Here is a 72,089-nt window from a genome sequence, read left to right as displayed (position 1 = left end):
TTATCTATAGATCTAAGTTTGTTCCAAGCATGTTTGAATCCACTTTTTGTTCAATAATGCTTTCATCTTGAACTTTCCTCTTGCTAGTTTCAGATCATATCTTCATGTTCTTCATCTTTGCATCATATTCAAAATGCTGCCCTCCTGAACCTTATTCACCTCCTTGATGTATTGAAAGATTTCGGTCATGTCTCCCCTTTTCACTCTTTCCTTCAGACTATACATATTCAGTTTGTGAAGTCTCCCCTCATATATTTTATCCCTCAGGCATCTCATCCTTTTTGTTGGCCATTGCTGGACTCATTGGGGAAGATTTGCTAAAACTGGTGCAGTCAAAATCTGGTGTAGCTGTGTATGGTAGCTAATCAGCTTCTAACGTCAGCTTGTTCAATTAAACTTTGACAATAAAACATGGAAGCTGATTAGTTTCTCTGCAGAGTTGCACCAGATTTTGCATGTTTCAGTTTTAGCAAATCTCCCCCCATTCTTTCTTTTACTTCTGTAACCCTATCATTTTATCCTACCCAAGTTGTCTAAACTGTTTACCCAAACAACATAGATAAGCTTGCAAACAATTCCAATCATAAAATAATGATTTGTTTAGCACTGCTCTATTCAAAGAAGCATACTGACTGCATCACAGTCATGGGCACTATATTTTTTCAGTAGTTTGATTTCGAGCTTCATTGTGTTAGCATACTTAATATATGCTATAAAATATATCATAACTTATATGTATTCAATATTCTTTCTTTTTAAAGCAAACCTTCAAAACTGCCCATTTCTTCTTGCTCTTATTTATAATTCAGAATACCATATGAAAGTAATTGTTTTATAGATTGCTATTCTATGGTTATAGCCTAAGGGTGATGCTTCCACATCCGTTAAATTAGGGCTTCTTATTAAACAGTGTTTCTATTATCTGCTATGGCATTAAAAATAAAACTTGTGATTAATGAGTGCTGGTGGGTCTCTTTTGCTCATGTATCTTTCATAAGTAATGGAGGCAGCTCTAAGAAATAACTATCTTTATCTGATGTCTTTATATATACCTATTAACGGAATGCAGAAAATATAATTTTAGGAAGCAAAAATGTCAACAAGAATACAGCAATAATGCAGCAATCACATTCTGCTGAGGTGATCATCTTTTAAGGAAACATGTGTATTTGCTTAATTACTGGAGCAAATCTATCACAGCATCCTGCATGCAGGATTAATGTTCCATAGTGATTACAATGTACATTGAAATGCACCATTATTCCATAAACATTTTAAGCAAGAGTTGATTTATAATATGTGAAGAAAAAGAAAACAGATGAGAAGAAAGTAATGAAGTGATAATACCCTGGTGTAAAATTCCTGCAGAACACCTGTAATTAGAAGTGACACAACCTGACTACAAACAACGCAGCGTGTAAGGTTGGCAAATACTACATTGCAATTTAACCTCAAAATAAATTAGAATTAATAATACTGACCCCCGTATCCTAGTAACCTTAATACTAATACACGATGGATACTGCGCAACATGGCTATGAAATTCATTATAATTAGCATAATATGTATAGTGCTCTTTGCTGCTCAGATGCAGTAAGTACTGCATTTAAACAGACCACCTGTCACATATACAATTATATAAGCTAACAGTAAAGAATAGCCCGACCTTTATTTTCCCTATACAATCTGTCTCTTTTGCTAGATTCCTATATATAAAGCTGTTTTAAGACATCATTAAACATACAGTATGGAAGTAAAACCCCTCTACTCAGCTCTCACAGCCATCTACAACAGGACTCTTATCCATCAAGTTGCACACAGAGATTCACAATATATTATAGCTACTGTACAATTGCAGATTTCACCAATAGCATAACTGCAGATAAAGACTGTAAGTGCAGCCATAGCCCTAGTAAAACCTGGGGTGCAAGACCTTTATGTATGTTTTAATAAATATTTGTGTTCTGGGAGTGGGGGAGGTGTATATAAGGTATAGATTAGATGGTTGGTACATTTTTTGTTGGCTGGCAGTCGGTTGTTTACCACAAAACAAATTCTGTACACATTGAAAGTACGGTAATATTTATTCATGTTCTGGGAGTGGGGGAGGTGTATATAAGGCATAGATTAGATGCTTAAATACGCACTCCCTTGGTCTTGAGGCAATTGTTGTATTAATTCAAAAGAATCCATAAAAACAGCATTGATGTGCAAAAGTACACTGAAGGGAGGGAGAGAAAGCTTAAAGTGATTGTAAGGGTTTTTTTTTTTTTTTTTTTTTAGATAAAACATATACCTCCACTGTGCAGCTCGTTTTGCATAGAGTGGCCCTGAACCTCATCTTCTGGGGTCCCCCGGTGGCTTTTGTGGCTCCTTCCCACATCAGATAACCCCCCGAGGGGGTTACCTTGCGGGCGCACGCCCGCAGCATTTGCGTCCATAGACACGAAGAGAATGCATTAAGGTGAAAAATGGAGAAGGTTAACAACCCCTTTAATATGTTTCACACTTGCTGTGCTTTGTCAAACCTTAGCTCACCCTCTGATCAATGCGCCTATTATCTCTACACAAGCATACCCCACGGGTGTAAGCCATCTCATCCCGTAAGGGTACCATTCATGCTGTATGGTTGTACGCTGAGCCTTTATACTTCACCTTCTTGTAAGTGCAATACTTACCTTGCTTTTAAAGTTATTTTATTTTACTACACCATGAGAGAGCTCTTTCTGTTTTATTTTTAAATATCACTGGAATCACATGGACAAAGTATGGTCGGAGGGAGACCCTAATTAAAAATGTGTGTTCTGACCACCTATAACCTAGTGGTCAACCCTGTCTGGTAAGCAATTTTAATACACTGTTTGATTTGGGGAGCACTGCACTTCCACTGCTGGTATCATGGTCCAGCATCACAGTTCCTGCACCTGTATGCCATGCATCATGGCTCACTGAGGTCAACACTTTTTTGATGCCTTTATTATTATTATTTTGGTGTACTTATTATTAATATAATAAAATATAAATAACAAAGAAATGTTGTACTGTATAGTATCAGAAACCCTGATGTATAATTATATCCACTACCTTTATATAAATTCACAGTGATATTAGATTTTTATTCTGGAAAAATACGATGGGGAAATGGGGCCCACTCATAAAAATGAGTGAAGTTCCACTCAAAATTCAAGCCCGCGGGAATCCCGTAGAAAATCCAAGATACTTCTTGTTTACACGAGTCTAAAGGGGTCCCCTCACTTTTGTGGTCCCCAGCTTTTGCAGGTGATTAAATACAGTATACTACATTTTGAGATTTGCAATTTATTTAAAAAAATCAAACTTTTTAACTCATCTATTAGCTGTAGAAAATATGAAACAAGCACAACAGGAGCAATTATCTGCCCTACATTTCTAGATACCTACTCCCCCAGAAACTGGTGCTCTTCTCTGCTCCTGCAATGTGAACAGGCAAAGAGGAACTGTTTTTTGTGGACCTGTTCATATGGCAGGGAGCAAGCCTGTAAGACAAAGCAATAAAGTATGTATTTATTTACTTTAAAGAGCCCATACACTACATGAGCATTTCAACTTCCCTATGTGGGGGTGAAGGGGTGCATAGTACTAAGTTGTTATGGCTGTTTGGAGTTTACTTCAAAAACCTCTCTGTTTATTAGCCACCGGCAATGAAAAAAGCCCATTACTTGTGGGCATTGATCACTTCAATTCCTATCATGTATTTGCACTGGTGTTTGATGAGTTGTCCAGCATTGTCACATGTGGGTAGAGAGAGAGAGTTCTCAGTCCTGGGAAGCTCTGACAAGAGTGATTCACAGCACTTTCCTAGCTTTCACGTAGTGAAGTACAAGGGAAACAAAGATGGGTATGTGCTGCTTTTGATGGTGGAATTAAAGCAAATACTTTGTCCTGCATTGAAAGTAAAACTGAATGGAAAGAAATTAATTTAAGTTGAAGTTTGAGAGACTTTGTATGCCATGCATACTTTCACATTATGGCAAGTGCTCTGGGGAACTCCCTTCACCATTCTAGCTTAGTTCAGCTTTAAAGTAGTTGTAAACCCTTACATATACCCAGTGCAGTAAGGTGATACACAGAGATGAAACAAATCCTCCTACATAAGTTGTACCTGTTTAATTGCATCCCTCTATCCTCTACAGTCTTACAAAACATACATTTTACCCAGCATCTCTCCACAGCAACAATCAGGGGTGGAGATCTGACATCATAAACACTGCAGCGCTAGAGCACAGAGCTCTGTGAGATCTAACTGGCTCATAGCAAAATAAAAACAAAAAAACACAGAGCTGAGTCTATGATTTACCTGCTGGGGGGTGGGAGGGGCTGTCTCCTGGAAGACTGACGAGTTGGTTAGAGTTCTATTAGTGAGCACTTTAACCTATTTTTATGCAGGATACGTTGGTCTATGTGGACAAGATAAGCATGAAAGTTAGTGGAGAACAAATGGCACAGTGTGAGAACATTTTTAGTTATCACAGGATGTGTAAAAGACACTAGTTTTAGAAATGGAAACAGACCAAGATTTTTTTAAATGAAGAGAGGTTATTTGTCAGCTATATATCAAACTATTTAAAAAAATTGGAATAGAATACATAAAAAATAGGGAGTTGTTGGCCACGGTGACCGGGCAACATAATATGGCAAAATGAAACAAAGAACTGACTCCACAGCAACAAAACATTTTTACATGTTGTTCTTTGTTTATTTTTATTAAAACAGCAAAAATTGTGCCTCTTTTAAAAGAGAAGTATAGCCAAAGCTTTTTTGGCTATACCTCTCCTATGGATCACATTAGTGCAGGTCGTTCTGTACTCCCGTGACCCATTTTCAGGGCTGTAGCCCATTGTCGGCTGACATCACAGAGCCGGTCCAGGCTCTGAAATCCACACAGAACCACCTAGCTCAGCTTCTCAGTGATCCGCTGAGAGCCTGAGCCATCCCCTCCTGCCCACTCCACATCTCAGTGTCCAGTGAGCACTGGAGGGGAGAGCAGACACTGACAGTCATGGCTCTCTGCTCAGAGTGGAGGGGGAGAACTAGGTGATTATCAGTGTTTTATCACTCAGTTCTCACTAAAGGGCTGGCAGGGGACAGATGCGGCATTGGGTTGATGCTGCATCCACCCAGGTAAGTATAATGTTTTTGTTTTGTTTTAAAAAAGCCATACTTCTCTTTTAAGTATAGGAAAGTTTGTAGAGTAGAACTAACTGTCAAAATGCAGTGCGGTATGGGGGTAGTAGGTGTTAGCAGAAGTGACAGGGGCATGGGGGAAGGCAACCATGTAGGGAAGCACTGTGTTGGCAGGGGAAAGGTAAATTAGGGATATGCTTTGACTGAGATGGTGCCTGGAGGGATAGAGGCAGCTGGGGAGGGAGGCTATAGGGGAGGAAATAGACAACAATGAAGGGATTCACTGTGACTGGGGGAGATGCACTGTAATAGGGGAGGTGGCCTTGTAGGTATCCAATGTGGCTACACAGGTGCAGACAAAGTGCCCATGGAGTAATGGGGATAAATTGCTCATGGAATACCTCAGGGGAAAAGCTAGTGTACAGATGCTTCAGCTTGATAGTGCAGTGGACTGAGAACTCAATGAGCTGTCAGAGCTGTGGGATGTATGTGCAGAGAGGAACCACTATGACAGAGCGATAGCTACTCCAATCGCAGCCAGACATGCATTGAGAAGCCTGAGCACCAACTTCCTCCTGTGGTTTTCCCAGTCCAGAGGTGATAGATAGATAGATAGATAGATAGATAGATAGATAGATAGATAGATAGATAGATAGATAGACAGATAGATAGCAGTGGCGGCCTGTAATTCAGGGTGCAAGGGCGCTGCCCCCCATCCATGTGTCTAGCCTCTTAATCTACATGTGGGGCATCGGACATATGGATTCCAATAGGGTTTTTTTTTTTAAGCACATTATTAATGCTATAGAGCTCTAATAAGCTTCAATAAAGGGTGGGCTTGTGGCGCAGAGCACTGCATCCCGAGCCCACCCAGTTGTGTGACAATAGTGAATGAATATTCGCTATTGTCTTCCAGATTCTCCTCCCAGCCCCCTCTGACGTCACGGGGAATGCCACAGGGAAGTCCTCGTCAAGTCCCCATGCATCAGAGGGGGCGGGGTCACCGGGTGGCCCCACCCCCCGTTATTTAAGAACCCTCAGAAGAGGAGAAGTGTCACACAGTGGGAGCCTCCCTCCATGCCATCATGGATGTGGAGCAGCCTGAGGAGAAGAAGGGAAGAAGACGCCACGGAGGAAGATGCCGGAAGAGAACACCGGAGGAAGAACCAGAAGAACTAGAAGAAGAAGAAGAAGATGGCAGAAGAAACCGAAGGAAGATAGAAGATAGAAGAAAGAAGAAGCAATTAAATAAAGGAATTGTCAAAAACTATCTCTTGTAATTTTTAACATTTTTGACAGTTTTTTTTGTGAAATGGTAGGGGTACTTTTGTACCCCCTTACCATTTCACACAGGGGGGAGGGCTGGAATCTGGGGGTCCCCTTGTTAAAGGGGGCTTCCAGATTCCGATAAGCCCCCCACCCGCAGACCCCCACAACCACCGGGCAAGGGTTGTGGGGATGGGGCCCTTGTCCCCATCAACATGGGGACAAGGTGTTTTGGGGGTCTACCCCAAAGCACCCTCCCAATGTTGAGGGCATGTGGCCTGGTACGGTTCAGGAGACACTCTCTTGTCCCCCCCTCTTTTCCTGCGGCCTGCCAGGTTGCGTGCTTGGATAAGGGTCTGGTATGGATTTTTGCGGGGACCCCACGCCATTTCTTTTTAAATTTTGGCTCGGGGTTCCCCTTAAAATCCATACCAGATCTGAAGGGTCTGGTATAGATTTTGAGGGGGACCCCACGGCATTTTTTCTTTTTAATTTTGGCCAGGGTTCCCCTTAATATCCATACCAGACCTGAAGGGCCTGGTATGGAATTTAGGGGGACCCCCATGTCATTTTTTTTTTTAATTTTGGTTCGGGGTTCTCCTGTGGGGAATTCCCATGCCATTTTTATCAATGAACTTTATGTGTATTGTCGGACCGGCAATTCATTAATAGCCGCGAGTAGTTTTAAATGACTTTTTTTCCTTTGAAATGTCATTTTGCTGTCAGACTGTTCTAAACACGGGAAACATGCGCCCCTTTACAGGCATACTATAGACACCCCCCAGGTATGAAATTTAAAGGAATATTACACTTTTATTGTTTCACTTTAAGCATTATTAAAATCACTGCTCCCGAAAAAACGGCCGTTTTTAAAACTTTTTTTGCATTGATCCATGTCCCCTGGGGCAGGACCCAGGTCCCCAAACACTTTTTATGACAATAACTTGCATATAAGCTACCCCAAAGCACCCTCCCCATGTTGAGGGCATGTAGCCTGGTGTGGTTCAGGAGGGGGGCGCTCTCTCGTTCCCCCTCTTTTCCTGTGGCCTGCCAGGTTGCGTGCTCAGATAAGGGTCTGGTATGGATTTTTGGGGGGGACCCCCACACCATTTTTTTTTATTTTTGTGCGGGGTTCCCCTTAATATCCATACCAGACCTGAAGGGCCTTGTATGGAATTTGGGGGGACCCCAATGCAATTTTTTTTTTTAATTTTGGTTCGGGGTTCCCCTTATTATTCATACCAGACCCAAAGGGCCTGGTAATGGACTGTCGGGGAATCCCATGCCGATTTTTCAATGACTTTTATGTTTATTGCCGGGACCGGTAATACATACTTTTAAATTACTTTTTTTCCTTTAGAAATGTCATTTTGTGCAGGGACTGTTGTAAACACAGGAAATATGCGCCACTGTACAGGCATACTATAGACACCCCCCCCAGGAATATTTCACTTTTATTGTTTCACTTTAAGCATTATTAAAATCACTGCTCCCAAAAAATTGGCCGTTTTTAAAACTTTTTTTTGCATTGGTACATGTCCCCTGGGGCAGGACCCAGGTCCCCGAACACTTTTTATGACAATACCATGCATATAAGCCTTTAAAATGAGCACTTTTGATTTCTCCCATAGACTTTTAAAGGGTGTTCTTCGGCTTTCGAATTTGCCGCGAACACCCCAAATTGTTCGCTATTAAGCGAACAGGCGAACACCCGATGTTCGAGTCGAACTTACGTATAGATAGATAGATAGATAGATAGATAGATAGATAGATAGATAGATAGATAGATAGATAGATAGATAGATAGATAGATACTTTTTTTTAAATATTTTTATTTTAAACTAAGGTTTGATTAAATGATATGGTTTTAGCTGAATCTAATCTCCAACTAATTTCACTACTTGTCTGATGCAAAACTAAAAGAAAAACTGTCCTATAAAAATGCATGTGAATTGTTTTTCCTTTTTGCTTGAAGTCCTTGAATGCATTCAGAAAATATACAGTGCAGGAAAAGCACTAGCTTTTTATGATCAAGTATAACAAACTGATGTTAAAGCACAAAAAGTTGAAACATTCAAGGTTGAAATCTAGTGATGTTTACCTTTTTTCCTTGGTTGTTGGTTGGTTCCTGGGATGATGAAACATTGCTATCCTTACTCAAAGCACTATCTTTATGTGTTTTAAACTGTATGAAACGGAAACATCTGTGGCAATCGAAGGCAAAGGTTTTATCATGCCAAGATTCTTTCCAGAGGAATTTTTGTATGAAATTCAACCAGGATGAAAAAGGGTGTACATTTTCTAAGAGAATAAGCACTATACATTCTATAAAAAAAAACAAAAAAACAAGTAGGTAGCAGAACCATTATGTTTTACATGTACACAGAGGGTTCATTAAAGGGACATTACAATGGACTCGATTTTCATTTATAATTCTTAAGTTTATAAGTTTTACAACTTATGTTTTACAACCTAATATGCTATGTGTCAATTAGATATTTCTATCCATTCTTAAATAACTTTCCTAACATGTTTAAAATTGTATGAAACAGAAACATCTAGGGTACTAAAAAAAGGCAAGTCAGCATGTACATTGATGTACATGGAAAGGTGTGATTCAATCTGTAGTAAATATATCCCCTAGTGCGTTCTCTTCTGGTAATGGTAAAAAAAAAAGGATTATTAAAAAATTATATACATGTATTTAGCAAACCAACAATTTTTATTGAGAAAAAGCAAATGGACAGTAATATATAAACTTCCACTAAGCTGTCAAAGAACATAATGTTCGCTATGACTAGACTACAACAGACTTACACTATCCATAGTCTTGATAACAGAGTCCATCCAACCAAAACAAACAGTAGAGACTATCATATTGCTTCAACATTCCACGGCAGTAAGAGACTTGCTTTCCCCTAGTGCATTCTCTTCTAGTAATGGTAAAAAAAAAAAAAGAATTATGAGAAATGCTCTACATGTACACTATATTGTCAAAAGTATTGGGACACCTGCCTTTACACACACGTGAACTTTAATAGCATCCCCGTTTTAGTCCACAGGGTTCAATATTGAGTTGGCCCACTCTTTGCAGCTATAATAGCTTCAACTCTTCTGGGAAAGCTGTCCACAAGGTTTAGGAACGTGTCTATGGGAATGTTTGACCATTCTTCCAGAAGCGCATTTGTGAGGTCCTGCACTGATGTGGACGAGAAGGCGCGGCTGGCAGTAAGGTCCATAAAGACATGGATGAGCGAGTTTAGGGTGGAGGAACTTGAATGGCTTGCACAGAGTCCTGACCTCAACCTGATAGAACACCTAGAACACCTTTGGGGTGAATTAGAGCTGAGACTGCAAGCCAGGCCTTCTCGTCTAACATCAGTGCCTGACCTCAGAAATGTGCTTCTGGAAGAATGGTCAAACATTCCCATAGACATACTCCTAAACATTGTGGACAGCCTTCCTAGAAGAGTGGAAGCTGTTATAGCTGCAAAGGGTGGGCCAACTCAATATTAAACCGTAGAGATTAAGACTGGGATGCCATTAAAGTTCATGTGTGTGTAAAGGCAGGCATCCCAATACTTTTGACAATATAGTGTATTTAGCAAACTAATCATTTTACTTTCAATCCATTTTTATTGAAAAAAAAAGCAAATGGACAGAAATATACAGACTTCCAGTAAGCCAGCAAATAATATAATGTTCATTACAAAGAGCCTACAACAGGCTTACATTATCCATAGTCTTGATAACAGTTTCCATCTAACCAAAACAAGCAGTAGAGACTATCATATCTCCTCAACATTCTGCGGCAGCAAGTGCCATTCTTTCCCAAGTGTGACATAAGGAAGTTCTCTGATCACAATTAACAATCTCAGTAAAAAAAACATGGAGTCCACAAAAAAGGAGTTGCAAGAGAAAAAAAGGGAATTGAAAGAGATAGGAAAGAACAAAGAAGAAAAGAAGAGAAGAGTGGACCAAAGCAGGAGGTGCTCACCCCTATACATAGTCTACAGATCTGAAGAACAGGTGCATATATTGTGCCTGCAAACCAACCACTTTGAGTGATTATATGCTTTACAATGCACTCAGACTACAGTATCCACATGCATTTACCATCTTGTGGAATATAGATAATATTTAATATTCCATATATATCATCTAAACCATGCCATACACCAGCCCTTGCAAACGCAAATGACACACAGGGGCAGACTGAGAATGATAACTCTTCTGAAGGCTGCATTTAGCATACCAAAGGCACCCAAATAATTCCAAGAGTTTCTATTTGGAGGACTATTTTCTATAAGTTTTCAGTAGTGATGAGCGAACCGAGCAAAGTTTGTTTCTCTAGACATGTACCAATGCAATAAAATTGTGTTTGCTTTTTTCTGACGGATCATTAGTGCATCAATTGTTGTGCTTGATGATGAATCTACACCACTGGATAATGTGATTGATGCTGGGTTCACAAAGTGAGACATGTTTTCCTGTTTTTCTTTTTTAAAAGGCTTTTTCTATTATTTTATTATTATATATATTATATAATATATTATATTATTATATTTTATTATTTTATTATTCTACACATAAGAACAATGTGCTTTGTCAGGTGGCTTCACCAGACCCATATAAAGGAACGCAGCCTCAATGGACAGGAAAAGTAGAGTAAGTGAGCATGTGCACTCCTCCCTGAAACATACCACATGCCAACCAAAGGAAAAGAAAACAAAAAACATAAGACCTGTGTATAGATTTTTAGGGGGTACCTATGCAAACAAAATAATAATTGCACACTCTTATCTGGTCATGCAGCCCTACTGGCAAGGAAAAGGGGGAGCAGTGAGCATGTGCCCATACCTCCTGAACCATACGGGGCCACATGCAGTGGTAAACAATGGAAAGATGATTTGCCAGGGGGACCCTGGTAAAGCACCCTGTCCCCATGTTGATCCCCACATCTATGGTTCAATGGATTTGGGTTCTGTGGGGAGGACTCATTAGAATCTGGAAGCCCCCATTAAAATATAAGGGCCCCAGATATCTGCCGCCCCAGGTGAATAAATAATGAGGTATATAATACTCTTTGTTATTTATTAAACAAATTGACTAAATAAATAAACTCACAGACAATGTAGAAAAAGCCTTTTATTAAAAAAAATAATGTAAATGTATTGTTAAAGTGATAATAAAGGTAATATATATATATTTTTTACATAACAAACATGTTATGCTTAGCTGCTCTGTGCACTGGTTTTGCGCAGAGCAGCTCCAATTCTCCTCTTCTGGGGTCCCCCACCGCCGCTCGTGGCCCCTCCCTCCTGTCAAGTGCCCCCAGAACAAGCAACTTACTATGGGTCACCCAAGCAGGCTCACCCCTGAGCCGCTGCTCTGCATGTCCATTTACACATAGAGTCGCAGCTCAGCTCCACCCCTGCTCTCTCCTCATTTGCTCACTGGCTGTGATTGACAGCAGCAGGAGCCAATAGCCCCTGCTGCTGTCTCAGCCAATGAGGAGACAGAGTCTGCAGGGAGCAGAGGCTCTCATGCAGATTGCGATGGGGCTCAGGTAAGTTTTAGGGGGCTTGGGGGGCTTCTGCACACAGAAGGTTTTTTACCATAATGCATAGAATAGATTAAGGTAAAAAAAAAAAACTTCTGCCTTTAGAACCCCTTTAATCATGTCTCCCTGTGATTTAAATCCATTGTCAAATGAGTAACACCCTGACAACCTGTTTGGACTTTTGAGCTATAGGAAAATCTGGTGTATAATTCAATAAAATGAGCAAGTATAAAGAGAATACCACCAGTTTTATGTGCCTGCCCTATATGTTCTCCTCCAAACTTTTCCAACTTTTTTATCTGAGCTAGCTTTTATAAAGTTATAAAATAGAAATTGAAAACTGTACCCAAGTGGTTTTAGTGGAGGTGGATTAAACATGGTTTAGCTGCAAACATCTATTTAATGTTATGCCTCCATTGTCTTGACAATGCAATGCAACGCGGGGGAACGCAGTTCCGGCACCTCCAGCACTGAATATATGTAATGGCAAGTGCTGGGTTGTGCTACAGTGTCTATTGATGCTGGCTGCTGGTGGATCTATTGTTGCTGGAGGGGATATATTTCTGCAGAAGTGTTGCTGGTGAGGGGTTCTATTGTTGCTGGGGTGGGTCTTATGTTGCTGGGGGGTCAGTTGTCGCTGGGAGAGATCTACTGTTGAGGAAGCAGTCTATTATAGCTGGCTGCTAGAGGGTCTATTGTTGCTGGGGGTATTTTGTTGTAGGTGGTCCATTTTTGCAGGGGGGATCTATTGTTGCTGGTGGGTCTATTGTTGATGGATGTGGGGGGTCTATTTTACTACTTTTCTTGTTATCAATAACAAATTCCTTGCAAATTACTTAGTACCACAAATGTTACTTGGTTCTGTATTCTCTAAAAGGGGTAGTGCTGGGAGGTGGGTAGGGGGTGGAACCAAGGACAGATGCTCAGAGGTAAGTAGGGGCAAAGACAATGGGTAACTCCCAAAAGGGGGAGTTCCTGCACCTATTCTCTGAGAAAAAAAGCCCTCTGTATTGGTAATGTAACAAGTCTCATAGGTCAATTACAAAGACATTAAAACCACATGGGATCATAAGGTAACCTTTCTGGTGTTCCTTCAATTTGTTCACATTAATCACCCATCATTTAGGGTACCTAGCAAATGTGGACATAAAGAAATGTAACTATCAAATGCCAAAAGTACTAACAGAATTTGGATAACTAAGTGAAGAAACAGGCACCTGATTCTGGATCTGAAACAGGGCTAAAGTAGTTCTATGTGCATATGAAAGTTTCACTCTTTACACTCTATGGATAGTCCTTTTATTTACCGACAAGTAAATGCAGAGTTATCTTAAGGGGGTTTTAAACCCAAAAGCAAAAAATATAACATATAGCAGCCTACTAAGCCTTAAATCCTAAATCTTTAATCCTTAACCACTTCAGCCCCGGAAGGATTTACCCCCTTCCTGACCAGAGCACTTTTTACAGTTCGGCACTGCGTCGCTTTAACTGCTAATTGCGCGGTCATGCAATGCTGTACCCAAACGAAATTTGCGTCCTTTTCTTCCCACAAATAGAGCTTTCTTTTGATGGTATTTGATCACCTCTGCCGTTTTTATTTTTTGCGCTATAAACGGAAAAAGACTGAAAATTTTGAAAAAAAATGATATTTTCTACTTTTTGTTATAAAAAAAATCCAATAAACTAAATTTTAGTCAAACATTTAGGCCAAAATGTATTCGGCCACATGTCTTTGGTAAAAAAAATGTCAATAAGCGTATATTTATTGGTTTGCGCAAAAGTTATAGCGTCTACAAACTAGGGTACATTTTCTGGAATTTACACAGCTTTTAGTTTATGACTGCCTATGTCATTTCTTGAGGTGCTAAAATGGCAGGGCAGTACAAACCCCCCCCAAATGACCCCATTTTGGAAAGTAGACACCCCAAGGAAATTGCTGAGAGGCATGTTGAGCCCATTGAATATTTATTTTTTTTGTCCCAAGTGATTGAATAATGACAAAAAAAAAAAAAAAAAAAAAATTTACAAAAAGTTGTCACTAAATGATATATTGCTCACATAGGCCATGGGCATATGTGGAATTGCACCCCAAAATACATTCAGCTGCTTCTCCTGAGTACGGGGATACCACATGTGTGGCACTTTTTGGGAGCCTAGCCGCGTACGGGGCCCCGAAAACCCAGCACCACCTTCAGGATTTCTAAGGGCATACATTTTTGATTTCACTCCTCACTACCTATCACAGTTTTGAAGGCCATAAAATGCCAAGATGGCACAACCCCCCCCCAAATGACCCCATTTTGGAAAGTAGACACCCCAAGCTATTTGCTGAAAGGCATGGTGAGTATTTTGCAGCTCTCATTTGTTTTTGAAAATGAAGAAAGACCAGAAAAAATTTTTTTTTTTTTTCTTTTTTCAATTTTCAAAACCTTGTGACAAAAAGTGAGGTCTGCAAAATACTCACTATACCTCTCAGCAAATAGCTTGGGGTGTCTACTTTCCAAAATTGGGTCATTTGGGGGGGTTTTGTGCCACCTGGGCTTTCCATGGCCTCCGAAACTGTGATAGGCAGTGAAGAGTGAAATCAAAAATTTACGGCCTTAGAAAGCCTGAAGGCGGTTCTTGGTTTTCGGGGTCCCGTACGCGGCTAGGCTATCAAAAAGTCCCACACATGTGGTATCCCCGTACTCAGGAGAAGCAACAGAATTTATTTTGGGGTGTAATTTCACAAATCCCCATGGCATGTTTGAGCAATATAACATTTAGTGACAACTTTGTGCAAAAAAAAAAAAAAAAAAAAAAAATTTGTCTCTTTCCCGCAACTTGTGTCACAATATAAAATATTCCATGGACTCGACATGCCTCTCAGCAAATAGCTTGGGGTGTCTACTTTCCAAAATGGGGTCATTTGGGGGGGTTTGAACTGTCCTGGACAACATTTAGAAGCTTACGTCACACATCACCCACTCTTCTAACCACTTGAAGACAAAGCCCTTTCTGACACTTTTTGATTACATGAAAAAATTATTTTTTTTTGCAAGAAAATTACTTTGAACCCCCAAACATTATATATTATTTTAAAGCAAATGCCCTACAGATTAAAATGGTGGGTGTTTCATTTTTTTTTTTCACACAGTAATTGCGCAGCGATTTTTCAAACGCATTTTTTGTGGAAAAAACACACTTTTTTAAATTTTAATGCACTAAAACACACTATATTGCCCAAATGTTTGATGAAATAAAAAAGATGATCTTAGGCCGAGTACATGGATACCAAACATGACATGCTTTACAATTGCGCACAAACGTGCAGTGGCAACAAAATTAATACATTTTTAAAAGCCTTTAAAAGCCTTTACAGGTTACCACTTTAGATTTACAGAGGAGGTCTACTGCTAAAATTACTGCCCTCGATCTGACCTTCGCGGTGATACCTTACATGCATGGTGCAATTGCTGTTTACATTTGACGCCAGACCGACGCTTGCGTTCGCCTTAGCGCGAGAGCAGGGGGGACAGGGGTGCTTTTTTTTTTTTTTTTTTTTTTTTTTTCTTTATTATTTTTTTGCTTTTTTATCTTATTTTTAAACTGTTCCTTTCATATTTTTTTTTAAATCATTTTTATTGTTATCTCAGGGAATGTAAATATCCCCTATGATAGCAATAGGTAGTGACAGGTACTCTTTTTTGAAAAAATTGGGGTCTATTAGACCCTAGATTTCTCCTCTGCCCTCAAAGCATCTGACCACACCAAGATCGGTGTGATAAAATGCTTTCCCAATTTCCCAATGGCGCTGTTTACATCCGGCGAAATCTAAGTCCTAAAATGCTCGTAGCTTCCGGTTTCTTAGGCCATAGAGATGTTTGGAGCCACTCTGGTCTCTGATCAGCTCTATGGTCAGCTGGCTGAATCACCGGCTGCATTCTCAGGTTCCCTGTTAAGACAGGAGAGCCAGAGGAAAACACGGAAGACGGTGGGGGGGGGGGCATTCCCTCCCACTGCTTGTAAAAGCAGTCTAGAGGCTAATTAGCCGCTAGGATTGCTTTTACATGAAAGCCGACCGCTGGCTGAAAAGAATGATACCAAGATGATACCTAAACCTGCAGGCATCATTCTGGTATAACCACTCAAAGTCGTGAATGGCGTACCTGAAGACAAAAAAATGGTTAACAATAAAGCACAGTAAACGGTAAAGTATAAAAAATTGCATACCTGAAAAGCAAACATGATAAAACATAATAACAATAAAACATTGCAGAATAGAATACAGTAAAAAAGAGCAGAACACCAGAGAGAGAATAGAGAGAGAGAGAACAATAAAACGACAACTATTTTTTTTTATTTTTGTTTGTGTTTTTTTTTTTTTTTTTTTTACACTTTTTTTTTGTAACTGTAACTTTTATAACTGTAACCGGTTCCAGGTTCGGGTCTCTCAAAATGCGATGGCATCTTGGGAGACCCTGTGAAAGTGTGCCTAGTCTGTGCAATGCTGTACCCTACGCTAATACTCAACTAGTGAATGGTAGTGTTCAAAACATTCACCAATGCAAAGACCAGGATTATCAGGACAGGAGGGACAATAATAGCGGGTGTCACGCCTATATCCGCGTTTGCTGCAGACACATCTTTTTTGGGGGGGTTCGTTGGGTAGGGGTACTCGGGAGGACATATAAATGCCTCTCATGCAGCCGACTGCATTTGGTTGGGGATGTGAATGGGGGAAGTACGGGCGCTGCAGAAGTGGTGGGTTCCCAATTAGGATTGGCGAATGCAGCAGGAAGGGCATTATGGGCACGACGGGCCTGTGTTTGTCTTTTTGGTGGCAGCGCGACACTACTTGTGCTTGCCACCTCACCAGCTTGAACTGCACTTATGGGACTCGCCACGTCACCAAGTGTTACTGCAGTGCTGGATGTATGACTACGACCGGGGTGTACTAGGCCGCTGGCGCTTGCCAGTTCACCAAAACGCTACAAAAAAAAGTGTCAGTGATCGATCGATACTGCACTTGGGTGGGCTGGGCTGGGCCGGGCGGAGGGGCAAAACGCAGGTGCTAGCAGGTATCTGGGCTGATCCCACTAACACTGTGTTTTTGGGAACCCTAAACTGCTGGGGACGCTAGTATAGATCTGATCGGATCAGATATTGATCCGATCAGATACTATACCACTAAGGGAGGTGTACGGTGCGTGCGTGGGTGTTAGTGGTACTGGCGCTAATCTGACGCTGCTTGGGGCTGGTGCTTGCCAGTTCACCAAAATGCTACCAAAAAAACTGTTAGCGATCGCAGGGATCAGGCCTGACTCTGCGAACGCTGCAGTTATGCGTTTAGTGTTTTGTAAGTGACAGTGATCGATCGATACTGCACTTGGGTGGGCTGGGCGGAGGGGCAAAACGCAGGTGCTAGCAGGTATCTGGGCTGATCCCGCTGCGTTTTTGGGAACCCTAAACTGCTGGGGACGCTAGTATAGATCTGATCGGATCAGATATTGATGCGTTCAGATACTATACCACTAAGGGAGGTGTACGGTGCGTGTACGGTGCGTGCGTGGGTGTTCGCGGTACTGGCGCTAATCTGACGCTGCCTGGGGCGACGCATATCACCGCCGGGCGATCAGGGGGCTAAACCTTTATTCGGTAATAAACGGCGGGTGCCCTGACACTAAAAAAAATAAACGAACTAACCAGCGTCACCCGTAACAGTTATACGGTGATCAGTGGTGAAAGGGTTAACTAGGGGGCAATCAAGGGGTTAAAACATTTATTAGGTAGTATATGCGGGTCCCTGTCGCTATAAAACGCTGACAGCGAACCTAAATATTTACGTTCCTAACTAGCGTCACCAGCGACACTAATACAGCGATCAGAAAAATGATCGCTTAGCGACACTGGTGACAGGGGGTGATCAAGGGGTTAAAACTTTATTAGGGGGGGTTAAGGGGGTACCCTAGACCTACAGGGGGCTAATACTAACTGTCCTACCACTGCTGACTGTCACAAACTGACACTATGCAGTAATCAGGAAAAAAACAAAACAAAACAAAAAAACCTGCTTGGTGTCAGTTTGTGACAGGGGGGGGGTGATTGGGGGGGATCGGGGGGTGATCGGGGGGGGGATCGGGGGTGTTTAGTGTGCCTGGCATGTTCTACTGTGTTGTGTGTGTGTGTTGGTGCACTTACATGTCATCTCTCCTCAGTGCTGGAACGGAAACTGGCCAGCCGAGGAGAGATGACATCACATCCTCTGCCTCTGTGTACTATACAGAGGCAGGGGATGTTTCTCATTGGCTGGGAGCGATCGCGAGGGGGGGGCCACGATCGGATGGCCTCCCCCTCGTCTCTCAACTCTCCCAGCCAAACGCCGACCGCCGATGGCACCGGGGGGGGGTCTGATCGGACCCCCCGCCCGCGGGAAGGCAATCACGTACCAGGTACGTGATTTTGCCTGCCCGTGCCGCTCTGCTCACGTATATATGCGTGAGGCGGTCGGCAAGTGGTTAAAGATGTAATGACTGCATTAATTTTATTTTCTAGACTTTTTCCTTTATTTCATCTGGTGATCTTTCCAGTAACACACTTCCTGTCTTAGGGTGTCTGCATCCTGGATGACATAGTATAGCAGATGCCTTTGGACAGCAGCATTGCCAGTTTTGGTAGCGTTAGACTGGCAGATTTAGATGGACTTGACTTGGACTTATCTTGACTTGGACTTATAAAATTGAAGCTTAATTCTATCTAACACTTTAAAAGGAGTTACAGCAAACATTTTTTTTCCTTTTGGGATTTTACATAAACAAAAAAAAGCTGACCATTGTAAGCACAGCTTTCATTGTTAAATGGTTTGTCTTAATCCTCTAACTACTATTTTGTCTGGACAACTCGGTCTGTTATAGGAAGTTGAATAATAACAGATTTACTTGCAGAATTACCTGGTGAAAATAAAGGAAAACATCATAAAAAAGATCAAAAAAATCTAAGAATTGGTGAGCTAAAATGTGATACATATTTATTTTTGGCCCTAATACCATTTTAGGCAGACTTTCCTAAGACAAACTTCCCTTGTGAAACTGTGGCACTATAACTATAACAAGTCTCATCAAATGTATACGACAATGAGCCAATGAAACTCTTAAATGTTTAGCAAAAATCAATGCGAAAAAAAAAGAGAACCAGGCTGAGTGCCTACAAGGAACATGAGGTGCATCTGTCTGCACTCAGTAAGGAATCCCATGAATGCTTTTAATTAATATTTCAACAAGTACACTCAAAGCTTACAACATATAACAAAACCACAAAGACAAGGTTACAAAACATCAGACTATGAGACTTGCCCTTTTGCACATTTGCAAAGGAGTTTCATTGTTTTTGTTCTTTTCAATATAAAAGAAACAATTCTTCAGCTAATGTAACTACTTATGAAATGTTCAAGTGTATAATTCAGTTTTGTTTGTGGCTCCTTGTATAATTTGTATAACATATTTGGACAAAAAGCCTAATTATATCTTTCATGTGGTTTTGGAGCAGAGTTATACTGTAAGGACACTAACGCATTCCAAGTATTGTTAAAAAAAAAGTTAAGTATAGCGAATGCTGTGTGTTGAATGCAAAAGAGCAAGGGGCCAGTACACCTTTATAGCTACATTAAGTGCCAAATGGAGCTGCACAAAATTGTTCAGCTTAAATACAAGCTGAGCTGAACAAAACTGGAATACCTCATCTCACCTTACATCAATCTTTTTGAGCTGTGTGCACAGTAGGAACATTTTAGCACACTGACGTCTTACAAGATATAACCAGAAAGTACTGTATCTTCCTACACAATATTGTTAAACCTTTTAAATCTCTATGCTTTAAAAGAAAAATCACTTCTATAGCTAAAATACATTAAAAATGTGACATTACACGGAACGCTGCTATAGCTACAACATAAAAATATAACAGTACAAAATAACTTTTCTGTTTTCATTAAGAATATTATTATTCTTATGAATATGAGTAGAAATGAAAAAATTAAGTTCATGATTCAATCACACAGGGTTCATGCCATTTCTGTGTTAGCCACCCATTGCTATCACACACCACCTTCTGTGGTATTAATGGTTAGGAATGGCCCTGCTCTGCAAGCAATGTCCTGACACTGACGGGCATGTGGGCTTATGTCATTATGATGGAGGGCTTGCACACTTGTCATATACCAGTCCATATGACTAGTTTGCAGGTCAATATCTTTGGGGTGTGAGACAAGCAAATTGTTTTATAATTTTACAAGATCTGTTAAAAATAAAAATAGATATTTACTAATGGATGTATTTTGAAATACTTACAAAGCCATACACCATTCTGCCCCCAGCTAAATCACAAACCTAATCTCAAAATACCAACCAAACCCTTCCCTTCATTCCTCCCAAGACCTCCTGCTCTCTAGCTTCATTGTCACCTTCTCCCATGCTCGCTCCAGGACTTCTCCTGAGCATCTCCCATCCTCTGGAACTCCCTGCCACAATCTGTCTGACTATGTCCTTGTCTATACACTTTTAGACAATCCCTGAAAACCCTTCTCTTCAGAGAGGCCTACCTTGACCCCACCAAACAACTGTACTTTTATTTTCCCCATCAGCTCACCCCCCATAATTATTACCTTTTGTTTCTCTTGACCATCCCTCTTAAATTGTAAGCTCTAATGGGCAGGGCCCTCTGATTCCTACTGTATTAAACGGTATTGTAACTGTACTGTCTGCCTTTATGTCGTAAAGCACTGCGTAAGCTGTTGGCACTATATAAATCCTGTATTATAATAATAATAATATCAATTTTGACAGCTAATAGGACAAATCAGATTTGTAGTTGTTTAGTTGCCTCAGAATTAATTATTTAAAATAAAATCCTAGCTCAGAATAGTGATGGAATTGTACACTCCATTAACACCCATCATAACATAACAACATACCTAAATAATAAAGTAAATATACAAGGATTGTGAAAAAAAGTTTAGGTTGTGACCCTTTTATTGGGTTTAAATCAATTTTATTTATGAAATGATGTTGAATCTTTAATACCAACTAGGTATTTGGTTTAAGACCAACATGCTTAGTCACCTAGGTAGGCCATACACGGTGCAAATTTCTTTCCTGCAACCACGAATTGCAATTCCCCCATCAGCACAGACAGTGCTGACAGAGAGGTCCCTCCTGCCGAGCAGTTGTCTGCTCCCAGCAGTGGGATGAAGGCGGGCAAGGGAAGCCCTCCCATACAGGAGAAGACAAGTGATTATTATAGCAGCCTCTAGAGATAATTGCAAAAGAATCTGGCAGGCTGGTTGAACCTAAGTTGATCAGTCAATCAATTTGATACATTCAGCCTGCCCATTAATGGTTCCTGCTGAACTGGCTGAGATTTGAACCGTGTATGGCCGGCCTAAGACTAAAGCAGCAATATCTTACACCAACCTAGGGCTGGCCCAAGACATTGTGCTGCCTGGGTCCAAGAATAAAATGTTGCCCCCCCAAAAAAAAATCACGCTCCCCAAAAGGCCCCCACCTCCATTATTTTGTATCATGATAATTAAAACTAAAGTTAAATTTATCAGGAAATCAGATTTACATGCAGCGGTACCTTGTCTATATGCAAAATACTTTGACAATATGTTCAATTCCAAGGGGTGGGCTAGGGCAGTAAAGGGGTGGGCTAGGGTAGTATAGGGCCAGGCTAGGGTAGTATATGGACATTCTAGGGTAGTATATGGACAGGCTAGGGTAGTATATGAACAGGCTAGGGTAGTATCTGGACAGGCTAGGGTAGTATCTGGACAGGCTAGGATAGTATATAGACAGGCTAGGTCAGTATAGGGGCAGGGTAGGGCAGTATAGGGGCAGGCTAGGACAGTATAGGGGTGGAATAGGGTAGTATAGGGGTAGACGGAGAGGCCCAGGGGCAGTTGTCATCATGACACACAAAACTGCTGAAAAAAAATCTTGGTTGTCAATTTGCTGGGTAAATAGAAGAGAAGGAGAGGTGGCCATGGTTCAATTTGCTGCACCCTCAAAGTGCTGCCTGGGTCCAATGGACCCACTGGGACCCATGGTGGGCCGACCCTGCACCAACCTAATAACAGTTTACCAACCACTGTCCACCAACAAAGTCAGTGACATTACCCCATAAAGATGGACCTTTAACACCAAACAGAACACCTGTCTACCATTAACAGACCAACATGTTATGTCAAGACTTAAGCAGCAAAACCTTACACAAACCAAATAACAGCTTACCAGCCACTGTATACCCACAAAGTGAGTGACATTACCCCACATAAAGTGTGATGAGGGAGAATAACAAAGGGGTGGGTGGGGGAGCAGATCTAAAAGTAAGGTTGAAGATAATCCAGAGGTGGGTCCAGCTGACAGACCTGGGGTAAATGATGGGGCCACTTCTCTAGTTACAGGCATACCCCACTTTTAAGTACACAATGGAGTTTATTTACTAAAGCTGGAAAGTGCAAAATCAGGCTCACTTCTTCATAGAAACCAATGAGCTTCCAGGTTTTATTACCAAAGCTTAATTGAACAAGCTGGGGTTAGAAGCTCATTGGTTTCTATGCAGAAGTGAGCCTGATTTTGCACTTTCCAGCTTTAGTAAATAAACCCCATTGTGTACTTAAAAGTGGGGTATGCCTGTATTTCTTTTGTGTCCGTAACATTCTATGGCTAAGTATACATTCCACTGGTTGAATCCCTACTCACATTGTCTCTAAATAGGAATTTTTTGTGAAGTTACATAACACAATGGGGTTGATTTACTAAAAGTGCAGATCTGGTGCAGCTGTGCATGGTAGCCAATCAACTTCTAACTTCAGCTTGTTCAATTAAAGCTGGCTACACATTATACTGTACATTTTTCTTGTACAATTTTCCTTTAGATTACAAAATAATATGAGGACAAACCTAAACACTTTCAATCTGTATGCAGCCAGACAGACCCTTGCACCACATAGTTGAAGGTAATTCTAAAGGAAATTGAACAAGAAAAATGTACAATGTGTAGCCAGCTTAAGCTTTGAGGAAAAAAACTGGAAGCTATTTGGTATCTATGCAAAGCTGCACCAGGTTTTGCACTCTCCGATCTTAGTAAATTAACCTTAATATACAGCAAGCTGTACCTTTATTATTTAAAATCAATCTTTGGGTTTCAATCAGGGGACTTTGCCCCCAGTCATCATCCTGACTATAACTTTGTAACCTTGTTGCAACTCACAGGATAAGAGGCTTCAGCATGGGCTAATCGGTGTTAGATATGTGTGAACACAGCCACGAACTTACATTTTCAACTCTAGACAGCTTCTTCAAGAATTAAATTCTTAGCACTGCTCTGTATCAGGGTACTGTAGTAAAAGCTAAGCTCTAAACACAAAAAACTTTCATCTAAATATATCTGTCAATAGCCACAAAGAATATAATTCTACAATATGTGCACTCAGTTATAATCTGATAAACCTAGTTATTTTCAAGTTGCAAATCCAGTTATTACATTGTAAAAGTAACAGTGACATTATCACTGTGCTGCATATAACCTGTGCAGAAAGCAGAGCTGTGAGTGGAGCCTAGTAGGCTCATACACTACAGGTTGCCTGCAGAAAACTACAGGAGGGTGGATACAAGACCCATCGCCCTGCACATTGTCAAAGAGCAGTAGTGAATGGTCTTTATTAGGACTGAAAAAAAAGACCGCTCTTACCACACCTTCAAAATTAAGAGGGTCTAAAGCAGCCAGCCTAATGTTTGGCTGTTACAAACATATATAGATTTTATACAAAAAGGCAACACTATACCCCAAATAAAAAACCAACAATGACATCCTCATGCACACACCAATTGTTCCTTGCTATTCTGGATGCTAACTGGAGTTTTTCTTTCAATGCGCTGAGACTCTGATAATTACGTGAATGCAATTTTCAACAAAAAAAAAGTATATTTCAAGATTTTACACTATTGCAGCCTTATTAGTTTCTGTACATACCTTTGCTGCAGTTACCTGGGAGAGGATCCTGGATGATATCTTTTGCATTGATGTGCTTGCGTGGGATGATTGTTGTGGAGCAGAGCAGTTGGGAGTTGTACACATGCTTTTCATGACCGGTCATATACAGAGGGTCATAGTATTCTGGTAAGCTCTTATAAAGCTCTATATGAACATTGTGGAGCAGAGCACTACATAATTTGACGAGTGGTTTGCACTACTATTTTGGACTTTATTAGTTCATTTTATTTTCACATTGAACTTTAAATCTTACCATTTGTATTGTTTTGGGTGTTTTTGATACACATTATTATACACATTATTATTGTTTGAATTTAGTTATTTGTATTTTTCACATTGTTAGTTACTCATTTGGGGTATAACGCTGCCCTTTTGTATAAAATCCCTATTAGGGATTGTATTTAGAGGGGAAGTTTGGCAAATATCTGAACTAAATGGAGTGTTCAGCTGAACCTTTGGCTGCATGCAGTGGGAAATGAAACATTTAGCTGCTGAATTTGAGAGCTTAGCTCGCTCAGGCTAGTTGTTAGGGATCCGGTAAGCAAGGAATTCTGGCTGACAAATTAATGCACACAAAGTGGAAGGTTGACTGACATAGAAAAAAAAAGGTGTGAGCTCCTCCAACATCTAATAGATTTAAGGGGCACAATGCAAGTCTCCCCCAAAAAAATGTCATGACATCACCCAAAATCCATACATCCATCCATCCAGACTCTTATTCAAGCATGCAGCCTGCCTGGCCAGGAAAGAGAAGGGGGCATGTGCCCCCTTCTCCTTAACCATACCAGAGCATAAGTCTTCAGCATGGGGGAAGGGACTGTCTCAGGGGGGACCTTGCCCATTTCCATCTGTGCACATTTACATGTACACTGGTACATCAACTGTTGGCTGGCATGATTTTCCTGACAATTGTCTTAACTTTGATCTGTTATATGTTAATTTTTTTAATTGGCACACAGAGATATTATAATCTAGTTCATAAGCTATAGGAATATGAGGATACCATTGGGAATATACAGTGGATATATAAAGTCTATACACCCCTGTTAAAATGTCAGGTTTCTGTGATGTAAAAAAATGAGACAAAGATAAATCATTTCAGAACTTTTTCTGCCATTAATGTGACCTATAAACCGTACAACTCAATTGAAAAACAATCTGAAATCTTTTAGGGGGAAGTAAAATAAATAAATAAATAATGTGGTTGCATAAGTGTGCACACCCTCTTATAAGTGGGGATGTAGCTTTGTTCAGAATTAAGCAATCACATTCAAACTCATGTTAAATAGGAGTCAGTACACACCTGCTATCATTTAAAGGGCCTCTGATTAACCCCAAATAAAGTTCAGCTGTTCCAATAGGTCTTACTTGACATTTTCTTAGGCGCATCCTACAGCAAAAGCCATGGTCCACAGAGAGTTTCCAAAGAAACAGAGGGATCTCACTGTTAAAAGGTACCAGTCAGGGAGGAAAATATGGAAGGAAGAGAGGTTTTGATACACTGTGAATATAATATATATATAGAAGACCCCCCAGTTCCGGAGACACTTTTTTTGGTCTTGGATGGAGGGTGGGTGTTTGCATATCTGTGTGTTTAAGAAGAAATGGTGATTTTGTTTTGATGTATTAAATGAGCAAGGTTTCAGGGGAAAGATGCTATTAATTGTGTATAGTATAAGCATATTATGGTATATTAGGCAGCAGATAGAGATGGATATTATGTTGTGTACGATGTTTATGAAATGTATTCTTTGCTTGCTTCTAAATAAAGTTACATTGGAAAAAAAAAAAAGGTATCAGTCAGGAGAAAGGTACAAAAGAATTTCCAAGGCTTTAGATATACCATGGAACACAGTGAAGACAGTCATCATCAAGTGGAGAAAATATGGCACAACAGTGTCATTACCAAGAACTGGATGTCCCTCCAAAATTAATGAAAAGGCAAGAGAAAAACTGTTCAGGGAGGCTGCCAAGAGGCCTATATAAACATTAAAGGAGCTGCAGAAATATCTGGCAAGTACTGGCTGTGTAGTACATGTGACAACAATCTCCCGGATTCTTCCTATGTCTGGGCTATGGGGTAGAGTGGCAAGCCAGAAGTCTTTTCTTATGAAGAAAAACATCCAAGCCTGGCTAAATTTAGCAAAAAGTCATCTGAAGACTCCCAAAAGCAAGTGGGAAAATGTGTTATGGTCTGATGAAACCAAGCTTGAACTTTTTCAAAAGATATGTTTGGTGCAAAAACAACACTGCACATCACCAAAGGAACACCATACCCACAGTGAAGCATGGTGGTGGCAGCATCATCCTTTGGGGCTCTTTTTCTTCAGCTGGAACAGGGGCCTTGATCAAGGTAGAGGGAATTATGAACAGTTCCAAATACCAGTTAATACTGACACAAAACCTTCATGCTTCTGCTAGAAAGCTGAACATAAGGTGGAACTTAATCTTTCAGCATGACAATGACTCAAAGCATACATCCAAATCAACAAAGGAATTGATTCATCAAAAGAAGATTAACATTTTGGAATGGCCCAGCCAGAGCCCAGACCTGAATCCGATTGAAAATCTGCAGGGTGATCTGAAAAGGGCTGTGCACAGGAGATGCCCTCGCAATCTGACAGATTTGAAGTGTTTTTGCAAAGAAGAGTGGGCAAATATTGCCAAGTCAAGATGCGCCATGCTAACTCATACCCAAAAAGACTGAGTGCTGTAATAGAATCAAAAAGTGCTTCAACAAAGTATTACTTTAAGGGTGTGCACACTTATGCAACCATATTATTTTATTTTTTTATTTTTACTTCCCTCCACCTAAAAGATTTCAGTTTGTTTTTCAATTGAGCTGTACAGTTTATAGGTCACATTAAAAGTGGAAGAAGATCTGAAATTATATATCTTTGTCTCATTTCTTTACATCACAGAAACCTGACATTTTAACAGGGATGCGTAGACATTTTATATCCACTGTATGTTCCTAAAGAGGCTATCTTTAGAGAAGAAAAGAAAACTAAAAAACTTCTGCACGTGAAAAAGTAGATACCCGCAACTGCTTCAAAAAAACTACAGATATGGCCAAATGGTAAACTGTTCTGACAGGTAGATATAGGCCCATAATGTGTAGTGTCAGTGCTTGTATCTTGTTTCCAAAGAAATAGTGTTGCATCTGTCGCACTCCTTACAGACTCGCCCATGGTTTATGTAGGGCGCTTTAGTTAATTAATAGATGGTGCTGCCATACAATCTAGAGAAAACAAGCTTTACTAGCACTAGCCCTCCCTCACACACACACACACAAAAAAAAGTTAACTCTTTGCTGTTGAAGATCTTGATCGTAGGTTGTCATTAGCAACTACATGTGTGGGTTTCCACTAGCATCCATATATGTTGGTTGCAAATAGTGTTTGCACTATTTTGGTGCAGAGGGAAGAGGGAAATTATTGTTCTGGATTCCCTTCCCTTATAATAATTTGCATGCCATCTGATGCTATGCGAATGTCTGACATTGTTATGGCAATGTACATGGCACATGTCCACCTAATGCCCATCACTGTTGGTACAGTAAGATGCAACCCCTTGATTGTCATGTGCTTATACTAAAAAAAAAAGTGTTAGTGTGCATATGGGCAGAGGGACAAAAAAAGGCATAGCACTGAGAAATGTGACCGGTATTGCAGCAGCATAGTACATTAATGCATGTGGGCAAAACCAGGGATTTTTTTATTGAAATAGGAGAGGGAAAATAGGGGAAGAAATGTGTTATGCCCTGTATACACGGTCAGATTTTCCGACGGAAAAAGTGCGATCGGATTGTGTTGTCGGAAAATCCGATCGTGTGTGTGCTCCATCAGACTTTTTCCGTCGGAATTTCCGACACACAAAGTTTGAGAGCAGGCTATAAAATTATCCGACAACAAAATCCGATCGGTTAAATTCCGATTGTGTGTACGCAAATCCGACACACAAAGTGCCACTCATGCTCAGAATAAATTAAGAGACGAAAGCTATTGGCTACTGCCCCGTTTATAGTCCCGACATACGTGTTTTACGTCACCGCGTTATGAACGATCGGATTTTCCGACAACTTTGTGCGACCGTGTGTATGCAAGACAAGTTTGAGCCAACATCCGTCGGAAAAAATCCATGGATTTTGTTGTCGGAATGTCTGTTCAATGTCCGATCGTGTGTACAGGGCATTAGTGGGATATGTGTGAGTCAAAAGAATGGGGGAAGGAGGATGTCAGAAATGTATAACATTACTTGCAGTGGGGTGGATATGAAAATATTAGCTTCATGTAAAACCCATCCTGCATCTCACCCCATACCATTGTCACACAATTAAGGTAAACATGCAATCACAAATTTTGTTTCTAACCTCCATATAACTATTACTACATACAGTACATAAGAGTCAAAAAGTATGATTGTCCATATGGTATGAACGAAAGGATGTGTTTTTTTTTTTTCTCTCTCTCTTCCCTCCTTTAAAGAAGGGGCGAGAGACAATAGTGATAAATAGGAGAGTAAATATAATAAACAGGATATACATATGGGAATAGTGATATGAAAGTATTTAAATAAAGGTTAATAGTAATAATTAGGGAAGTAGTTTTTTTTTTTTTTTTTTCTTCCCTCCCCCCCCCCCTTCTTCTCCCCCCGGTCCCACGATGTAGTTGTATGCATAATTAAAAAGCTGCATGAAAAGCACGAGTGGGCGACAATTCTTGGTTAGTAGGCTCAAAACCCCCAGATTAGGGAACTTACTATAGATAGTAAGATAGACTTTACTTAAGTCAAGTAGAAATAGGGTAGATATAGTGTGTGAGTGAGAGTATAATGTATGTATGTGTTTTTTTTTTTTTTCTTTTCCTTCTCTATTGAATAGGCGAGATTAAATTCTGTTCGTTCAATGCAAGAGGCCTTAACTCTCCTAATAAAAGAAATCAAATTTTAAATACGTTTAATAAACAAAAAGTGGATGTTATACTGTTCCAAGAGACTCATTTCGTTCGAATCACATTCCAAAAATTAATAATCGAAATTATAATTTCTGGATACATGATACATTTCCCTACTCCAAATCAAGAGGGGTATCTATTGCCTTTCATAGGAACATACCTCACCAAGTAATACAAAAATATATGGGCAATGATGGAAGATCTTTGGTTATAAGGGTAATGATATATGGAAAAATTTTCACAATTATTAACCTTTATTTACCAAATCACGATCAGATAAGGACGGGAATAAAGGCCCTAAATAATAGCATGGAAAAAGCAGAAGGTATAGTGATTATGGGTGGGGACTTTAACTTTGTTATAGATACAAAAATTGATACAACTAATATACACGCTTATAGAAACAAGAGCCAGATAGAGGAATTTAAGGGGATAATGGGGAAACATCAGCTGGTGGATATTTGGAGGGCCCAACACCAAACAGAAAAAAAATTATTCATACTATTCTAATATACATGATTCCTATCATAGGATAGATTATTTTTTCATTAATCATTTAGGAATGTTAATGACTCCATCATCAGATATAGGAGGATTCTTATGGTCAGATCATGCCCTGTTGTATTTGGAAATTAAGGTAATAGAACGAGAAAAAATAAAAAGGAACTGGAGACTAAATGATAACCTGTTAAAGGATAAAGAATGTATAGAGGACAGTTTGGATGAGCCTATAACTATAGATGAAGTTGCTAACACCATAAAAGACCTAAAACTTAACAAAAGACCAGGCCCAGACGGCTACTCGACTTTATACTATAAAACATTCTCAGAAATACTTTCTCCCATTCCTACTGAAACTTTTAACAAACTTCTAGACGGACATTCTTTTCGGCAAGAAACACTAATGGCAATTGTTTGTATGATCCCAAAACCCCTTTCTGATGATACTTCCTGTGTGAATTATCGGCCTATCTCTCTGTTAAACCTTGATATTAAATTATTAGCAAAAATAATAGCAAAACGCCTCAATAGCATTATAGGAAAATTAATACATAGAGATCAAGTAGGCTTCATGCCAAATAGACAGGCAGGCGATAATATACGCAGGGCAGTGTTATTGGCACATATCGCTAAAAAACGGAAAATCCCTTTATGTTTTCTATCTCTCGATATTAAGAGGGCATTTGACACAGTATCCTGGCAATATATGCAATATTCATTACAAAAATGGGGTTTTGGACCCCACTTTTTAACATGGATCAAAGCATTATATAATAAACCCAAAGCCTATATAAAATATGCTGGATACAAATCTGATGCCTTTAATATCGAAAGAGGTACCCGACAGGGTTGCCCATTATCTCCCTTATTATTTGCCCTTATACTCGAACCCATGGCCCAATACATCAGAACAAACCAAACTATAACTAGCATTGAAGTAGGAGGTATTACACACAAATTATGTATATTTGCCGACGATATATTACTTTTTCTATCATCACCACAGGTCTCTGGTCCTAACTTAATACCAGCTCTTGATGGATTTGCAGCCCTATCCGGCCTTATGATTAATCCTAAGAAATGCCTAGTGCTTAATATTTCACTCACAAACATGGAATTGATCCCGGCTAGGGCTGCACTCCCATTCACATGGGCAGAAAAATCAATCCCATATCTTGGAATTCATTTAACAGCATCTCATTCTGACTTATTCTCAACCAATTATCCTCCTGTATTAAAACAGATCACAAATCTAATAAAACAATGGTCGCAACTTCCTTTATCCTGGATAGGGAAGATTAATGCAATCAAAATGACTATTCTACCCAAATTGCTTTATCTATTCAGAGTCCTCCCTATTCCAATTCCTTCCTATTTTTTGAGAATAGTACAAAAAAGAGCAACTTCGTTTATATGGGGCTCTTCTAAACCACGTATACCTATACACACACTACATCTTCCCAAAAATAAAGGAGGCCTGGGATACCCTAATTTTACTAACTACTACAGAGCAGCACATTTGGCCAGTCTGTCCAAATACCATGCAAAACAGGAAATCCCATTATGGGTATTTATAGAGGCTTCAGAAAATGACCCTCTATTAATATCAAACTTATTATGGCTTGATCCTAAAGACCGCTTTAAAATTCATAATCCCATAACTAAACACTTCTTATCTCTCTGGGATAAACTAAAAACCAAATATCAGTTACAATCTCCACACAATCCTCTCCTTTCTTTTATCAGAAATCCGGCCTTTTATCCGGCATGGATCTACCCAAATTCTTTTAAAGCTTGGACAACATCAGGTATTCAGACACTAAATGACTTCATAGCATCTAAATCATTCCTTTCATTCCCATCGCTTAGAGAAAAATATGATCTACCAAACTCTGAGATATTTAGATATCTCCAAATCAAAAATTTCTATACACCATTCCTAAAGGGGATACACCATTATCCCAATTATCCATTTTTGAATCAATCTGTACAAAAAATCCATTTGCTAAAGGTACAATTTCATCACTTTATAATCATTTATATGGAGTAGCAAATCTTAATAGACCCTCTTACGTTCAAAGGTGGGAGGAGGACCTGGGACGAACTTTAGAAGACACGGACTGGTCTAACATATGGCTCACATCTAAGTCATCTTCACCCAACATCTTAGCACTGGAGACAAATTATAAAGTCCTAACTCGCTGGTACCTTGTACCCGCTAGAGTGGCAAAATATTCACCTAATACCTCAGCTCTTTGTTTTCGAGGATGCCCAGAAATAGGCACACATTTACACATATGGTGGACGTGCCCAGTAATCCAAACCTTCTGGAAGGAAGTCTTCGTGATTGCATCTAAAATATTTAAAAAAATAATACAACCAGATCCATATTTAACTTTACTTAATCTAAAACCGGAATGGTTAACACTCTCTCAATTCAAACTTATGATCCAACTAATAACGGCTGCAAAACAAACAGTGGCCAAGGCATGGAAATCTCCTACATTGGTACTAGCAGAAACAATTCACAGAATGAATAATACAATGTCCCATGCTAAGATGGTAGCCATCGATTAAAATCAAATTACAAAATTTGAAAAACTTTGGCATCCTTGGATAAAACAACAGTTCCTGTCAAACTTCAATGACTCTGTCCTGTTGCCATGGTAACAGATTAAATGACTTACAGAGACACCCATTCTAAGGCTTCAAAGAGAACTAAAAAGAATAATAAACTGACAAGCGGGACAACCTTGTGGACCATACCTCTACCTTTCTACCCTTTTTCTTCTTTCTCTTTCCTTTTCTCCACCTTACGATTAAAGCTCATTATCAAAATTTATTTGACCTATATACACTCTACCTGTAAACAATATGTATAGTAGGTATAAATCATTTAAATACCTACAAAAGTAACTAAGGAAATGATATATATCTTTAATTTAGGTTTACGTGAACCCAATGTTTAATATTTGAAATTTCATGATATTTACCTATATAAACCCTACTGTAAAACAATGAGCTTACTTTATAGATCCGTGTAAACTTACTTTATGTATCTTTATAATATTGTATACTCAATAAACTTCTTTTGACAAGGAAAGAATGTATAGAGGACATACGTAAAACAATAAAGGAATTTATAGAGATCCACAAGAAGGATGAAACATCAATTCCCATACAATGGGAAACATTAAAATGCATATTAAGGGGGACATTTATAAAACATGGCTCAAGATTAAAAAGAAGAAAGGAGCAAAAAAAATCCCAGCTGATAAAAGAAATAGAGGAATTGGATAAAAATCATAAACAGAATTTAAAATCAATAGAAAAAATAAAATTAAAAGAGAAAAGGCTGGAATTACAAACACTGCTCGATGAGGAAACCCTTAGGATTAGAGACCGTAGAAGGGCACAATGGTATCAATATGGGAACAAAACAGGGAAGACACTTGCTAAGATACTAAAAGAACAACAGATCTCAACAACTATAATTAAAATATTAAACACAGATGGGGAATATACATATGACCCTAAAGATATAATGGAAGAATTCTACACATATTACTCTAATTTATATAACATTAAAATATCAGGGAGGGAATAAGATGGAAAGTGGGAACAGAGAGAAAATTAAAGAATATATCTATGAAACTGCTCTCCCTAGATTCTCTAAAGAAATATCTGAAAAATTGGAAACCGATATCTCTCTAGAAGAGATTCAGCAAGCGATCAAAGAATTAGTTCCAGGAAAAAGTCCAGGACCTGACGGATTCACTACCAGATTTTTTAAGAATTTTCAAGACATAATTGCCCCTATATTAGAAAAAACATACAATTCGATATCGGACATACAAGGCTTTGTGCCACAAAGCACAGAAGCTCATATTACCTTGATTCCAAAACCGGAGAAGGACCATACGCTGTGCAAAAATTATCGGCCAATCTCATTAACCAACATAGATATCCTCTTATATTATAAAATTATTGCAAATAGAATAACACCAATCCTACCTAATTATATACAATTAGACCAAGCCGGATTTACAAAAGGGAGGGAAACTAAAGATAACATCATAAAGACCTGTACATTACTGGAGTATGCCCAAAGAACAACTATTGAAACGTGCGTGCTGGCCATAGATGCTGAAAAAGCATTCGATAGGATAGGGTGGTGCTTCTTGGAAGAAACATTGAAACAACTCAGTATGGGCCCGAAAATGTTTAACAGGATTGTTGCTTTGTATTCCAATCCAAAAGCAAAAGTGAGAGTGAACGGCATGTTATCGAAAGACATAAAGATATCAAACGGCACCCGTCAAGGATGTCCCCTTTCTCCCTTGTTGTTTGTACTTATAATGGAACATTTAATCACTGCAATTAGGAATAACAAAGATATTAAAGGGTTAAGGGTGGGGGAGAAAGAATACAAGGTAGCTGCATATGCAGATGATCTACTAATATATATAACTAACCCCATTATAACTATCCCAAATTTAATGAAAGAAATTAGAAGATTTGGGGAACTGAGTTATTTCTAAGTAAATTACGACAAATCAGAGATGCTGAGTATATCAATTAACGAAAGAGATAGTTTATTGATGCAAAAGGATTTTCCATTTAAATGGAAGCAAAATGCAATAAAATATCTAGGAATCTTTCTAACAAAAGATCTGAAACAATTACAAGGGATGAATTACGAGAAAGCAATTGGAAATGCTATTAAATCATTACAGAAATATGATAAATTGGTATACACTTGGACAGGAAGAGTTAATACCGTAAAAATGGATATACTACCAAAGCTCTTGTATATTTTTCAAACGATACCATTGGAACCCCCAAAAAAACTAATGAAGGAACTAAGAAAAGCTATAGTTGGATTTATATGGGCGCATAAAATTCCCCGGATAAAAAGGGAAAACCTAATAAGAAAGAAAAGCAAAGGTGGGCTGGCGTTACCAGACTGCACAAAATATTTGTAAGCAGCATCACTGACCAGTATAATAGATTGGTATCATAACAAAGAAAATAAGCAATGGGTCAGTATGGAGTAGGAAATAATAGGACCCCAGCTAAAAACCCTTCCATGGGTAGAACCCCACTTGAGAACTAAGAGAGAGGAGTTGACACTCTTTGTAAATGCAACGCTAAAGGTATGGGATGACATAGTGAAAAGTGGGAAGCTCTCCAAGACGCTGGGACCAATGACTCCACTGTTTTTCAATCCTGAATTCCCTCCAGCAATGGGATGTAAAAAATTCTTAAAATGGAATATGGCAGAGGATACAAGACTGGTACAAATCCTGGAGAATGGGAAAATACCCACATTGAAGGAAATGGGAACGGAAAATGAAAAAAAATGGTTGCAGTACCAACAACTTCAGACGTTTATAGGACATAAAATAACCAGGATAAGCAGACCACTAACCAAGTTTGAAAAATAATTATTGGGAGAGCAGATTCCAATTAAGAAACTTTCAAAAATATATGATGAATTAATCCCGGACAGTCCCCTTAAGGAGATAATAAGCATAAAGAAATGGGAAGAAGTATTGGAGAGACCATTATCGGAAGAAGAATGGGAAAAGGTTTTTGAAACTATACATAGAACAACCATTGCAAATAAACATCAGGAAAGGAACTATAAAATTGTAATGAGACGGTATAGGAGCCCAGTTACTCTAAATGTAATCAATAAAGGAAATACAGATTTATGCTGGAGATGCAAAACAGAAAAAGGTACAATGGAACATATATGGTACGGATGTCATCTGGTGAAAGGATTCTGGAATAAAATATTTGACATTTATTATAAAGTATCAGGAGTAGAGCTGACCCTGAGCATAGAAATTTCATTATTGTCCCTGATACCAAAATCAACAAAGATTAAAAAAGATATCATTCACCATATGACATCAGCGGCCAGAACAATAATAACAAGAGACTGGAAAAAAACAAAGAGTCCAGCAATAGCAGATTGGATATGTGAGATGAACGAGATTCAATGAATGGAGGAACAGATAAGAGAGGAAGGTTATACTACAAACCAACTTCCTGAGATTTGGCAAAGTTGGGATGAGTTCAGAGCATCGCATGAAATAATGGAATATGTATAAGGAATGAGGATAGAAGGAACTTTTTTTTTTTTTTTCTCGCCTTAGTATGAGTGTGATATGTATGGAAGAGATAGGTATAGGGTGGGGTGGGTAAGGGGTGGTAGATTTTTAGGGGTTTAGGATGAGGAAATCTGGTGATGAAGGATACAGACGTTTATAATTAAAATGAATAATCTTTTATGTAATAGAAATATGAAGAACTTGTTGTGAAACGTCTTGTTTAACTGGAAGTTATTTTTTATGAAGTTGTGATATTTATGATTGTTTATATGAAATGAAAATTTAATAAAGATAGATTGAAAAAAAAAAAAAAAAAATATGCTTCGGAACTCATTGGACGGCGCTTCACAGTGCAGATGGACAATGACCCGAAGCATACTGCGAAAGCAACCAAAGAGTTTTTTAAGGGAAAGAAATGGAATGTTATGCAATGGTCAATCACCAAACAGTCAATCACCTGACCTGAATCCGATTGAGCATGTATTTCACTTGCTGAAGACAAAACTGAAGGGAAAATGCCCCAAGAACAAGCAGGAACTGAAGACAGTTGCAGTAGAGGCCTGGCAGAGCATCACCAGGGATGAAACCCAACGTCTGGTGATGTCTATGCATTCCAGACTTCAGGCTGTAATTGACTGCAAAGGATTTGCAACCAAGTATTAAAAAGTGAAAGTTTGATGGATGATTGTTAATCTGTCCCATTACTTTTGGTCCCTTAAAAAGTGGGAGGCACATATACAAACTGTTGTAATTCCTACACCGTTCACCTGATTTGTATGTAAATACTCTCAAATTAAAGCTGAAAGTCTGCAGTTAAAGCTCATCTTGTTCATTTAATTTCAAATCCATTGTGGTGGTGTATAGAGCCAAAAAGATTAGAATTGTATCGATGTCCCAATATTTATGGACCTGACTGTATGTGTTCCGGGTATACAGTAGCAGGGCCGCCATCAGGGTGGATGTCCCATACACAAGGGCAAAAGGGGCAGCTGCTCTAAGCTTCCCATTCAAGGCTGTGGGGCCCAAAGCAGCTGCCCCTTGAGCTTCTTATTCTGGTCCGGTGGTGGCAGGAGTGGGGAAGGGAACAATGGCATACTCTGGCTGCAGGAAGGAAGATAGCACCTTGCTCATCTCCACGTGGCATGGAAAGGTGAGAAGCGAGGGCAGCTGGGGCTGGAAGCCTGGGAGGGAGAAGACCTCCACCACCTCCGTGACCCCTGAAGAGGTGAGCAGCAATGGGCGCAGCATCCCCGGGGGCCTCCCAGGGCCTGAACTCCTCCAACCTCCTCTCTGCTTCTGGCTCCAACATCAACAGTCCTGGAGGGTGAGGATTGCCGGGAGGCGCTGGCAGCCAGGATTCTTCAGGAAGGAGCAGAGCACCCCCATCATCACCTAGAAGGAGAACAGGCCCTGCCAACTGCTGGCTATCATGAACATCCTACTGCTGGCATTGAAGATACCAGACATCACTTACACCTACTTGCATAAAGGGATTGGGATGGGAAAAGGGGGGAATTCAGACAAGGACAAGGCTAGTCCTTGTCTGCAGTGCCCACCCCTTTTTCTCACTCCCCCCTCATCCCACTCTCTCTCTCTCTCCCCCCTCTCTCTCCCTCTTTTACACCCCTCTCTCTCATCCCCCACTCTCTCTCACCCCCTCTCTTTCTGTCTCTCACCACCCCTCATGGAGGATATGGGATGGGATTGGAGGAGAAGGAAGACATGGGATGGATGAGATGGGACAGGAGGAGGAGGAGGACATGGGATGGGGGGTAGGACAGGAGGAGGACATGGGATGGAGGAGGAGGACATGGAATGGAGCAGAAGGAGGACATGGGATGGAGGACATGGTATGGAGGAGATGTGAGTGGATAAGGAGGACATATGATGGAGGAGAAGGGACTGGAGGAGGAGGATATAGGATGGAGGAGATGGGACTGAAAGAGGAGGAGGACGTGGGTTGGAGGAGATGGGATTGGAGGAGGAGGAAGACATGGGATGGAGGAGGACATGGGATGAGGGAGATGAGACTGGAAAAGGAGAACATGGAATAAGGGAGATGGGACTGAAGGAGGACATGAGGTGGAGAAGGAGAAGGACATGGGATGGATGAAATAGGACTGGGGGAGGAGGAGGATGTGGGATGGAGGACATGGCACTGGACAAGGAGGAGATGGGACTAGAGGAGAAGGAGGACATGGGGTGGAGGATATATTAAGTTGTAAGAGTGCACTGAAAGACTTGGTGGGGTGGCCAGTGGGTGGATTCAGTGGGACTAAAGCTGTGTAAGTGGCTCCAAAATGTCTGATGGCTGCCCTTGTGAGTAGGCTCCAGTTGTATTTAACCATGCCCCTATAAGCACCTTCAACTGTTAGCACAATTTAGCCACACTCACATTTCACCACAGCTTTATTACTACAAATATATTTTGTAGGCGTGTGTTAAAAAAATTATCTGCTCTGAATGCCAGATATACTAGGTGCTCTGCTGCTATAATCCCCTATATAAAGTAGTAATTACTCAAAACATTTAAGTTTTTACTATAGTCACGTTGAGTTAGGTGCACAGCTTTTAGAGCCCCCTAGCATTAACTACAGATCATTACACAGTTCAGGTTGACTGGTATATAAAGAGAATGGCTGTTTCTTTACAGATCTGATCTGATCAGTGTTTCAGATGGAAATAAAGTGATAGACTGTAAACAATGGGAAGGTAAAAAGCAAGAAGGGTGTGAAGGAAGAAAGAGAGATAGATAAGAGACAAAGGTGTTGGATAGATGAGATAATGAGAACAGGGAAGTAGGAATAAATAGAAAAGATCAAAGATGATTAAAAGAGGACTCTATTTCAACTTCATAAAGCTGAACTCTGGGCACAAAAACTTTAAGCTTAATATTTTCTTCATTCACCACAAAGCATCTAAATTCACTTTGTGTGCACCAAATGCCCAAATGCCTTTGCAGACCCACAGAGAAAGAGAAAGGGAGAGAACAGATCTGTATTACAGGAAGCTCTTGCTCAGAGGCAATGTGCAGGATTTGCTTCATGTTAGATTACTGCACATATCATTATATCAAAAGAAACACAAAAAGTGTCAGGGATAGGAGTCCGTATCCACTAGGAACATGCTGACAAGGAATTAGCAATTTGGAGTTGCATGGAGAAGCAGGCCTCAAAAGAGACATAGAATACTTGTGGAGATGCAGAGCGACAGTAGAGGCTATGTAATGCAGTGTGACATTGGACACTGGGGAGGACTTGGAAAGAAGGCGAGAGCCTCAATATGAGCAGAGGAGTAGAATCTAAGGAGCCTACTTTTCAACAGAGTACCCCCCAATTAATAATGAACTTTGCTACTGGATGACTCAAAAATTACAGTCCTCTGACCCAAACAGGCAGCTACAGAACAGGGTCATGGGTATGGCTATGCCATAAAAGTCTCTAGGAGCAGTGGAATTCTGGGATCACAGCACTGAAATGTTAGGATCACAGGGGCACTGAAGTGCTAGGTCACAGGAACCCAGGTAGAGAGCAGAGCCATGGAACAAATGCACACTTATGCTGAAACACTGGAACATGAAGTGTACAGAAGTCCTAGGGAGATGTCAAGTGCTGGAGATCTCAGGGAACACAGAATCGAGCTATGTGGGAATAAATGTACAAGGGATACACAAGCATACTCCAGCAGTAGAGGGGATATCTAAAGGCATGGAGGGCTTTTAAGCTAGCATATTGATCCATTGCTCAAATTCTGAGGAGCGCACTGTCTGGCACTTGAAGAGAGTGCCTGGAATCTGATTAGCTGCACTACTGGCAGTCAAACATTGGCTTAACACTGATGGCCTCACACAGCAGAAGAGACCCAGTGCAGGTGAGTATGATACACAGGTTCCCAAAATTCAAACAAGAACACGCATGCTAGTTTACAGTATTTAGCGAATACTTGTTTAGCCTGGTGTTCAGCTTTAAAATACCATATTAGGAGGGCGCATGCGCGGCAGCTCCCAAGATGGACGCCTAAGCCCGGAGCTCCGCACTGTCCCAGTACAGAAGCCTTCCCAGCATCGGAATTCGACCTGCAGGATGTCCACCGAGATCCCTGGGCACATGTACATGCCAGGAGGAATGGTCTTCCGGGACCTCAGACCCCAGTTTTTGTCCGCAGATGAACGAGCAGGCTCCAAGATGGCAGCCGCGGCCCAGCCACGCGACCAGATTTCAGAGGGACTATCCAAACAGAGGCAAGTGATAGCCCCAGCTAATCTCTCCTTTACCCTTCCGATGGCTAGGGGCAAACCGACACCATAACCCCGTCCCCAGCCTCAACAATATCGCTCAGTGAACGGATGAGGGAGACCTATGGAATGTCCCCATTGGAAGCAACCCCTGGATCCTCTATCCACCTCAGGGGGGTTTAACCTGGCTATTCCCCTTAATGCAAATTACTTATTCACTAAACTCAGAGCTACTAGACAGGGGACTGGCACAAACAGCTCATAAAATCACAAATGACATTCACTCAAACTTCCAGAACTTGGGCTCAAGAATGGAAGCAATTGAACATAAATTGGATATCTAGAGCCGACCAAAACACAAACCACATCCATGTTATCCAAGACCAGCTTGACATACCCCTCTCCAGGATCGACGATCTTGAAAATAGATCGAGGAGAGATAATTTCAGGATCAGAGGCCTCCCAGAGTCCATTACAGATATCCCTACAATGGTACAGGACCTTATTAAAAATCTTATACCATCCATCCCCTATCATAAATTGGAGCTGGACAGGGCCCACAGATCCCTGGGTCCAACCAGGAAAGATGGATCCCCACGAAATGGAGTGGTGAAACCTCACTTCTACACCGTGAAAGAAGAAATAATGAAAAGGTCCCATCAACAGTCACAATTGAAGTTTCAAGGTCACGCAATTCACTTATTCCCCTCCACAATTCAAAGGCTAAGATCTCTGAAACCACTCCTGGTGATCCTTACCCAAAGGGACATCAAGTATAGATGGGCCTTCCCTTTTCCTCTCAAGTTTTCCTTTAAGGGTAAATCTTACACCTTCTCAAGCCTCCCGAAAGGAGAGTGAATCCTCCTCAACTGCAAGTTTATCTCACAAGATCCAGCAACGGACACTTCAAACCCTCTATCAGGATCTATCAGGATCTATCAGGATCCTTCAAGCGTCCCATACCGACGAGCCCAGTATCCCCAATATGGAACACTACCAAGACCAAGCGATCGAAGGACAACAAGCCCCCCTGATTTTCGTGAACTGGTGGAGTAAAACCTACTTCTGGTTTCTCCAGGCTTGGATCTGATGGATAAGTTTGCTTTTCCTTTCCCGGGTAACTCAGGTCCCTATGAATTCTTCACGGAACTCCATATGATCTTTCATGATGAGATCTACAAAACAGCCACCACTTTGCTGGCTGTATAATGTTTTTTTGCTGTAATGATTTATGTTATAGGATTTACATTTGAGAGGGTATGCTCAAACGATTTGACCCTCAAGGGAAATACAGGACGGGTCCCCTTTGAGCTAGGAACCTGACTGGAACTTTCCGGTCAGAACTCAAATTATGCTATCTAGCCAAACTTAGGGGATTAGCCCTCTGTTAGGTCAATGAATACATTAGTTCGGCCAAAGCCTAGGTCATTCCCCTACCCCCTACCTACTCTTCTATATACCCCTACCCTACCTACTCCACCTTCCTTTAACTCCCCCCTCCCCTGCCCCTTTCCACATACTTCAGCGTATAAAGTCTACAAGTTGATAATCTGTTGTTCCTACAAATGAATAGTTGCAAATCATTTATAATTGTAAGGTTGACTGTTTCCGGGGCAGTTGTTGTGCGCCTCCCCCTGCCCCATGGACATAGTTATCACATGTCCATGCAACAAGCATCTAGCCCTCACAAAGGGCTATGACAAAATGTATTTTTTGAATGACTGAGGGTACCTTTCCTCCCCCTCTCATTCAAGGCCTACATTAGGCCTTCATGTTCTGATTTCTCTTTTTCTCCTTCACTACTTCTCTAACCCTCTTTCTTTTCTAGCTGGTCTCCATGTATCACCCTTTTCAGAGGCTTCATCTGTAACCCTGGTATCCAATTGATTCTCCCTAAGCTCCTGGATTCAACTCATTATCAAGGTGAGTGATGATGACATGGATAATTGCCTAACCTGCTTGCTCCATGGCCGGTGACATGACACCCACCCCTCCGTATAGTTTCTCATAACAGGGTCTTAACTCCCCAGTAAAGAGAAGGAAAGTCTTCCAAGCATATCAGTCACAAAAAATTGACGTGTTACTACAGGAAAGCCACTTCCTGAAATGGTACACACCCTCCTTTCTCCATGCACATTACCCCCAGTTTTGCTAGCAAGTGCAGAGGATAACGAGGAGAGAGAGAGACCCGGAGGGAAGATTTCTCCTAGTCAAGGGTATTATAAATGATCAACTGTACTCCATTATCTCATACTATGCCCCCAAGCGTGGACAGACTGACTTCTTCCACACAATGTTCCAAACTTTAGGACTAATGGTGTGGGTGTTACAATTTATGGAGGCGATACCAATATGCAGGGCTTTTTTTCTCAGGAACTCTCCCTCCCCGGCCAACTTCCTGCCCCCAACCACACCCAAACCTGCCACCAACCATGCCCCAAACCCCACTCCCAACCACGCCTTCCTTAGGGTAGAGAAGTACAGTGGCACCAAATAATGGTAATAAGTAGAAATCCCCCTTTCCCAGTTCTCCTCTCTGCACAAATTTCCCCCTTTCCCAGTTCTCCTCTCTGCACAAATCTCCCCCTTTCCCACCTCTCCTCTGCACAAATCTCCCCCATTCCCAGTTCTCCTCTCTGCACAAATCTCCCCCTTTCCCAGTTCTCCCCTCTGCAAAAATCTCCCACTTTCCCAGTTTTCCTCTCTGCACAAATCTCCCCCTTTCCCAGTTCTCCTCTCTGCACAAATCTCCCCCTTTCCCAGTTCTTCTCTCTGCACAATTCTCCCCCTTTCCCAGTTCTTCTCTCTGCACAAATCTCCCCCTTTCACACCTCTCCTCTCTGCACAAATCTCCCCCATTCCCAGTTCTCTCTGCACAAATCTCCCCCTTTCCCAACTCTCCTCTCTGCACAAATCTCCCCCTTTCCCAGCTCTCCTCTCTGCACAAATCTCCCCCTTTCCCATCTCTCTGCTCTGCACAAATCTCCCCCTTTCCCAACTTTCCTCTCTGCCCAAATTTCCTCCTTTCCCAGCTCTCCTTTCTGCACAAATCTCCCCCTTTCCCAGCTTTCCTCTCTGCACAAATCTCCCCCTTTCCCACCTCTCCTCTTTGCACAAATCTTCCCTTTCCCACCTCTCCTCTCTGCACAAATCTCTCCCTTCCCCACCTCTCCTCTTTGCACAAATCTCCCCCTTTACCAGTTCTCCTCTCTGCACAAATCTCCCCCATCCTACTCTCCTCTCTGCTAAATTTGCCCCCAGCTCCCCTATCTGCATAAATCCCCCTCACCACACACTTTCCCAGTTCTCCCCTCTGCAAAATCCCCCCCCCCCAGTTCTCCTCCCTACTAACCCCCCAGCTCTCCCCTCTGCTAAAATTTCCCTCCAGCTCTCTTCATCTTCATTGCACAGATCAACCCCCCTTCCCAGTTCTCCTCTGTACAAATTCCCCAAAACCTCACTTTCACCGTTCTCTCTGTCCATGTTCACTCTCCCAAAAGCTCTCCCCCTCCCCCCCTTCACAGCCCCCTTACCTCCTCTTTTGCAAAGCAGCCACTGCTGTATGGTATGTGCGGGCTCTTTTCTTTCAAACTCGTCACAGTAAAGTGACGATCAGAGAGCTCCGCCCATCAGAGCTGTCAGAGTAGCTGTGGAGGCGGCAGGCAGAGATGTAAGCCACCTCTTGGATGGCCACAAGGAACTGCAGTACTGTGACTCAACCCGATCAAGGACAGGACTCACATGGGCTAGCACAGAGAGGAAGTAAGTTGTGCAGAAAACTTCCTCTACCGGCTATTGTGTTATATGACATATCAGAGCAGAGAGGGCTGCCATAGGTGCCAGAACTGTGTTCCACCGCGTTCCGGCAGAAAAAAAAGCCCTGCTAATATGGCCTTTGACCAGGGCTTAGATAAAACCAAACTCACAGCTCACTCGTCCCTCTAAAGGTAGCTACAAAATAGCTAAACTAATACACCAACAAAACCTGGCTGAAACAAGATTATTCCCATTTCTCAAATCCACACCAATCATACACTAGGCTAGACCATATACTCATATCCACATCACGCATCCCTTTAGCTCCTAAATCTACCATTAAAGATACAGTATGTGATGAAAAACAAGCACCGGTGCAATAAAGGGCAGCCAATGTGTAAACAGGGAAGGTGGGACTTTAAATGAAGCTCATGATGACAAAATGAAAAAAAAAGGTGGGAGGTAAAAATTGTTTAATATTGCATGGAAACATGTTTGACATACATAAAATTGCACATACATAGAGATGCACCAGTTGTCCAGACGCCAATTTCTACACAGGCAAAAACTGATAATAACATGTTTTACAATCATGTATATTAATGGTAAAATTAAGGGGTACACCAACGTTCATAAGGGGTATAAATGTTTGAAAAAATAGCAACTGCACGAGTTCTATAGTTCTTAGAATCCTTATCAAGATAAAAGTAATATCAACACATATCATGATGGGTGTGTAAGTTATTCACAATATCTAATAGCTTGACGCATTTCACGGTTTCAAACCGCTCTTCAGGAGCAGAGGTGTGAATTATCTACAATATAAAATGATTTGCGTAGGTATTCTATATCAAGGTTGGGGGAATATAGGTAAAAATCCCCCCAGAAAACCCAAATAGGGCAATCAAACTTACAGATGTGTATGCACCGGACAGCATGATGTCCAGGCCAGCCAAAAGCATCGGTAACGGGAGCCGAGAGGGCGTGTCCAAGGGCGGCACCCACCACAGGCAGCGGTCCCAGCAGACCAGGGCTCCCCGGGCTCACCTGGTGTGAATGTAGTAAATGTGATAAGTAAGTGAACTCAAACAATGTGGGGCAATGTGAAAAAAGACCAAATGTAAAAATAAAGTGATATTCACCCTCATGGACAATGGGTGTATCTCTATGTATGTGCAATTTTATGTATGTCAAACATGTTTCCATGCAATATTAAACAATTTTTACCTCCCACCTTTTTGTTCATTTTGTCATCATGAGCTTCATTTAAAGTCCCACCCTCCTTGTTTACACCTGGCTGCCCTTTGTTGCATTGGTGTTTGTTTTTCATCACAATTGACAGGGATGGAGGCACATGGCTCTACCCAGCCATGGCCTCATTTAAAGTCCCAAATTCCCAAATCCCCTTCTTCTTTTCATAAAGATACAGTATGGTCGGATCATTCTATGATCCTGTTATCTCTACGTATTACTTTGACTAAAACACAGCTCTCCCACTGGAGACTCAACAAATCACTTCTTAGCGACCCAATCAGAGTGACAGAACTTGAAAAAGCCCTTAACCACTTCAGCCCCGGACCAGTTGGCTGGCCAAAGACCAGAGCGTTTTTTGCAATTCAGCACAAACAAATTGACATCCTTTTCCCCCACATATAGAGCTTTCTTTTGGTGGTATTTGATCACCTCTGTGGTTTTTATTTTTTGCGCTATAAACAAAAAAAGAGTGACCATTTTGAAAAAAAACACAATATTTTTTTACTTTTTGCTATGATAAATATCCCCCAAAAATATATAAAAAAACATTTTTTTTCCCTAAGTTTAAGCCGATACATATTCTCCTACATATTTTTGGTTAAAAAAAATTGCAATAAGCGTTTATTGATTGGTTTGCACAAAAGTTATAGCGTCTACAAAATAGGGGACAGTTTTATGGCATTTTTATTAATAATTTTTCTTTTTACAAGTAATGGCAGCGATCTGCAATTTTTATCATGACTGCGACATTATGGCGGACAGATCGGACACTTTTGATGCTATTTTGGGACCATTCACATTTATACAGCGATCAGTGTGATTAAAATTGCACTGATTACTGTGTAAATGTGACTGTCAGTGAAGTGGTTAACCACTAGGGGGTGCTGCAGGGGTTAAGTGTGTCCTAGGGAGTGATTTTAATTGTGGGGGGTGGGTTACGTGTGACATGACGCATATCACCGCTCCTGATCACAGGGAGCTGTGATCAGTGGCTGTGATCAGTGTCCTGTCACTAGGAAGAATTGGGAAATGCTTGTTGACATCAGCATTTCCCCATTTTTCCTCTCCGTGAGACGATCGCGGGTATCCCCGCGGACATCGAGTCAGCAGGACCCGCGATCACACTCACGGAGCTCACGACATGCGCGCACCCACAATGCCAATGCTACGTTAAAATGCCTGTACATGCCCTTCTGCCAACGTATATCGGCGCAAGCTGGTCGGCAAGGGGTTGAAGAATACTTCCTCCTCAATGACTCAGAGGACATCTCAGCTGAGACATTCTTGGCAGCACACAAAGCAACGATCCAAGGGAAGTTAATTCAAATAGCAACCCAGTTAAAAAGGGAAAGGAGAGTAGACATCCAAAATCTTGAAAAGGAGATCTCCCATCTCCACGCCCAACACAAGAAAGACCCATCGAAGGTCTCTATCTCCCAATTAGACACATCTCGATTAGCCTTAAACCTAGCACTCACAGTAAAAGCCGAAAGGAGCATTAGATGGGGAGGGGCTAAATTTTACCAGCATAGAGACAACATTGGGCCCATGCTTGCATCTAGACTATCTCCAAAACCTCGCTCATACACTCTACCAAAAATTCAGATGCAAGATAGATCGGTAACCTTAAACCCCTAATGTATATTGAATTCCTTCCATGCTTTCTACACTAAATTGTGCACGGCTGACACAAAAGGATGACACATCCAAATTATCTTCATTCTTGAATGAACTCCCACTTCCCACACTGGGGGAGGAACACAGGGACAAACTCGAAGCACCCATCAAGGCAGAAGAAGTACTAGAAGTTATCAAAAACCTGAGAGGGGGCTCTGCCCCAGGCCCAGAGGACTTCTCCATCCCATATTACAAAACATTTGCAGAAACACTTGCCCCGTTTTTGGCTAGGTTCTATAACTCGAAAAGAAAAGACGACCCCTTGGAAAAGCAACTGAATTTGGCTTTTATTTCGGTAATTCCTAAACCAGACAGAGGCACAGGGTATGTGGAGAACTACAGACCCATATCTTTGATTAACAATGATATGAAGATCCTGACCAAAATCTTAGCTAATAGAGTAGATCCCCAAAAGGCCTTTCACTCGGTATCCTGGCCATATCTTTTTGAGGTATTGCGACGCTGGGCCTTTGGTCTGAACTTCATGGGGCTCATGACAGCCTTATGCTCTGGTCTGGAAGCTAGGATTAGATTGCAGGGCTACTACTCTGAACCAATCAAAATCACCAGGGCTGCCCACTTTCACCCCTAATCTTTGTTATAGTGATCAAATCACTAGCAATAGTGATCAGAACCCACCCAGACATTAAGGGAACTCTGTGCAGACAGATGTCTCACAACACTCACATTGTTTGCAGACGATTTACTCTTATTCGTCACAGCATTACATAGTTATATAGTAGGTGAGGTTGAAAAAAGACGAACAAAGTCCATCAAGTCCAACCTATGTGTGTGATTATATGTCAGTAGTACTTTAAGGTACTGAAGTTGAGGTTGAGGCCTAAAGGTGTATATTACTTCTTATAAAGTATTTCTATTAAACAATATTTATAGAAAATGTAGCACTGTCTAGTTTTATTAGAAAATAGATACATTCATGTAAGTATGCTAAGATATAATAAATTAGAAGAAATATTTCCAAATATCCATTTCAGATGTACTGTTTAATTGCTAATTTTATATCAGTGAAGCTAAGTACTTTTCTATTGCTGAATTACAATTTAGAAACAGTATTCCCAGTAGTGCGCACAAACAGTGCAGCTTCTCTCATACTGCTGCTTTATGTTTACAGACATTGGAAATTGTACAGTTGGGGGCATTACTTGAAGCTATGCTCAGTAGACATGTAGTGCTTTATCTTCATCCTAAACAACCTGTAATTATGGAAAGTATACCAGATAGAAAGATAAAATGAGCAATCAACAGAAATTTGCATCTGAGGAAAAGAAAAAAATGAAAAGGAGAATATTCCAGCAGACTTCTTGCTAGTAACTGTTATAGTCTATTTCAGCAAAGATATTTACTATATACTCTTCCATATTTCAATATTGTAATAATTTTATAAACACCAGGGAGCCTAATTTTGCTAGTTTGATCTGCAATAAAGTGTATTAAAAGTAATTCTTTCTTTCAGGCTTTAAAATTTGTCAAACTATACAGTACATGCAAATGCCACCATTTACATTCTGCTCTTTTTTAATATTTTTTTCCATACAGCTTTCTTGCATTCCTATCAAATTACCTGGATAGAAATTTTGATTTAAACTGATGCAGTTTGAAGAAGGCTGTAGCACAATGCAGGTGTGTAATTTTCACAAATATCTGCAAGAATACAAAATGTTTGCATACGTAGTCTGCAGTGTCTGTTCTAAAAGGTGAAAATTAAAGTACTGTATATATAAACCCAATCACCAAAATCTTATATAAGCTTTAACATGTTAAATCCTATCTCCAGATCAAAGTGCATTTACATTTTTGAGGAAAAGACTGCCCCTATCGATGAAACATATGTATGGTAAGCTGTTGGAGGCATCATTACCATGTTACATTGGTTGTCTACTCGTGGGATCGTGAGATCCGAATAGACACATATTACCCATGCCTGTTTTACCAGTGTCGGGAGACACTTTTAAATATGAGTGCTATGTGGTTTAAGTAAATAGCAACCTTTTTTAAAGGATTTTATGCAATAGTGTGCTTTTTTCTCATTTTCCAATTACACCTCTCTGAAGAGACCGAGCACATAATTGTGGAGGCAAGTCGGGAGTGGATATCTTTTGAGCTCTTGCAGAGCATTTCATTTTGTGAAGGGAAAGATATTACCCGTAGGACGTCTAGATTAAGTACCATTGAGGAGATCTGAGATCATCTTCTACTACAGATCTGCAGAGCATTGCACCCTGTTAAGGGAAAATACGTGTTTGCTGGTTCTCTATCACCAGCCTCTTTAGATCATAAGCGGTGGAGGATACAGTATACGAAGAATCTGCTACTTACACTTGTGAGAGTGAAGAAAGTTTCATTTGAACTCTTTTTTGACACATGTTTACCAAATATAACTCATTTTTGGCTACTTTTTTGGCATTGTAATTTTGGGACACTTCCTGGACTCTTGTATTTTGTGTTTGGTTTTTGGCTAGATAAAAATACACATAGAGTGAAGTGGATGTTTATGTTATTTGGTCACTCACTTCTTTATCACATATTGGTGTGATCACACATCACATTATATTATTCAGATAAATTATTTAGATATATTATGAAGAAGAAGAAGAAGAAGAAGAAGAGCACAGAGTGGTTAGTAATGGTAACCATAACTCTCCAGCCTCCTCCTTAACATTAGGTAGAAGAGAACCCGTCACAAATATACAGTAGGTGTTATCCCAGTTTGGCTGCAAAAGGGAATACAATTTAAGGAAAAGATAACCGGAGTTGGGCCTTTTAATTTCGAAAGTAGTTTTTGATGGATTTAAATTTGCAGCTTTCATTAAAGTAATACCTAGTGATCTTGTCATGAATTTCCCTCCTTCCTAACATAGAAAGACAAAGCTCTGTCCTTGTCTCCCATTTGCTCTCCTCTGTTGTCACCCTGTCATACAGTCTCCCAATGGAAACTACAAGTGGCAATACTGACACACATTGCATAGTAATAGTCTGCCATTGTCACCATAAGGAAATCAGCCTTAAAAAATATTAGTATTATTATATTCATAGCAGTTGCAAGGATGTGTGCATTTAGACAAGAAGCCGCTGCAAGGAACCTTCAGGAGATCAACAGTGCTAATACAAAACAAAGGATGAAAAAAATGTAAATAATGTATTTAATTCAAAATAAAAATCAAAGCAATTGGTAATGATGTGCAGTACTGTAGAATGCCATTCAGTTGGGGTTGTTTACATGTACTTAGGCATTGTTGGAAAAGGGCAAGTCTTGGGCATTTTTTAAACCCTATTGTCCAAGGACGCACAGGCTAGGGGCAAGTTGGTGGAATTGGGACTAGTGGTAGAATGAGATGGGCTGTTGATTTCAGCAAATACAAATGAACAATTCCCCATCAAATCCACACAATTGTGGGTTAAATTAAAAAAATGTTTATAGGCAACATGCCAGGAATTAAATGCGTTTCTGACCAAAAACAAATAAAAACATTTAAAATTCTAACTTTTCTTTGACTTTCCTCTGTTGCACGATCAGGATTAATGACTTTAAGATGTAAATCCAAATGCATCCAGGCAACTGGCATTTTCAAAAGAAGGGCAGTAATGACTGTCTTTATATATCTCTCATGACAGGTGCACTTTAACAGCAAATTACAGGTGCCATGTTTCGTTACTTAGGGTATCATCAAAAAATCTAGTTATCCTGTCACATCTTTCCTATTAGAAAGCAATAATCAAGAGTGGCGCAGAATTAATGTGCAAGAAGTATATGGTCTATTTTTATGGGATGTTCATCTTTAATTTTTATCATTAATGTCATAGTCTAGTCATAATTCCTGGCCTAATGGTAGCTTTATCCTTCAGTGATCAGATAAATGAACATTGCAGAATTATCCAGACACTTCATCATTTAGTTCCATGATAAATAATTAAGATTTTTGGATCTTTCATCTACTGCAATAGCAATGTGAATGCACCAGTCATGGTTATTTCTAAAAGCTGCAAAAGTAAAAATGTTAGTCTCATGTCTTGGAAAATTCAATAACGCTGCAAATAGGGAAAGAATAGAAAGTTATATCAATATACCACAATTTCAAAATAAAATGAAATTGAGTAAAAGGGAATTATTAAAAAAAAAAATAAAGTCAATGCAACCTATGGCTTTAGAGATTTGGTTCCAATAAAATTCAATTCACATTTATTTCCGTATACTTATGTATTCATTAGATGGTGTCAGGTTATTACTTTTTTTTTTGTTTTATTTTATTTTCTACATGCAGTTCAGTACCAGCTTGACTCACTGGGGGTCATTTACTATAGCGCCAATAAATGATCCTGCAGTCCCAGAAAATAGCACCAAATTAAGGCCAATTAAGACTTCAACTCTCAGAAACTGGGCGCTAATGCAAATGGAAAGCAGCGCTATTGCCGGCAAACATGCCTGTCAGATCACATAAATGTGGGAATAGTGGAAGTCAATGGGGCTTGAACCTACAGAATCCAAAGTTCTCACTGAAGGTTTATATGCAAGTTCTTTGCCATAAAAAGTGTATGGGGACCTGGGTCCTGCCCCAGGGGACATGTATCAAGTGGAAAAAATGTTTTTAAAACGGCTACTTTTTCAGGAGCATTGATTTTATTAATGCTTAAAGTGAAACAATGCAAATTAAAAATTCCTTTAAATGTCATGCCTGAGGGGTGTCTATAGTATGCCTGTAAAGTATCACACCTTCCCCATGTTTATTACTGTACCACAGCAAAATGACAGTTCTAAAGAAAAAAATTTCATTCAAAATTTGCTTGCGGCTGTAATGTATTGCTGGTTCCCGGTGATAGAGAGTAAAAATCAAAGAAAAAAATGGTGCAGGTTCCCCCCACCAGTCCATACCAGGTAGTTCAAGTCTCGTATGGATATTAAGGGGAACTCCATGCCAAAATTTTAAATAAATGGCGTAGGAGTCCCCTCCAAAATCCATACTAGATTCAAGCAGCCTGGCAGGTCAGGAATGGGAGGGGACAAGTGAGTGCCCCACCTCCTGAACCATACCAGGCCACATGCCCTCAACATGGGGAGGGTGCTTTGGGATCCCCCCAAAGAACCTTGTCCCCATGTTGATGGGGACAAGGGCCTCATCCCCAAAACCCTTGCCCTGTGGTTGTGGGGGTTTGCGGGCAGGGGGCTTATCAGAATCTGGAAGCTCCCTTTAACAAGGGGGCCCACAGATCCCGGCCCCCCCTACACATTCCCCAAAAAAGCAGTGAAATGTGACAAAAGACAATAGCTGGTTTTTGACAATTCCTTTATTAAAAATTTCTTCTTCTTTCCCCCGCTTCTTCCTCCATCTTCCTCCAGTCTTCTCCTTCTTCCTCCAGCTTCTTCTTCCCCCGCTTCTTCCTCCATCTTCCTCCGGTCTTCTCCATCTTTCTCAGGCTTCTTCTTCCCCCGGTCAACCCTCCGGTTTTTCTCCTCTGCCGATCCTGCCTCTGCTCCTGCCGCCGCTCCCGCTGAACATTCAAAAAACAAAACTTCCTCCGATGCTGAGATGAGGCGGATTATGTCAGTCTGAGACCCCACCCCTTGTGACTTCACCGCCCGGGGCATGATGGGTCAGTGATGTCATAAGGGGGCGGGGTCTACTGCTGACATCATCTGGCAGCCACGCCCCATAGTTATATATGAAGTGTACACTATGGAAGTGGACAGATCGGCTGGCAGCAGCGTTGGGGGAGGTTCATTGTTGTCATGTTCAGCAGGTCGGTGGTGGGAGCGGCGGAGGAGAAAGACCAGAAGAAGATGCGGGAAAAGAAGACATTTTTAATAAGGGAATTTTCAAAAACTAGCTATTGTCTTTTGTCACATTTCACTGCTTTTTTTGGTGAATGTGTAGTGGTACAAGGTACTCGATACCCATTCACATAGAGGGGCCAGGATCTGAGGAATAAGGGTCTAGTATGGATTTTAGGGGGACCTCTACATCATAATTTTTTTCAAATTTTGGCACAGGGTTACCCCTAAAATCAATACTAGATCTGAAGGGCCTGGTATAAATTTTGGGGGGGACATGTCAATTTTTTTTTACATTTTGGCGCAGGGTTCCCCCTTAAAATCCACACCAGATCTGAAGGGCCTGATATTCACTGGGGGGGACCCTACACTGTTTTTTTCCTTGATTTTTGAATAGCTGGATTTTTGGAATTCCACACCATAATATTATTGAATAATTACATACCATTGCATGCATTTGAAGAGTTAAAATGATGGAATAAACAAAACTGATGTGCATTCGCTAATTATGCTGCTGAGTACAATGTACATTTTCATGAGGTGATACCATTGGTGGGATTCAAACCCATGGCTTGAACCTTTGAAGGTAGCAGGGCATACCACTACACTATGGAGCTGAGCACAATCATACACAGAAAATGCTATTACTAATGTTTGATTCTTTTCATTCTATACAATAATGTTTTGCATTTGAGGCATTAATATTATGGTACCAACCATGCTCATGTGCCATTGGCTATTGGGTAGGGATGAGCCGAACACCCCTGGTTCGGTTCGCACCAGAACTTGCGAACACCGTTAAAGTCTATGGGACACAAACATGAAAAATCAAAGGCTTATATGCAAGTTATTTCCATGAAAAAGCTATGGGGACCCTGGTCCTGCCCCAGGGGACATGTCTCAATGCAAAAAAAGTTTTAAAAACGGCCATTTTTTCAGGAGCAGTGATGTTAATAATGCTTAAAGTGAGACAATAAAAATGAAATATTCCTTTAAATATCATGCCCGGGGGTGTCCTTAGTATGCCTGTAAAGTAGTGCATCTTTCCCATGTTTAGAACAGTACTGCAGCAAATTGACATTTCTCAAGGGAAAAAATGTCTTTTAAAACTGCTTGCAGCTGTAATGTATTGTCGGATCCTGGCAATATAGATAAAAATCATTGAAAAAAAACAGAGTGAGTCCCCACCAGTCCATTACCAGGACTTTGGGTCTGGTATGAATATAAGAAAACAATAGAAAATTGTGTGGGGGTCCCCCCAAAATCCATACCAGGCCCTTATCCGAGCAAGCAACCTGGCAGGCCACAAGAAAAGAGGGGGATGAGAGGGCTCCCCCCCTCCTGAACCTTACCAGGCCACATACCCTCAACATGGGAAGGGTGCTTTTGGGCGGGGACTTATCGGAATCTGGAAGCCCCCTTTAACAAGAGGGCCTCCCAGATCCCTCCCTCCTATGTGAATGGGTATCGGGTACATTGTACCCCTACCAATCACCAAAAAAAGCTGTTAAATGTGATAAAAAAACAATAGCCTTTTTTTGACAATTCCTTTATTGTAAAATAGCTCTGAGTGGTATTCTCCCCCAAGCCATGTCCCCCGCCGTCATCTTCTCCTGGTGCTGTCTCTCTTGTCACCATCTTCTGTCACCGTCTTTCCTGCCACCGCCTACTTCTCCCGCTGCTGTGTTCTTCCTTGCAGCCGTCTTCCTCCGTTGTGTTGGCCCCCGCTGTCTGGCATCTCTTACACAGCCATGGGGTGTGACCATCCGTTGACGTCACATGGAAAGCCGCCCCCTTTTTTCAAGAAAATAAAAGGTGCGGGATCTGTGTGTGTCGTCAACAGATGGTCACACCCCATTGCTGTGTAAGAGATGCCAGACAGCGGGGGACAACACAACGGAGGAAGACGGCGGCGAGGAAGAACGCGGCGGTGAGGAAGAACACAGCAGCGGCAGAAGTAGGCGGTGGCAAGAGAGACAGCAACAGAAGACGGTGACAGAAGACGTCAGCAAGAGAGACAGCACCAGGAGAAGATTATGGCGGCAGACATAGCTCGGGGGAGAAGACCACTCAGAGCTATTTTACAATAAAGGAATTGTCAAAAACTGGCTATTTTTTTTGTCACATTTCACTGCTTTTTTTGGTGAATGTGTTTTGGTACAATGTACCCGATACCCATTCACATAGGGGGGCTGGGATCTGGGGGCCCCTTTGTTAAAGGGGGCTTTCAGATTCTGATAAGCCCACCGCCCGCAGACCCCCACAACCACCGGGGGATGAGGCCCTTTTCCCCATCAACATGGGGACAAGGTGTTTGGGGGGCCCCAAAGCACCCTCCCAATGTTGAGGGCATGTGGCCTTGTACGGTTCAGGAGGGGGGCGCTCTCTCGCCCACCCTTTTCCTGCGGCCTGCCAGGTTGCATGCTCAGATAAGGGTCTGGTGTGGATATTGGGGGGACCCCCACTCCATTTTTTTTACTTTTGGCGTGGGGGGTCCCCTCCAGGTCCATACTAGACCTGAAGGGCCTGATATAGACCTGGGGGGAACCCCATGCCATTGTTTTTTAAATTTTGGCATGTGGGTCCCCTCCCAGTCCAAACTAGACCCGAAGGGCCTGGTATAGCCCTGGGGGGACCCCAAGCAGTTTTTTTGAGATTTTTTTTTGGCTGTTTTTTTTTTACTTTCAGTGGGGAAGCCGCTGACAGCTGATGACTCATTGGTTGTTAAGGACGCGGCAGCTGGCTACCCAGTTAGCAACCAGTTATATACAGTGTTAAAATAATAACCGCAAAACACATCAAAATTCGCATCACAAACTGGTGCGGTTCTATTGAAATCTGAATCACAAGAGAAAAGTTCCCGACCATTTTCAAAAATGCACTGGCCGCAAAATGCATAGATATGAACTAGTACCATATAAAACCATCTTAAATGGACTGTAGAGTGTTTCTGCAAGCTGCAAAACGCACTAAAAAATGCATAAGTGTAAACCTATGGTTAGGGCCAGTTCACACTGGAGCGATGCGGGAACCCCGAGAATCCAGTGCGGGTTCCCGCATCACATACAACTCGAAGGCAGTTCACACTGCCATATGCGAACTGCTGGGAGTGTCAGTAGAAAGCTAATAACACCCCCAAATCAGTTCACATAGCAGAGCAAACTGCAAATTCAGACAACACCCATGTGATACGATTATACTGCGGATCAAAAAAGGGTTCTGTGCGAGTTTGGTCCGAATGCGATGCAAATTCAACCATACAATCTGTATGGCTGAGTTTGCATCAGACAGACATCACATGTGATTTGCAGTGCGGGGCAAATCACATCCAATGTCAGACAGCACAGCAGTGTGCCCTAAGGCCCCTTTCACACTTGTGCAACTTGTCCTGCATCTCCTGCATCCATAGACCTCAAGATTACACTGGCATTGCTTAAAATCACATCAAATTTACGGCAAAAAGAGCTGCAAAATCGCAGGACTTTCAGATCGCACAAGTGTGAAAGGGGCCTTATGGACCTCAAGTTGTATGAAAAGTCAGCCAAGTGTGAAAGGAACCTAATGAGATTCATTGATAACACCTTTGTGCAGCACCCAGCTGTCTCCCAGGGGCACGTTCCTAGACCTCATGCTCCATGTACAGCATGTTAACTTAGGCTTTACTAGCCATGAACATTGTTGAATTCTATTAAGGGGCTATCTCCTTTGTATATATTGGATGTTAACGTTATTTTGCTGGCTTCATGCATGTGTGGAATGTAAGGTTTTGCCTGCCCCTGTTCAGAAAATCTGAAGCTCGCTTACCATTCAGAATTTTGAAAATTCGTTACTCACCTAGGTCATGGGTATGTACAAGAGTGTACTCCACATTAAGATAGAGAGATTTGTTTTCTCATTTGTTACGTTTTTTTAACTTTGGTCTAGTCCTGAAGAAGCCTAACGGCGAAACGCGTAGACGCACAAGAGCTCACTGCACTAATAACACAGATGCATATATATGATGGTTTTTACTCCTTTTTGAAGATTTTGTCTGTATTTTGTATTTTTTCAATAAATGTGTTTGTTTATTTTGTTTCTTCTCCATTGTTTCCTGGCTCATAAAGTCATTGGCAGTACTCCCAATAGTACTTTCCTTTTTTCCTCAATATTTACGGACGTGGCAATTAAGTGCCCTTTCTTTCCACCTTTGAATTAGGACCCATTTGCACTTGTGCGACCAATGCCTGTGTAATCTTGCGGTATATGGACCTCAAGTCGCATCAAAGTCAAACCAAAGTACTGCAGGGATGAATTTGACCCACTTGCAAGATGCACAAGTGAGAATAGTGCCTAGTTCAAAGGTATTATCCATGAATCTCATTTACACTGCTGCGACCTGAAAGCCACACTATTTTGCTGCCACTTTGCTGCTGCAACTTGGCCCCAACTTCTGGGAATACCTGTGTAATATTGCACCCTATGTACCTCAAGTCACATGAAAGCCACACCAAAGTAGTACAGGGACTACTTTGAAGTTGTTGCAACTTGAATTAGCAAAGATATGAATGGTTATCATTGAGAATCATGGAGTACAACTTGACATGCAACTCAGAGTTCCAAATTTGCTGGAAAAATCGCCCAGCTGTGAAACAAGTCATATGTATATTTTAATAGGAAGGAGCTCTCATTTATATTTGCATAGTCCAGGAAGTGATGTATGCACATGGGCCAGAAGCAAATGTGTGGCGATGCCAAACAAATCAATGAACCCCACCCACACCAAATCTAACTACCACATCCACCTCCACATTGAGTAAGCAAAGGTACATATCCTACACTTACCCGGCAAATGAGCAGTACCTCCTCTTTGCTAAAAAGGGATCTTGCCATGTTCACCTAGATGGAGATCCTGACCAGCACAGAAACTTCCGGGTGATTACAATGACTCATTTCTGGGTCAGAAGGTGAAACCACGCTCTTTTGATCACAGCTGCGAATATTTGATTGCAACCATGATTAGAATTTTTTTATTTTTGTTTATTTGCAGACATGCAAATCTGTGTTTCTACATATGATATTTGAAGGTAAACTTAAGGGAATTCGATAGGAAATGGTGTCCCTGGGATAGCATCAGGTGAATAACAAAGGCCCAGTTTGAGCCCTGGTTCACACCGACAGCGGGAGGAAATCATGCGAGTTCAGCTGAACTTACACGATTTCATTACCGCATGTCAGTCCCAACTGCGGGGGGGATTTGAGAGACATCTGTGCGGGTTTCTGCACTGATGTCAATAAAAAAAAAAAAGTCGCACCCCAAAGTCACTAAAAAGTAGTACAGAAACTACTTTTGGAAATTTAGAACGGTGCAATTGCCACCGATTTGACGTGTCAAATCGCACCAATGTGAACCAGGGCTGACACATACAACACTGCCTATCCACCAGCTGAATTGATTACCTGCAATTCTCCACAGCCGTTATATATAAAGAGTCCACCTTTATGATTTACTTGCAGGTGTGCTGAAGAGATTAGTTTTTTGGTGCACAAATACATATAGAAATTATAAGATATAAAAGAAATATATTGCACTTCCCCAAAACCACCACCCCAAAACTAATTAAAAAAGAAAAAAGAAAAGGAAAAAAACACACAACAAACAAGCTCAATAATGTACTTTTATTTTGCCAGTAGAAACGCAATTATGTACATTTACTAGCTTCCAAAAAATGTCTACAGGATACATGATGCTACATTTAGCAAAACAGTTAGTAATTGGGTTTTAAGGGCCCTGCTCATAGGAGCTTACAATCTAAAATTTGTCGAAACCTTAGAGTGGAAACAGCTTTACTTTCTGTGTATAATGGGCAACACATCACATTTTTATTTGCAAGATTATAGAAGCACACTTAAGACATTATTCTTACAAAGCATTCCAACATAATATTAAAAAAGGCACATATTTAAAATATAGCACCCACCACCAGCCCACAATCCACACACATACATTGGTGACCATTTTCTGCTGGAAGCTGCATTTTTGTGTACATGATTAAGCAATGAGATCAAAGAGTAGAAGGTCAGCAGATTCTCCCAAACCATGTTTGCATGGTCAGACAGGAACAATACACACACAACATTGACAGCAACCCACTTTTGATGGAAAAAATGCACAAGAATTTCAGCAAACAAACAGCCCTAGTTGGGCATTTGACAATATGCACAATATAATTCCTTCTCCCCACAAATGACAGCAAAATACCTGGCCTTCTTAGGCCAAACAAACCCCCCTACTGCAGCCCTTTATATAAGATAGATTGTATTGTTAGCACACTGACACACGCCTAATAGAAGTACACGCCCATCAGTATTTTTCAATCTGTCTCTTCATGTATGTCTAAAGTGATTGCACCTGATGTGCAGGAACACATAATACTATTTGCAACTGTGTTAGCCCTTGGCTATGTGCATCAAATCTCCAACTACAGGCCAAAGATGTAAGTCCATTTGCATGCACATAAACTAAGCAACAGTTTTCTAAGCATATGTACCTGTGCAGTGTAAACCCTACAATTTTAAATGTCCAAGTCCCTGGGCATGATTAGTGCTAACAAACATTAACATCAGTCCCTGGCTGCAATGAGCTTCCAATCTAAAGTCCAAAACTAACTTTCTTACATTAGAGACTATTTCGACAGGAGACAAATAAAATATAAGCAGGTCTTTGGAATGTGGTGAGAAACCCACAGAGGGAGAACATAAACTTCAACACAAGCATTAGCATGTTGGGGAATTGAACCAACAACCCCAGTCCTGCTAGACAGAACTGCTACCCACTTAGCCAGCGGGCAGCCTCACACATGGTGTCTGCATCTCTGTGGTATGAACCAGCCCTAAGTCCATAGCCATGCTCAGTGTCACAAGCAATATACAATATATTGGCCTAAGTATTGGGACGCATGCCTTTAAACGCACATGAACTGTAATGGCATCCCAGTCTTAGTCCGTAGGATTCAAAATTCACTTGGCCCACCCTCTGCAGCTATAACAACTTCAACTCTTCTGGGAAGGCTGTCCACAAGGTTTAGGAGTGTGTCTAAGGGAATGTTTGACCATTCTTTCAAGTGCATTTGTGAGGTCAGGCACTGATGTTGGATGAGAAGGCCTGGCTTACAGTCTCTGCTCTAATTCATCCCAAGGCATTCTGTTGTGTTGAGGTCAGGACTCTGTGCAGGCCAGTCAAGTTCCTCCATCCCAAACTCACTCATCCATGTCTTTATGGACCTTGCTTTGTGCACTGGTCCAAATCATTTGGTGAAGGTGGGATTATGATGTGGGGTTGTTTTTCAGGGGTTGTGCTTGGCCTCTTAAACCCCATACACACGATCGGACTTTCTGATGGGAAATGTTGGATGTCAGGCTGTTGGCGGAAAAACCGACAGTGTGTATGCTCCAACAGACAATTGTTGTCGGATTTTCAGCCAACAAATGTTGGCTAGCATATTTTCAAATTTTCCGCCAACAAATGTGTGTTGTCGGATTTTCCGATCGTGTGTACACAAGTCCGTAGGACAAAAGTCCAAAGTACACACAAGCATGCTCGGAAGCAGAAGTGGTCGATCTTGTAAACTAGCATTTGTAATGGAGAATTAACATTCGTGATGTGGCAATTTATGAAATCTTCAAATGCAGCGCACAATTCTCTTCTTCTTTAATGGGATAATAATGAAGCAGCTTTGCTGGTGATACGGATGGAGTTACTGCAAACAAATTTTCAAAGGCTTTTTATTTTTAGTGATATCAAGAATAATATTATTATGTTTTTTTTTTTTTTATTTGTGTAAGTTACCACAACACCATTATCCCCTAGTTTACAAGATCAAAGATACAACTATGTTGGTGTCCCTTGTCAATTTTACATTGTATTTTTTAAAATGTAACTGTCTACTCCCAAACTGTCATTTGAAGTAAAACAAGTATTATTCTACACAATTTTTTTATTGTGCATTAAAAAAAAATTAGACATGCTATCTGCCAATAGAACTTAACCAAAAAGTGCATTCTATGCATCCAAAAATATAGAAAAAATATAGAAAATATACCAAATCAAATCATTATTCAAACAAAAAAAAAATATGTCTAAGCAATAACTCCAAGGCCAATAATAAATAACATATTATCTCCTCAACATGTCTAGTTGATGAACGGCCGTTCAGAAACGAACTGAAAAGCACGAAATGAAAAGTACAAACTGAAAAGCGCTAAATGAGAAACGCGAAAAGAAAAGCACAAATCAAAACTCAGCAAACTTCTACTAACACGAAATTAGCAGAAGGAGCCCAAAGGGTGGTGCTAAAGAGCTGAAAAAACATGTAGTAAGTCTAGTATGTCACTACGTTCATAATTGCTGGCCAACATTTGTGTGACCATGTGTATGCAAGACAAATTTGAGCCAACAACCTTCGGAAAAAATTCCACAGTTTTGTTGGCGGAAAGTCCAATCATGTGTACGAGGCATTAATTCCAGTCTTATGCCTCATACACACGATCGAATTGTTGGCCAACAAAACTGTGGAATTTTGTCTGAAGGGTGATGCGAACCAGGCCTTCTCATCCAACATCAGTGCCTGGCCTCACAAATGCACTTCTGGAAGAATGGTTAAACATTCCCATAGACACACTAAACCTTATGGACAGGCTTCCTAGCCTTTCCAGAAGCTTTTCTAGCTGCAAAGGGCAGGCCAAATTAATTTTTAACCCTACGGACGAAGACTGGGCAACCATTAAAGTTCATGTGTGTGTAAAGGCAGGTGTCCCAATACTTTTGGCTAGATAGTGTATCTTGCAAGATTAACAATGGTGGTGGAACCCTCTTACACATAATTACTACATTTAGACAGTTTTAGGACCTGGGAGATGAGACAACTTCTCTATGTGAAGCGGCATGTTTGTGATTTGAACCCGGATGCTAAGCAGAAGTTCTAACCTCTAAGCCATGGGGCTGCCACATGTGAGAACCTCATACACATAAATACTGCATTTCTTTGGACACACAGGTGATGGAATTACATTACTCAAGAGTTATTCTTCTTGATTTATTCTGTGATATTTGGTGGTTCTTTGTGGGTGAGTGTAGAATAGTGATATTACCTTCAAAATTTTGGGAATTACATTTTGATTTATGACGTTGGTGCACATATCACATGTTTTGAGCTCAAATTATGATTATTTGGAAATAATAAAAAGCACAAAAAATTGTGACTCATTTTAAATTTGCATCAGCATTTGTATTGTTTGTGCTTTGTAAAGACACCTGTGTGAGTTTGGGTAAAGATTTTTGTGAAATGGAGAGTAACAAATGAAAGTGACACAGAAAAATATATTTTACCAAAACTTTCCACATTCTAGCATTCTTAAAAACAAAATATTTGATGTAGAAGCAACAAGGTTGCAAAGGAAAATTTATTTCAGAGAAAGATACATTTCATCTCCACATTAAAAGGATTTCTTTGGGGGAGTTACAATTGTAACATTAGAATCAATGGCTAAAACTTGCATTGGACTATAATAGCGCCGATTTTCACTCCCAAAAAATGCTCTTTAACACAGCGCTCATTTTGGTATTTACTATAGCACTCTGTAAAAAAGACGTTGGAGCTAAAATTAGAGCTATTTGCAAGTCTGAGCATGCTCAGTTGTGCTGGTACCTAGTTGTACAAAAACAGGGAATTTATCTCTTCTTTTAAAGATATTTCAGTGTAGAAATCACTTTTTCACACATTTTAAAAGCAGATTATCTTTAAATAATATACAGCATATTTCAGTACCATTTAGGCAATTATACTCTTGCTACCTTTGGCGATCCCTGAAAACTCATCTCTTCAGGAAAGCCTATCACGTCTCCAACTAATCTACTACCACTTCCACCAGCTCATTCCCCACAGTTACAACCTTTTGTACCACCTGCCCCACCCTATTAGATTGTAAGCTCTTTTGAGCAGGGCCCTCTTATTCCTCTTGTATTTTATTGTATTATAACTGTATTGTCTCTCTTTTATATTGTAAAGCACTGCGTAAACTGTTGGCGCTATATAAATCCTGTATAATAATAATAATAATAATATCATGCTCTAAACAATATTTCCATGTGCACTACTCCAGGTTTTAGCAAAGTAAGTGTTTTGGTGCTATTTTGTTTCAGGGAACTATAGTAAATTTGATTTTGGGAGTATTCTTTTTACCAGCGCTATAGTGAATACCGTTTTAGCACTAATTAGTGATGCAGCAATATAGTATATGACCCCCACTGTATCTTTGCCATTGCTTTTGCTAGTGAATAGAAGCAGACAAAAATTAAAAGTTGAAAAATATCAATATCATTTTAACTTTGTAGGTGGTGTTCTACACAGTTTCCAATAGAGATTTCAGGTATTTTTTTATAAATTATATAAGAACTCTGGCAAAAAGGAAAAAAAATGTTTTTTAGTTTTAGGGGGAAAGGGTTAGACCCTCTATCAAGTTTTTATTATGTGCAATGATATAAACCAAAAGAAGGAAGGTGGGGTAAATAAGCCCGGGACTTTTAAGGTGCTTATTGTATAAGGTAAATGGAGTAGATAGACATGTATAATTTATCCTTAAAAAAGGTTTTTATTATTACAATCCCCACAGTATGGTGATCCCAAACTGCCGCTTCTACTTTGCAATGAGGTTTTTTGCCTCTAGTAAATGAGCTTTGATTCCACCTAACGTAACTTTTTGTCTACTTTTTCAATAAGGACATATTAATGCTTAGTCCTTCTGTGGCCAAAACAGACGGGAACATTTACAAAAGGGACCTACCCACATCTCTGTTGTGCATAGGGAATATTTTCTTATCAATTTAATTGTCTATTTTGATAGTTATCAGCCTAGTAAGATCATTATTATTATTATTATCATTTGTTGATAAAGTTGACTTCTGATTATTGAGCTAGATTGTTGATTGACTTTTTGTCAGTCTTTTGTAGTTTCATTATGACATATTATCCTTTTCTATATCAAATAATTCCAACCATGTGGTTTTTTTTAATTTATTGTGGATCTTATCCGTGTCTCTCATTATTCTCAGTATACCATAAATTATACCAAAACTCCTGAGGAAGCTCCAAATGAGCAAAACATTTCGAGTGGTATTTATTGAGTGGTATTCTTTCTATTGCTTACCTGAATTGGATGTGGACATTGAGAGATTTTTAACCATTCTTGTGCAATATGTATTAATTGTAATAATAAAAACCTTTTTTATGGATAAATTTTACATGTCTATCTACTCCATTTACCTAATACAATAAGCACCTTAAAAGTCCCGTGGTTATTTACTCCACCTTCCTTCTTTTTGTTTATATCTTCTCCATGGGATGTGGTGCTATGGTTAATGGTTCCTGCCCTTTTTATTGTATTTGTATTATGTGTAATGGTTGTAGAGATTTTTACCCTATTCCTGTTCTAGAGGAAGCAGTTCCTGAAACAGGAAATGAGGGCAAATGTGGCAAACATGGACAAGGACAGCAATAAACCTGACAATATAACCATTCCTAATGCCACACAATACTTAAAATACTAAGTTAGGCTGAAATTATATTTTGTTTGCACCTCTAGTAATGTAATAAATATACAACTAATATTTGGTATATATTTGGTATCTGAAATTATCTGGTATTTTTAAATATATAATGAGTGCATTGGTCAGGAGCATTTAATATACAACCTAGTATACAAAGTGCAGTGATCAGGATCCTGTCATATGCAGCCCAGCTACAAAGCATAGTGGTCAGAAGCATATCATTCACAGCACAGGGTACAGAATACAATAGTCAGGACCCTGTTATATGGAGCCCAGTATACAGGGTACAGTGGTCAGGAACATGTAATATATAGCCCAGTGTAAGTAGTACATTGGTCAGGAACATGTCATTCACAGCCCAGCATATTAAATGCAGAGGTCAGGAGCATGCCATACACAGCCCAGAGTACAAAGTGCTATGGTCAGAAGTATGTCGTATATAGCCCAGGATACAGAGTGTAGTGATCTGGAGCATGTCATATACAGCCCAGCATACAAAGTGCAGAGGTCAGAAGCATTCAAACGCAGCCCAGAGTGCAGTGGTCAGGAGCCCACTTCTCCATTATCCTACAATACTGTCTCCCTCCAGGCCCTGTTGGATTCAATCCCACTCAGCACACCTGACCTTGTGGCTCTATCAGCTTCTCTTGCTGTACAGCACACTCTCTTGCATCCCTCTGCAGCTTCTCTACTTTCTTTTTACAGCTTGCAATGTGTGTCCAGTGGGTGGGGCTAAAAGTTCAGCTTCTGTCCTCTCTCCCAGTTGATCTGTCCATCCATTGGCCTGGGGGAGGAGAAGAAGCTGCCACAAGGATGCCTGGGCTGTGCGGCACTCCCTAAAGTGGCCACCAGCCAGAGCTACACTAGCCTGTGCCATTGACAGCTGTCTGGGGGGAAATTGGACCCCCATCTACACCCCTAGAAGCTTTGTAACACAAAATAGCAATTCCTCCTCTGTGAAGCACTCTAAAAATCATAGCTGGTTAAAAATAAAGTCCAATCAGAGAAATATACGGCCCTTAGTTTCCTACTGTTGCTACTACTAATCTATGTCACTTTCACCTTAAAAGGGTCCTAATAAAAAACAACCTGACACCAGGGGAGCCACGTCAGCACACAGTGTAAACAGCCTCAAACTAAACTTCACATACCATATGTATATATAACATACTTTCGGAGATGTGGTAAAGAATAAGGGTGTGAACCACAGGTAAAAGAGAAATTTTGTTCTTCCAAGAGTGCTTGAATATTATATTCCACAGTTGTGAGCATCTTGTGGAACTCACTACTCAGAATACCTATCTGAAACTGATGCTGTTCTGTTTATTCTGAGTTTTTTGCTATGTAAAGTACCATTTTTGGATGATATTACCACTTGCCAACCGGGCCGGCTGCGCAGAATCACGTGTATATATACGTGATTCTGCTCTTATGGGTAGGGGGCCGCTGTCTCCCCAGCTGTGCTGTGCTTAGACACAGCACAAACCGATCAGAGGGTGCTGGCCAATAGATTACCACTGGCACCCCTTGATCGGCAAGGAGGAAGGCAGGACAGAGCTCTGTGTATGTAAACAATACAGAGCTCTGTCCTGTCAGCGGGGATGTGCTGGTTTTTGTTTCCCTGCAAAGCAGGGAATAAAAACCAGCACATTCCTTAGTGAAAGCACCTGAACATAAACACAAAAACACTGGTTAGGCACACATTTAACCCTTTGATTGCCCTAGATGTTTAACCCCTTCCCAGTCAGTGTCATTAGTACAGTGACAGTGCATATTTTTAACACTAATCACTGTATTAGTGTCACTGGTTCACACAAAATGCCAGTTAGTGTCAGTTAATGTCAGATTGCTCACCATACTATTGCAGTCCAGCTATAAGTCACTGATCACTGCCATTACTAGTATTAAATAAATAAATAAATAAATAAAAAAAAATTCCAGTATATACCATAGTTTATAGACGCTATAACTTTTGTGCAAAACAATCAATATACCTTCATTGTTTGTTTTTTTATTACAAAAAATATGTAGCAGAATACATATTGGCCTAAATTTATGAAGAAATTCAAATTTTTATATTTTTTTATTGAATATGTTTTATAGCAGAAAGTAAAAAATAGTGGGGTTTTCTTTCAAAATTGTCTGTCTTTTTTTGTTTATAATGCAAAAAATAAAAAACGCAGTGATGATCAAATACCAGCAAAAGAAAGCTCTATATGTGGGAAAAAAAATATACAAATTTTGTTTTGGTACAGTGTTGCATGACTGCGCAATTGTCAGTTAAGGTAAAGCAGTGGTGAATAGCAAAAAATGGCCTGGTCATGAAGTCACATGGTTATTATCAGCTCCACTGCTGCTTGGAAGTCAAACCTGGAATTTTTATGGATCAGTGGAGGATTTATAAGGAGCAGTGTTCCCTTGGGTTTTTGATAATCTATTGCTGATTATTTTGTGTCATACCATTCTATGAGACAATATACATTCATTAATTAACTGAATGTTGAATGGGATGATGAAGTTCCAATTCTATATTACCAGCTATGCAAATCTAACTACTATAATTTGTATACTATGTGAGTTCATAGTCCTAGTTTATTGTACACTTTTGGATGCATTTGTTGTACCTGATTTATGTATATATGTTAACATTTGCCACCTCAGCTGGGCAGAGGACACAACTACCTGAGTGGATGTATTGAGTGTTGTCATAAATGTTTACAAAGGAGAACTCTCAATATATTTGGGAGATATGGTGGGTGGGGTTTTATTGGGGAATACCTCAGTGATTTTCTACTTTGTATACAGTGGCTTTTGTTTTGTTTATATATAGTATGCTAATTTTATGAGCACTACACAGTAGATGTCCATTGTATTCTTTTAACAGTGGTTCCCATTTTTGTTTATTTAAACTTGATACTACCAATGGACAACTTGATCAAATCCACCTTAGTGCAAAAAAATCATGCAAGTCCTAGCTGATATCTGACACTTTATTGCTCCAGAAGCATACCCTACCTTGATATCATATATATGTAACAGCAATTTAAAAGCAGGTACTTTTGATTCAACTCTTAGGCTCATTCAATTTAAAGTATTAGTATACACAAATGACTGGTATCGATATAAAGCCAGGTATGAATTTAGTGTTCTAAACTGGATTTAGAATCACACAAATTGACTAAAAACGTATTTAAAGTATGGGACGCACTTCACCGGAAGGAAAATTGGGTATACAATTCACCATTGATCTCGCAAGTTAAAGACATCCACAAGTTAAAGACATCACTATAAAGGGGAAGATGAAAACAGCACTAGAATTAGAGGTTTCGAATGGGTGGAAGCTGAGAAAATGGGAACTATTTCAATTACATCACTTTGTAAATTAGCTGCCGCAACCAATTAGAGACGGAGGAGAGCTAAACCCATTGGAAAAACTGTGTGCCACACAAATCCCACTGAAAAATGGAATTTCAAAAATTTACGGAATACTGACAGACCTAGAGGGATTGGGAAGACCCTCCTACATAGAAAGATGGGAAAAAAGAACTGGATATTAAATTTGAAGAACAGCAGGTCGAGAGAATGATTGGGGTGGGATACGACCACGCCTGGGACATGAACACCATTGAGATGAATTATAAATTCCTGGCAAGGTGGTATCTAACCCCAGTGAGAATTCAGAAATACCAACTGGATAGCTTGCCATGTTGTTGGAGAAATTGTGGAGGGAGAGCTACGATGACACATATTTGGTGGGAATGTCCAAAAATAAAGAAATACTGGCTGGAAATAGTCGATCTTATAAACGAGATAACAGAAGAGAAGATAGACTATAACATGTTGACATGTTTATTCCACATCTCTAAAACCCCAAGGAAACAATACACAAAAACAATAATCCCAAAACTTTTGAATGCTGCAAAGGGACTGATCCCAAAAAAATGGCTAAGCAGCGAAAAAACAGATATAAGAGAATGGTTTAAACAAGTGGATTATTATAGCAAAATGGAATTCCCTAGGAGCAGGGACAAAGACCAAATTGAAAAATTTAATAATATCTGGGGCGTGTGGAAAAAATTCAAAACCTCGGACAAATATTGGGGGAAGATGTTAGAAGGCACAGGGCCCTGAGGGAGGACGACGGGGGATAGACCGAAACAAACCAGAGGGGGAGGGAGGGTGAAAAGTTTGACTGGGGAAAGGGGGTCTTTTTATAGTTTTTAAAACTTGAAATAAATATTTTTTTTTCTTTTCTAAATAAATGTTTAAAAGAATGGAAAACCCCACAATGATGTGAAAATGCGAAGGGATAAAAATTGAACTGCGAAGTTGAAATAACCCTCATAATGAATTCACTGAAGTGAAAAAAACATGAATAAAAAAAACATAAAGCCAGGTATGAAAATGATACTTCTTGAAAATTTGATTTGTGCTTTTTTGCTTAAAATTATTTATTTTTATAAATATTTTTGTTCTAAATTAAACAGTAGGAGGAGCAATCTTCTTTCAAACATCTGTATTCTCAGTGACAGTGCCGCAACTACATTTCTGTCTTTCCAGCATGTCATTATAGAGCTTCCTCATGGGATTGATCTGTGCCATGAATAATTAACTACATGAGGAAGCTGTGGAGGGTCAACAATGCTGTGGATACAAAAAATTCCATGGTGGCCAGATGGCATAGTCAGCCCTGAGCCAACAGGTTACTTCAAAGTTGCAGCTGTTGATTTGAGACATGAGTATAATAAAGAAGTATATTGATCTTTATGTACCAAGCATGTGATGATTTTTATATTTGGCTGGAATTCCACTTTGAGTCAGTGAATACTTTTGGACCTTTATCTCTAAGTGTCAAGGCAGTGCCAAAGAGAATACTCCAAATTCTTTAAAATTATAATATATTCTTTAATAATATAATAATTACAGCAATTTATCAATCAGTTTTACTCATTGGAACATTTATCTACCTGGAACAATTTATTAGCTTACTTATTTGCCTGTAATTACAGCGTGACTCCACAGTTTCAATCTTATAACCACAGCAATTCTAAACTACTTTCTTACAGTGTCGGCCCATGGGAGGCGTTAAACAACAGCCCTAGGTAACAGAGTGGTGGCTTGGACTACTGCTCTAGGACTACATGCACCATGAATAATTGCTATTATATAAATGGTAGACATGTGCATTCGTTTTCGTCCGAATGCATTTTCGTCCGAATTTCAGGTATTTTCGTTATCGTTTTAACAAACGATAACGAAAGTGCAGAATCCGAAAAACGAAAGATCCGACATAAACAAATGCTTTATTTTCGTTTTCATTGCTACAACAGTTCGATATAGATAGGAGATTCGACATGATGATGACAATAACAATCTGTGTCCATGAAACCTGTGGTCGAATGTGCCTAACCTTAACTCTATTAGTCCAAGATTATTCTACATAGAGAGAAAAGATTCGACGTAGGGGAGAAAGATTCGACGTAGGGGAGAAAAGATTCGACGTAGGGGAGAAAAGATTCGACGTAGGGAGAAAAGATTTGACGTAGGGGAGAAAAGATTCGACGAAGGGGAGAAAGATTTGACGTAGGGAAGAAAAGATAGATAAAAATAATGATGATGATGAATGTTATTGGCTGATTGTAACCAAAGAGGAGGAGCAGTAAAATAGCTAGAACTAAGTACACACGTACTTTGGCTTATGGTGTCAAAAGTTCTAAGAATATTCGACGGGCAGGTAAACCATACGGCGTCGTACAGTTTAGTTGCTCCGTCGAATTTTCTTTGAACATTCGACAGACACCATAAGCCTTCAATGACAGATTCTACCTCAATTTGGATTTTCGGACGAATGCAATTTTTAACGAAAAACTAAATAAATAAAAACGAATTTCGGGAGTAACTAAATAAATTTATTTTTCGGACGAAAACGAAATTCCGAAACGAAATATTTCAGTGTGCACATGTCTAATAAATGGTGGCTTATAGTGATGCAGCACTGTGATAGCTTGATGATGATACAACTTGTAATCCAGAGGACCAGGAGGTGTGTTTCTGACAATCCAGCTACAAATGAAGTGGCTGAATAATGCCAAGACTAATGCTGGGATGCCAGGCATCATTAATTCTGGCCATTGGGCAACATCTTTAGAACTTACTAACAATTTTAAAAGCACATAGCAGGGAGCACTAGGAAAAAGAAATGGAGATTGCAGGAGTGGTTACACCTAGATGGACAGCTGACCCCAATGTATACTAATATACTGAAACTGAATTTTAACTTTAAACTCTCTTGTCTGTTAACTCTGGCATTTTCTTCAATACAATCTAAGCTGTCTTCAGTCCACATCACAGACCCCTGATTGTCTAATATGCCTTTGGGTTTTCATCTAATTCTTGAAGTGAGAGTGAAATTAACTGAAGCATGGTTTCTCTGGAGCATGAATTAGTTAAAGATCTAACTCCTTGTATAGTGGATTCATTATCAGTATATATAGAGAAGTATGCTAACCTTAGAAAAGTTATTTTAATATTTCTCATTTCCCCTTTACAGCAGCTACAATTAATACAATATGATAGTAGGTAGTTTCTACCATGTCATTGGCCACTAATATTATTTCTCACTTTAAAGCTCACATGTAAAGAGAAAAATGTCCACTAAGGCTGCAACTAAGGAAAGGAAGTTTGTTTTATCCATTAGTATGAAGTATGCTAGAAAATCATAATTTTCATTACCTAACTAAACACTATTGTCATCTTCTGACAAAGAAAATATTTCTGTGAGCAACTATTGAATATGTGCTATTTCCCTCTAGTTGCTCATGGTGACAACCTCTCTGGAATTGCATTATGCATTATCTGTATTAAGCTAAAAACATCTTCTGTATGCAGAGTTTTTGAGAGTCTCAGAAATTTACTCTTCATCTATTTGCTATTGTTATTATCCTTATACCTAGCATTAGCATAATGTACTTCCTATGACCTTCAGCACCATCTGGTGATCAAAATTCAGAATTTTCCCAAATCCTTTTTCTTTTATTAACAACAAACGTATGACCTGTAAAAGAAGGAGCTTGGGAATATTTATTTTTGCCCCATTCAAACAAAACATTCCAGTTTCACCAGATGAATAACTATGCTTTTTAAAAAAAAGAAGCCTCAGTATATATTAATTTCAACTAGGAATTAGGGATGAGCCCGATGTTTGAGTCGAACGTAGGTTCGACCCGAACATCGGGTGTTCGCATTTTCACCAAATTTAGAACATTATGGGGCGTTCGTGGGAAATTTGAGTGCCCGCAAAACGCCCCATAATGAATGGCGAGACCGCCAATGCACTGCAAGATCGTATTGCATTGATGGCTGCTAATTGGCCAAAGCATGCACCTGACTGCATGCTTTGGCCAATCACAGTGTGCTCTGCTGTGAGAGCCATGATTGGTCAAATTCAGGATGCCTTTGGCCAATCATGGCTCAGGGGGTTTAGTCCACGACCCACACTATGTTAGGCTTCTTACATAGCGGCCATACATAGTTTTATGAATGAGAGCAGCAAAATGACATTTATAAAGAAAAAAATGTCACTTAAAACTGCTCGGGGCTGTAATGTATTGCCGGATCCCAGTAATATAGATAAAAATCATTGAAAAAACTGCATGGGTTCCCCCCAGTCCATTACCAGGCCCTTAGGGTCTGGTATGGATATTAAGGGGAACCCTGTGCCAAAATGTAAAAAAAAAATGGCATGGGTGTCCTCCCCAAAATTCATACCAGACTCTTATCTGAGCACACAACCTGGCAGGCTGCATGTCCTCAACATGGGGAGGGTGTTTTGGGGTCCCTCAAACACCTTGTTCCCATGTTGATGGGGACAAGGGCCTCTTCCCCACAACCCTTGGCGGTGGTTGTTGGGGTCTGCGTTGGGGGGCTTATTGGAATCTGGAAGCCCCTTCAACAAGGGGGCCCCCAAATCCCACCCCCCATGTGAATGGGTATTGGGTACATTGTACCCCTACACATTCACCAAAAAAGTGTAAAAAAAGTAAAAATTACAGGAGACAGTTTGGGACAAGTCCTTTATAAAAAAAAGTCTCACGATTTCCATCCATCTTCGATCACAGCGTCGATGGACTGCCCTCTCCCCACGACTGCAGGCTTTTTGCATTGACAGCTGAAAAATAGCGCTGTGATCAAAGATGAATAGATTTT

Source organism: Aquarana catesbeiana, linkage group LG04, assembly GCF_042186555.1.
Source record: "Aquarana catesbeiana isolate 2022-GZ linkage group LG04, ASM4218655v1, whole genome shotgun sequence".
NCBI classification, from domain to species: Eukaryota; Metazoa; Chordata; class Amphibia; order Anura; family Ranidae; genus Aquarana; species Aquarana catesbeiana.
This window is presented reverse-complemented; position numbering follows the sequence as displayed.